Raw genomic sequence first — 72,089 nt, forward strand, 5'->3', positions numbered from 1 at the left:
TATGTCAAACAATTCCCTGAAAAAAATCTAACCTACATATCTAATATATCATTTTCACTAACTCACCTTCAGAAAGCTCCATTAGGACGGATTCATCGAGGATCTTTTAGCTGTTCTGGGCGGATAACTCTTCTGGCTGTTGGCCTGATGTTGCGCTTTAGCCTTTCATACTCTAACGAGAGATATATTATGCAATGAGTTTACAGAGCTGGGGGTGCCGTTTTTTCGGGCGATATCCTGTATGCATAAAAGAATCATATAATGTACTCCCGAATGTCTAGAGACCCAAAAACCACAGGCGGGTGTCTCGACATTTCCGGTCTGTCGATATTGCATTTATGCTTCATAGCACAGCTTTGGGGTGTCCGTTGTAAATATATATCCCGGGGTGGGGGACCTTCAGTATATGCGCTGATTAGAAAATAACATATGTTTTAAACCCTTAGGAGGTCGTCTAGACAAGATATCTTATGCCTGGGCTTTTTCACTTTTTAGCCCCCACATGCTTGTGTGTGAGATAAATATCTATTTGAAAGGCTTTTGTGATAATAAAATTGAAAGTGCCTAGCCCAATTGAAGAGACGCCCCCAATCCTAAACAGACTTATACACTTTTTCTGGTTTCAAAAGCCACCCATGCAGAGACACACCCCCCTTTTTGTTTTGAAACACACACACACACAATTACCCTCCCTCACACGCACACACCCCCAGCGCACGCACATGTCGTTCCGGAATCCTTTTTTCTCAGGGCCCTGCCGGGGGATGGCTCAAAAATGCATAGTCCCTACGTTAAAGGTGAGATACAGCTTTAAAAACATTATTTAATTCATAATATTTACTACAGACCTTTTTAAACATGCAATAATCATTTAAAATGTTTTACTGTACAATATTTTAACATGCATTCATGTTTTTTTATGTATAAACAACGTTTGAAGAAATGACAGATTCCCGTTCGTTAAGGGGTTGCTTTAAAAACATTCATTTAATTTGTAATATTTAGTACAGACCTTTGAATAATTAATACATAACATTTTTTTTTTATGTTCCTTTCTTACGGATAACAGGCCCGTCTATAGGGTTGTCACTGAACCCCACCCGCTGTCTGTGTCCAATTCCCCAGCGTCAAGACTCGGTAAGTTTTCACTCCAGGGATAGATCCTACGTCTGGCCTGTAGACACTTGCCCGTGTGTCTTAACCTGTTTGGTATAGGGGGCAGTATTGAGAATTTTGGAAAAAATATGTTCCCATTTTTAACTGCCTCCTACACCAACTCAGAAGCTAGAATATGCATATTATTGTTCAGGTTTGGATAGAAAACACTCTGAATTTTCTAAAACTGTTTGAATGGTGTCTGTGAGTATAACAGAACTCCTATGGCAGGCAAAAACCTGACAAGGTTTCAAGCAGGAAGTACCCTGTCTGACAAGGAGTCGTGCGTCTTACCTCTTTTTATTGAAAAGTAAGGATCTTAGCTGTAACGTGACAATTCCCAGGGCTCCAATAGGCTCTCAGAGCCCGCGAAATAACTGAAGGTTTACGAGGGAACCTCAGGTTGAAATATATTATCGCCTTTTGTAAGTGGATGCTCGGAGGACCTTTCAATGATGCGCGTGCATGAGTCGCTTCTGAGGAGAAATTTTATTCGGCTGTTTAGGCTCAATGCATACTCCCGGTCGGAATATTATCACTTCTCTACGACATAAATGGCATAAAAATTGGTTTTAAACAGCGGTTGACATGCTTCGAAGTACGGTAATGGAATATTTAGACATTTTTGACACGCCAATGCGCCATGCGCGACACCGCGAAAAAGCATTCTAGAACTCACGAACAAAACGTCGCTGTTTGGATATAACGATGGATTATTTGGGACCAAACCAACATTTGTTATTGAAGTAGAAGTCCTGGCAGTGTATTCTGATGAAGAACAAGCAAGGTAAGAACATCTTTCTTATAGGAAATGTGATTTTGGTGGATGCTGACCTGGGTGGGTATCTAAATAGCTAGCCCTGTAATGCCGGGCTATGTACTTAGATTATTGCAAAATGTGCTTCATCCGAAAAGCTATTTTAAAATCGGACATATCGAGTGCATAGAGGGGTAATGTATCTATAATTCTTAAAATAATTGTTATGCTTTTTGTGAACGTTTATCGTGAGTAATTTAGCAAACTGTTAGTAAATTCACCGGAAGTTTGCGGTGGTTATGCTTTTTCTGAACGTCACATGCTAATGTAAAAAGCTGGTTTTTGATATAAATATGAACTTGATTGAACAGACATGCATGTATTGTATAACACAATGTCCTAGGTGTGTCATCTGATGAAGATTATAAAAGGTTAGTGCTGCATTTAGCTGTGGTTTGGGTTTATGTGACATGATATGCTAGCTTGAAAAATGGGTGTCTGATTTTTTCTGGCTGGGTACTCTGCTGACATAATCTAATGTTTTGCTTTCGTTGTAAAGCCTTTTTGAAATCGGACAGTGGGGTTAGATTAACGAGATTCTTGTCTTTAAATAGCTGTGAAATAGTCATATGTTTGAGAAATTGAAGTTATAGCATTTCTAACGATTCAAAAATCGCGCCACTGGATTTCAGTGGCTGTTACGTAGGTGGGACGAGTTCGTCCCACATGTACTAGAGAGGTTTTAAGGATAGAAGCGGCCATCAACGTTATTTACATTTACATTTTAGTCATTTAGCAGACGCTCTTATCCAGAGCGACTTACAGTAGTGAATGCATATACACTGCTCAAAAAAATAAAGGGAACACTTAACCTCTACGGGCTAGGGGGCAGCATTGAGAATTTTGGAAAAAATATGTGCCCATTTTAACTGCCTCCTACACCAACTCAGAAGCTAGAATATGCATATTATTGTTCAGGTTTGGATAGAAAACACCCTAAAGTTTCTAAAACTGTTTGAATGGTGTCTGAGTATAACAGAACTCCTATGGCAGGCATAAACCTGAGAAGGGTTCATGCAGGAAGTACCCTGTCTGACAAGGTGTTGTTGTTCTTGCTTCTGTTTATTGAAGAGTCAGGATCTTAGCTGTAACGTGACAATTCCTAGGGCTCCAATAGGCTCTCAGAACCCGGGAAAAACCTGAACGATGACGAGGCAGCCTCAGGCTGAAACACAGAATCCCCTTTTCCAAGTGTCGCATCAGAGGACAATAGAATTAGGCGCGTGCGCGATTCGACCCCGTCGAGTATTTTCCTTCGGCTGTTTAGCTAATTGCAGATTCCCGGTCGGAATATTATCGCTTTTCTACGAGATAAATTGCATAAAAATTGATTTTAAACAGCGGTTGACATGCTTCAAAGTACGGTAATGGAATATTTAGAAATTTTTTGTCACGTTCTGCGCCATGCGCACGACCGTGATTTAGCATTCTGATAGTGTCTAGAACGCACGAACAAAACGCCGCTGTTTGGATATAACGATGGATTATTTGGGACTAAACCTACATTTATTATTGAAGTAGAAGTCCTGGGAGTGCATTCTGACGAAGAACAGGAAAGGTAAGACCATTTTTCTTATAGGAAATGTGGTTTTGGTGAAGGCTAAACTTGCCGGGTGTCTAAATAGCTAGCCCGTGATGGCTGGGCTATGTACTTAGAATATTGCAAAATGTGCTTCATCCGAAAAGCTATTTTAAAATCGGACATATCGAGTGCATAGAGGAGTAATGTATCTATAATTCTTAAAATAATTGTTATGCTTTTTGTGAACGTTTATCGTGAGTAATTTAGCAAATTGTTAGTAAATTCCCCGGAAGTTTGCGGGGGGTATGCTTTTTCTGAACGTCACATGCTAATGTAAAAAGCTGTTTTTTGATATAAATATGAACTTGATTGAACAGACATGCATGTATTGTATAACATAATGTCCTAGGTGTGTCATCTGATGAAGATCATAAAAGGTTAGTGCTGCATTTAGCTGTGGTTTGGGTTTTTGTGACATTATATGCTAGCTTGAAAAATGGGTGTCTGATTATTTCTGGCTGGGCACTCTCCTGACATAATCTAATGTTTTGCTTTCGTTGTAAAGCCTTTTTGAAATCGGACAGTGTGGTTAGATTAACGAGAGTCTTGTCTTTAAATAGCTGTAAAATAGTCATATGTTTGAGAAATTGAAGTAATAGCATTTCTAAGGTATTTGAATATCGCGCCACGGGATTACACTGGCTGTTGAGTAGGTGGGACGCAAGCGTCCAACCTAGCCCATAGAGGTTAATGACAGTATCCATTTGAGTGTTGTCAAAAAAGCTACGATTTTTTTGAATTACAGCTGTAACGACCCTTTGGGAAGAATTAAACTTGGTTAAGGTTCTCTAGTGTCCGTGAGTTATTTACTCTGAAAAATTACAACCTAACACTATAATTAGTGTTCCTTGAAGGAGGGAAACGAGGTACAACACCTGTTTGGCCCCACTCCTTCCTGGGTCGGTGAAGAGCGGTTTTTAATTTAAGGAATAAATCCGAGCCTCACGCTCATCACCTGTAGAAGACGGGGCTTCCAGCGAGGCGTGGATTTAATAGTATGTTGTACCTAGTTTCCCTCCTTCAGGGAACAGTAGTTATAGTCATAACGTTACGCTTGTCATATGATGAACTTCAACTTAAATACTGGATCTTGCTGTCGGACAGTTTTTTGTATTCTGAAATGCACTCGAACTACGTATAATTTAGTGGTTCCTTATGTTACGCTGGGAAAACAGTTTTGGTGGGCACAGAAATACAAAATAATTTCAGAGTTGGCTAAATTCAATGGTTTTTAACTGAGAGTCATCTTGTAATCCAAGATGGCGTAGCAGTAAGACGTGTTTGTTGTAAATGGGTTTTTTTTGTATATATTGCACTATATTTCAATCTCTTTTTCCATTTTTAAATTAAATATACCTTCCGGCAACCCGCCTCACCCAATGTGATACGGATCTGCTATTTTTTTAGACCTTATAGCTAGAACCTCCATCAGTAGCTAGCCATCAGGAGCTAATTAGCTACCAGCTGTTTAGTCATTGTTAGCCACTTAGCCACTGCTAGCGGCCTTTACCTTTTCAGCTCAGGCACCAGCCATTTTAGCCTGGATAATACCTGCCAGTCTGCACAGCGCGATATCAACCCTGAGCATATCGGACTGTTTTTCTCCACTACATCACCGTATTCGTGCCGTAAGCTCTGGACCATTACACCAGATAATCTTAGCTAGCTAGCTGCTACCGAGTGGCCCAGCCTCGAAGCTAGCCTTGAGCCAGGCCCATCTCCCGGCCTGCTCAGTGGACCCTATGATCACTCGGCTACACAGCTGATGCCTCCCAGACTCTTCACTAAGACGACTAGAAGTCACTACATCACCGGATTCCTGCCGTAAACTCTGGACCTTTGCTCCAGATTGGCTATAGTGGCTATTTCCCTTATCCCGAAGCTAGCACCAGTTTGCCTCGAGCCAGGCACATCTCTCGGCTAGCGTAGTAATGACTACCTATCGGCTTCCCTGGTTCATATTGCTGTTCACTGGACCCTATGATCACTTGGCTACATAGCTGATGCCTGCTGGACTGTTCATAAACACAGGTCTCCATTTTGTTTATTTTGTTTATCTGTCGGCCCCAGCCTCGAACTCAGGCCCTGTGTGTAGTTAACTGACCCACTCTGCCCATTCATCGCCATTTTACCTGTTGTTGTTGTCTTAGCTGATTAACTGTTGTCTGACCTGTTGTTGTCTTAGCTAGCTCTCCCAATCAACACCTGTGATTGCTTTTTGCCTCGCTTTATGTCTCTCTGATGTGAATATGCCTTGTATACTGTTTAGGGTAGTTATCATTGTTTTATTTTACTGCGGAGCCCCTAGTCCCACTCAACATGCCTCAGAGAACTCTTTTGTCCCACCTCCCACACATGCGGTGACCTCAGCTAGCATAACTGGTGCCTCCTCTCTTAGCGTCACTCAATGCCTAGGTTTACCTCCACTGTACTCGCACCCTACTAAACCCTGTCTGTACATTATGCCTTGAATCTATCCTACCACGCCCAGAAATCTGCTCCTTTTATTCTCTGTTCACAATGCACTAGACGACCAGTTCTGATAGCCGTTAGCCGTACCCTCATCCTACTCTGTTCCTCGGGTGATGTAGAGGTTAACCCAGGCCCTGTGTGTCCCCAGGCGCTCTCAATTGTTGACTTCTGTAACCGTAAAAGCCTTGGTTTCATGCATGTTAACATTAGAATCCTCCTCCCTAAGTTTGTTTTACTCACTGCTTTAGCACACTCCGCCAACCATGATGTTCTTGCCGTGTCCGAATCCTGGCTTTGGAAGGCCAACAAAAAATCTGAAATTTCCATCCCCATCTACAACATTTTCCGTCAAGATAGAACTGCCAAAGGGGGAGGCGTTGCAATCTACTGCAGAGATAGCTTGCAAAGTTCTATCATACTTTCCAGGTCTATACCCAAACAGTTCGAGCTTATAATTTAAAAAATTAATCTCTCCAGAAATAAGTCTCTCACTGTCGCCGCCTGTTACAGACCCCCCTCAGCTCCCAACAGTGCCCTGGACACCATATGTGAATTGATTGCCCCCCCATCTATCTTCAGAGTTTGTTCTGTTAGGTGACGTAAACTGGGATATGCTTAACCTCTCTAGGGGGTGTGGGACGCTACCGTCCCACATGGCCAACATCCAGTGAAATTGCAGAGCGCCAAATTCAAAAACAGAAATACTCATTCTAAAAATTCATAAAACATACAAGTGTTATACATCGGTTTAAAGATTAACTACTTGTTAATCCAACCACGTTGTCAGATTTCAAAAAGGCTTTACGGCGAAAGCATACCATGCGATTATCTGAGAACAGCGCCCAGCAGACAAATCATTACAAACCGTTACCAGCCAAGTAGAGGAGTTACACAAGTCAGAAATAGCGATAAAATTAATCACTTACTTTTGATGATCTTCATATCGTTGCAACTCACAAGACTCCCATTTACTCAATAAATGTTTGTTTTGTTCGATAAAGTCTCTTTATATCCAAAAACCTTTTGTTCACTCATTTTGTTCAGTAATCCACAGGCTCAAAGGCAATCCCAACAGCCAGCCAAAAAATCAGATAAGTATCAGTAAAGTTCATAGAAACATGTCAAACTATGTTTATAATCAATCCTCAGGTTGTTTTTAGACTGAATAATAGATAACATTTCAACCTGACAATAACGTTGTCAATATAAAAGGTAAACAAGAAAGGCGCACTCTGGGTCTCGCGCATGAAAAAAATCTCTGTGACACTGAATGGTCCACTCATTCAGAGTGGTCTTACACTCTCATTTTTCAGAATACAAGCCTGAAACTATTTCTAAAGACTGTTGATATCTAGTGGAAGCCATAGGAAGTGCAATTTGAGTCCTAAGTCAATGGAATCTGTATAGGCAGTCTATGGGAAAACTACAAAAATAAACAAATCCCACTTCCTGGATGGATTTTTCTCAGGTTTTCATGTGTCATATCAGTTCTGTTATACTCACAATCATTATTTTAACAGTTTTGGAAACTTTAGTGTTTTTTATCCAAATCTACCATGTTTACTTTGGGCATGCTTTTCATCCGGAGGTGTAAATAGTGCCCCCTACCGTAGTGAGGTTAACACCCCGGCCGTCCTACAATCCAAGCTAGATGCCCTCAATCTCACACAAATGATCAAGGAAACCACCAAATTCAACCCCTAAATCTGTAAACATGGGCACCCTCATAGATATTATCCTGACCAACGTGCCCTCCAAATACACCTCTGCTGTTTTCAATCAGGATCTCAGCGATCACTGCCTCATTGCCTGCATCCGTTATGGGTCCGCGGTCAAACGACCACCCCACATTACTGTCAAACACTCCCTAAAACACTTCTGCAAGCAGGCCTTTCTAATCGACCTGGCCCAGGTCTCCTGGAAGGATATTGACCTCATCCCGTCAGTAAGGGATGCCTGGTTATTTAATTGTAATTTCCTCACCACCTTTATATAAGCATGCCCCTTAAAAAATGTAGAACTAAGAACAGATATTGCCCTTGGTTCACTCCAGACCTGACTACCCTTGACCAGCACAAAAACACAGAATAGTCTCCGCGATATGCAACTTTTCAGAGAAGTCAGGAACCAATACACACAGTCAGTTAGGAAAGCAACGGCTAGCTTTTTCAAACAGAAATTTGCATCCCGTAGCTCTAACTCCAAAAAGTTTTGGGACACTGTAAAGTCCATGGAGAATAAGAGCACCTCATCCCAGCTGCCCACTGCACTGAGGCTAGGAAACACTGTCACCACCGATAACTCCACGATTATCGAGAATTTCAATAAGCATTTCTCTACGGCTGGCCATGCTTTCTTCCTGGGTACCCCAACCCCGGCCAACAGCTCCCCACCCACCGCAGCTACTTCGCCAAGCCTCCCCAGCTTCTCCTTCACCCAAATCCAGATAACTGATGTTCTGAAAGACTTGCAAAATCTGGACCCCTACAAATCAGCTGGGCTAGACAATCTGGACCCTCTCTTTCTAAAATGATCCGCCGCCATTGTTGCAACCCATATTACTGGTCTGTTCAACCTCTCTTTCATATCATCCGAGATCCCTAAAGATTGGAACGCTTCCGCAGTCATCCCCCTCTTCAAACGGGGTGACACTCCAGACCCAAACTGTTACAGACCTATAACCATCCTGCCCTGCCTTTCTAAAGTCTTCGAAAGCCAAGTTTACTAACAGATCACTGGCCATTTCGAATCCCACCGTACCTTCTCCGCTGTGCAATCCGGTTTCCAAGCTGGTCACGGGTGCACCTCAGCCACGCTCAAGGTACTAAATGATATCATAACCGCCATCGATAGACAGTACTGTGCAGCCGTCTTCATCGACCTGGCCAAGGCTTTCGACTCTGTCAATCACCGTATTCTTATCGGCAGACTCAACAGCCGATCAATCAACAACCGATCGCTGCCCACACCCGCGCGACTAGCATCACTACTCTGGACGGTTCTGACTTAGAATATGTGGACAACTATAAATGCATAGGAGTCTGGTTTGACAATAAACTCTCCTTCCAGACTAATATTAAGCATCTCCAATCCAAAATTAAATCTAGAACCGGCTTCCTATTTCGCAACAAAACCTCCTTCACTCACGCTGCCAAACATACCCTCGTAAAACTGACTATCCTACCGATCCTTAACTTCGGCGATGTCATTTACAAAATAGCCTCCAACACTCTACTCAGCAGACTGGATGCAGTCTATCACAGTGCCATCCGTTTTGTCACTAAAGCCCCATATACCACCCACCAGTGCGACCTGTATGCTCTTGTCGGCTGGCCCTCGCTACATATTCGTCGCCAAACCCACTGGCTCCAGGTCATCTATAAGTCTTTGCTAGGTAAAGCTCCGCTTTAACTTTGCTCACTGGTCACCATAGCAACACCCACCCATAGCACACGCTCCAGGAGGTATATCTCACTGGTCATCCCCAAAGCCAACACCTCCTTTGGCCGCCTTTCCTTCCAGTTCTCTGCTGCCAATGACTGGAACGAATTGCAAAAATCGCTAAAGTTGGAGACATATATCTCGCTCACTAACTTTAAGCATCAGCTGTCTGAGCAGCTTACCGATCGCTGCAGCTGTAAATAGCCCATCCAACTGCCTACCTCATCCCCATGTTTTTATTAACTTTTTTTGCTCTTTTGCACAACAGTATTTCTACTTGCACATCATCATCTGCACATCTATCTCCAGTGTTAAATTGTAATTACTTCGCTACTGTGGCCTATTTATTGCCTTAACTCCGTACTCCATTTGCACACACTGTATATAGATTTTTCTTTTGTGTTATTGATTGTACTTTTGTTTATCCCACTGCTTTGCTTTATCTTGGCCAGGTTGCAGTTGTTCTCAACTAGCCTACCTGGTTAAATAAAAGTGAAATCATTATTTAAAAAAAAAATTGGAGCTTTTTTGACAACACTCAAATGGATACTGTCATTAACCTCTGGGCTAGGTTGGACGCTTGCGTCCCACCTACTCAACAGCCAGTGTAATCCCGTGGCGCGATATTCAAATACCTTAGAAATGCTATTACTTCAATTTCTCAAACATATGACTATTTTACACCATTTTATAGACAAGACTCTCGTTAATCTAACCACACTGTCCGATTTCAAAAAGGCTTTACAACGAAAGCAAAACATTAGATTATGTCAGCAGAGTACCCAGCCAGAAATAATCAGACACCCATTTTTCAAGCTAGCATATAATGTCACATAAACCCAAACCACAGCTAAAAATGCAGCACTAACCTTTGATGATCTTCATCAGATGACAATCCTAGGACATTATGTTATACAATACATGCATGTTTTGTTCAATCAAGTTCATATTTATATAAAAAAACAGCTTTTTACATTAGCATGTGACTAGCATGTGACTAGCATTCCCACCGAACACTTCCGGTGAATTTACTAAATTACTCACGATAAACGTTCACAAAAAACATAACAATTATTTTAAGAATTATAGATACAGAACTCCTTTATGCACTCGCTATGTCCGATTTTTTAAAAATAGCTTTTCAGTGGAAGCACATTTTGCAATATTCTGAGTAGATAGCCCGGCCATCACAGGCTAGCTATTTTGACACCCACCAAGTGTGGTACTCACCAAACTCTGATTTACTATTAGAAAAGTTTTATTACCTTTGCTGTTCTTCGTCAGAATGCACTCCCAGGACTTCTACTTCAATAACAAATGTTGGTTTGGTTCAAAATAATCCATAGTTATATCCAAATAGCGGCGTTTTGTTCGTGCGTTCAAGACACTATCCGAAGGGTAAAGAAGGGTGACGCGCCCGACGCGTTTCGTAACAAAACATTTCAAAATGTTCCATTACCGTACTTCGAAGCATGTCAAACGCTGTTTAAAATCTATTTTTATGCGATTTGTATCGTAAAAAAGTGATAATATTCTGACCGGGAGTCGTTGTTTTCGTTCAAAGAGAGAGAAAGTAAACATGGTGTCGGCTCGTGCACGCGCCTCCAGTCTCATTGTCCTCAGATCGACCACTATCCAAATGCGCTGTTTTTCAGCCATGGCCTGCAAAGCCACGATTCATCGTTCTGGCGCCTTCTGAGAGCCTATGGGAGCGTTAGAAAATGTCACGTTATGCCAGAGATCCCCTGTTTTGGTTAGAGATGATCAAGAAGGCCAAGAAATAGTCAGAGAGAGCGCTTCCTGTTTGGAATCTTCTCAGGTTTTGGCCTGCCAAATGAGTTCTGTTATACTCACAGACACCATTCAAACAGTTTTAGAAACTTTAGGGTGTTTTCTATCCAAATCAAACAATTATATGCATATTCTAGTTACTGGGCAGGAGTAGTAACCAGATTCAATCGGGTACGTTTTTTTATCTGGCCGTGCAAATACTGCCCCCTATCCCCAACAGGTTAATGCAGTTCTTCAATAATTACACATAATACTTGAGTTACAGTCACATGTTCAGCTATCATCAGCTGATCCAGGAAATCATTTTCTGAATGACAGTCACATGACAAACATCACGACATGCAACAACAACCAAAGTGCTTCTTCATTCATTACTCTGGTAAAGACAGTTATGCCGTGCTCCATGTTGGATCCAACATCCTTAACAAATGTATGTTTATAATGTGTTATTGTCTGGTTGATTTACTGTAGGGTCTCGTTAGTCTGTTTGGACACAGAGATACTTAGCTCATAATGTGTAGAGAACTGTTCCTTGATGGATAGGCTATTGTACAACACACAGAGCTATTTTCCTATATTTGTTGTTTGGTGAAGTTATGGGTCCTACAGTAGGTCTATGTTGTTGTTAGGTGAAGTTATGGGCCAATTTGGCAAACAGTGTACAAACCGTCATTGTCAGGCTGATGAAAAAGCCAAAGAGCATTTTACTGGTTGAAGTGTTTTTTAAGTACAAAGCGGTTGATTTGGGACAATAACACAAACATTATATTAAGCAGGACATTCAAATGAGCCTTACAATTATAATCCAAAGTAGTGTGAAATGCACTCATAAGCAACCTGGAAATGGAGGTTACTCCCCTGAGCAAAAATCTTTTCTCACCAGCAAACACAGAAAGGGGCTACAATCTTAGATGTTACTACTAATGTGAAAACAAGACAAAATATGACAAAATATATTGTTGCTCATTTTAAGACAAATGTCAAACAATCATTACATTCATTACAGACGTCAATTGTTGTACAACATCAACATCATGGCTACGCTGTTGGCATCACCTTTTACAGTGGATTTCTGCTGTTGTGGGCCTTTAACCATCTGTATGACTTTGTTGTTCACACAGGAGAGAGACGTGACTATCTTGGATCCTCTGGGGAGCCTCAACAACCTCATGATGCTGACGAGGCAGAGAAGAGTCTCTCTAGATCAGAACTCAAGAAACACCAGCAGAGACCCACAGGGAAGATAATTCACCGCTCTGACTGTGGGAAGAGATTCACCTCATCAGCAGGCATTAAAATTCATCAGAGAAGCCACACAGTAGAGAAACCTTATTGCTGTACTCAATGTGGGAAGAGTTTTGATAAATCTAGCCATCTGAAGATGCACCAAAGAACACACACAGGAGAGAAATCTTATAGCTGTGATCAATGTGGGAAGAGTTTTACTCAGCTAAGCCACCTGATTTCACACCAGAGAATACACACAGCAGAGAAACCTTATAGCTGTGGTCAATGTGGGAAGAGTTTTGGTCAATCTGGCAATCTTACAGTGCACCAGAGAATACACACAGGAGAGAAATCTTATAGCTGTGGTCAATGTGGGAAGAGTTTTACAACATCTGGCTCTCTGACTATACACCAGAGAACACACACAGGAGAGAAACCTTATATCTGTGGTCAATGTGGGAAGAGTTTTACTACATCTGGCTCTCTGACTCTACACCAGAGAACACACACAGGAGAGAAACCTTATAGCTGTGGTCAATGTGGGAAGAGTTTTACAACATCTGGCTCTCTGACTCTACACCAGAGAACACACACAGGAGAGAAACCTTATAGCTGTGGTCAATGTGGGAAGAGTTTTACAACATCTGGCTATCTGACTATACACCAGAGAACACACACAGGAGAGAAACCTTATAGCTGTGGTCAATGTGGGAAGAGTTTTACAACATCTGGCTATCTGACTCTACACCAGAGAACACACACAGGAGAGAAATCTTATAGCTGTGGTCAATGTGGGAAGAGTTTTACTCAGTCAAGCCATCTGATATCACACCAGAGAACACACACAGGAGAGAAACCTTATAGATGTGGTCAATGTGGGAAGAGTTTTGCTGCATCTGCCTCTCTGACTCTACACCAGAGAATACACACAGGAGAGAAACCTTATAGCTGTGTTCAATGTGGGATGAGTTTTGGTAGATCTGACCATCTGGTATCACACCAGAGAACACACACAGGAGAGAAACCTTATAGCCTTATAGCTGTGAACATTCTCCGATAAGACATCTGATCAAACACCAGAAAATACATGAAGGGGTTGTTTCACGATATCAATGATATGTCACAATATAGAATGTTTTAACATTGTAGTAGGAATATTTTAATAGTGTCACAATGTAGAACCCTAAACGTTTGTCCCCTGTTCAATTGATTTCAGCATGATATGGATATCAGCCTCATAGAAAAATACAAGCTCTGAAATGAAAGAGTACTATTTATGATATTTAACAAAAAAGAGTTGTGTTACACTTACCATGTTGGTGACGCACTTGAATCAAAATGTATCTGGCTGTTTTCTACAAATTGTCCTCTAACCAGGGATGTACACATTATTCCCAGATTCCGTGTGGTTTTTGAGCTGTTAGTTTTAACAGGACGTGCAACCTCATCTCCCTCCTCTCGCACAATTGATTACAACATGATATCGATGAGTTATGACAAATAAGTGTTGTGTTCCTTTGTTTAGGGACCCCTAAATTTAAATGCATCACTCCAAAATGTAGCTGACTGTCTTCTGCAGGTTGTCCTCTAACCAGTGAGGTAAAAGATATCTCCATTTCCATGTGTTTTTTGTTTTGTTGTGTTAGTTTCAAGAGCAGGTTCAACCTGATTTCCCCCCAAATGGATATAAGATTTGTGTTTTGTGTTTAGCTAGTGCGTTGCTATGGATCTTTATTTATTTTGACTGCATGTTTTTCCGTATTGGAGATGAATTTTGTTTGGAAATAGAAAAAGTATATATTTGTCTTAAGGGGGAAGGTGTTACAGGCTTTAGTTTTTCCATTTATGTTTTGAGGTTGGACGTTAGCCCGTCTAGCTCGTTAGCCCGTCTAGCTCGTTAGCACGTAGGACGCACTTATTGGTGTCACCTCGTTAGTCAGTATGTGTTACACCTGTGCTGGCTTGTCCATCTCGTTAGTGGGAAGGTGTTTCACCTGAGCTGGTCCAGGTTCTATTTAAGAGTGTCTGGCCCAGTGCTCCAGTTGTCTTGATACATGTGGAGAGTCAACACCTTTCAGGTTTGCTTCCTGTCTTTAAGTTTGTTGTGGGTTTTTCTTTTGTTTGTCTCTTCTTAGGCAGATTTAGTGGGTCTCATGGTGGGTGTCTTTTAGGTCCCAGTTGTTGTTACTAGTCAACTTTCAGTAGACACTGTGAGAGCAAAAAAAAACTGTGAGAGTGTAACAGTGTAGGTTCCGTCCCTCTCTTCGCCCCAACCCGGGCTCGAACCAGGGACCCTTGCACACATCAACAACTGACACCCACCGAAGCATCGTTACCCATCGCGCCACAAGAGCCACGGCCCTTGCCACGCAAGGGGAAACCCTACTTCAAGTCTCAGAGCGAGTGACGTCACCGATTGAAACACTATTAGCGCGCACCACCGCTAACTAACTAGCCATTTCACATCGGTTACAAGAGCAAAATTGCAAGATTATGTTATAATACTTTTATTGCATCAAATGGTTGTTTTATGCAACAGAATAGAGGGTTCTTAGAACTATTGTGTCTGTGTTCTACTGAGGATGGGCCTCTGGGAGAAAACACTGACAGGAGATTTACAATGTCTTTTGGGTGATAAAACCTAAAGAGACAACATTCCAGAGCATGAGATAATGTTTCTGTTCTATATGGTACCAGGGAGAGATGACCCCACAGGGCCAGACCCTGGTCTCTACATAAAGAGTACTGTTTTTACTGCAGGTACTGTCTGCTGAGAATTATAAGTATCTTGCATTCAAATCTTAACCTTGTGATCCATTCTATATATCTGTTGTTGGTCATGTAGGTTAAAAGGGGTGTATCTTGGCTGTAAAAGACCTTTGTACTTTTGTCTCGGGGCTCTCAATGAATCATCTGGGGGTGATTTGTCGACCAGCCATCATTATCGTAGAGCACTCAATTGATTCACTTTAAATGTGTGCGTTGTATTGACCTGCTCCCTTATTATTAAGTGATTAAAGATTTAGTTTAAGATTAACTCTGACTTGTGTGATCAGTTTGTCTCCTCATTTGATATTAAGGAAATTAACAACCACATTTGGGGATGTGAATCTTGACTTGGTGACCGCTCCTGATGACCTGGGTAAATGGTGCTCCAGGGATCCCTCTAACTTGGGATCTCAGGGAGACCACACTTCAGGAACGGAGGAGATGGACCCACATTTGATCTGAGAGGCAGCGAGCCGAGTGGATACCACATCTCGAACGTAGTTTAAAAACAAAGAGGTGAGCGAAACACGCAAAGTGGAGTTTTTAGAAAATCCTCGTAGGCTCTGAGTGTGTATTCCTGTGTGGAGGTGTAAACAGGGCCCAGTCAGGAGGCTCTGAGTGTGTATTCCTGTGTGAGGGGGGGGGGGGCACCTTGGAGGCGTAAACAGGGCCGAGTCAGTGGAGGATGATCTGAGAGTCAGTCGACTCAGACACCTATCATTGGTTGGTTGCGGGCGACCTAGAGCTGTCCTGACACTGAATTGATCACAGTGGGGATTGGTCTGTAGGGGTGAGGGGCCAGGGGCCAGGGTGACTGTGGGTTCTGTGTGAAACACGGTACCTGGTTAAACTCTATTGGAAGAAGAACCTCATTCTGAAAAGTGTCTGTGTGACCCTCAGAAGTGGTGAATTCCAATTATTTTAAATGTGATGGCCAGGTATGCCCTGGGTTTAAATATCTTGAATCTTTGGGAACTAGATGACAATTTTAATGTTAAAACATCCGGAATCTGCCCTGTTTACGCCTCCCAATACCTTCTTCTTGATCCCAATTGCATTGTGTCCATGTTCTGTCCTATAAGAAGTTCAAAGGAAGAGGAAATGTGTCAAAGAATAGTCTTACAAGCATTAAAACATATATATATATATATATATAAAATAAATCTTGAAAGATAAATGGCATCGACGTACAATTGAATGCAAAATAGAAGAACATAGTGGAGAAAGCACTAGCCAATACAGTGCTGCCATACAGGCCTAATATCACATTTCAAGATATCTTTGTACACAAATTGTTCAATATTTTATCAGGCTGACTTGAAAGATTATACTCAACATTTTGTTGCGTGGCAATACTGTGTTTGGATTCTGAAGGGCATTTATACAAAAGAGGTAGTCTAGACACTGTATTAATACCATTACGCATTTGAATCCCATCTACAGCGACCATCTAAGATATTAATTTCCCTCCACAAGGGGGCGGACATGTAACGTTTCCAAAATGGGATAGTATTGTCCATGTAACGTTTCCAAAATGGGATAGTATTGTACATGTAACGTTTCCAAAATGGGATAGTATTGTACATGTAACGTTTCCAAAATGGGATAGTATTGTACATGTAACGTTTCCAAAATGGGATAGTATTGTACATGTAACGTTTCCAAAATGGGATAGTATTGTACATGTAACGTTTCCAAAATGGGATAGTATTGTACATGTAACGTTTCCTAAATGGGATAGTATTGTACATGTAACGTTTCCAAAATGGGATAGTATTGTACATGTAACGTTTCCAAAATGGGATAGTATTGTACATGTAACATTTCCAAAATGGGATAGTATTGTACATGTAACGTTTCCTAAATGGGATAGTATTGTCCATGTAACGTTATGCCCCCTTGTGAGTTAATAGTATTGCATGCTGTAGCAGGCTATATAAAGAGGAAGACCTCCATTGACAATTCAGTTTGTTGTAACTGTGACAGGTTAAAGGAAATACTCATAGCCTGTTATACATTAAAAAGTATTAGTAAGTTCATGGTATGTGAGGATCTTAAAACATCTAAGGTTAAAAAGATTATGCATTCAGTACTAGTTGATAGAGATTGATAAAATTCATAATTGTGTTAAAAAGTTAAAATCCGTCAAGGTTACAAAGGGTAAAAATTGTAAAAGGAATGTGTAAACGTTATATTAGTTACTTTATTTTGTGGTGCCAAATTGAAGGGGAAAAGTGTTAATCTGTGATCTACTAAATGCTCTTAATCTATGAGCCTGAGATCGATTGCTCTGGTCTCCACCCAAGTTCGGGGGAAATCGCGGGTTTTAACTCATTGCACTAAAGGTCATTGAAGAAACAATACTCTCGTGATTATTTCTCCCCTTTTTCAGGGGCGTAACATCTCGTCTGGACAGGTCACCGTCCTTAGTTAGCTTCGTTAACTAACTAACTAACTAACGTTAGCTAGTTCATTATCACAAAAGTGAGAACTGCTCTAGATTGGAAACTTACGTTAATGAGTGTAAAGCCATGTTGACTTCATGGAAACGATATACAATATATGGTAAAGAATATAGTTGAGGAAATAATCCAAACCTAGTTGTGCCTAGTTAGGACATAACGTTAGCTAGCTAGCTAACGGTACTGTACTGTAGCTCATACAACGCCGCCGGTCAAACCCGGCTTTCTAATATTTACGTTCATTAACTATAGTAACGTTATGGAAGATATTCACAGAAAACCATCATTGTCTTCGTTATTCATTATTAGTATGTTATATTATTATAATAAATTATTTCGAGACATATTCAGAGCCAAACATCATCAACTTAACCTTTTTAACTGTTGTCGCATCCAAACTTGTCACCATCGTTTTCAGTTGTAATTGCGAAGTTCCCGGAAGAAGTCCAGCAACAACGGAGGTTCCTCGATGAACCCACCTTCTAACAAGTTCTTTGAAGAACCTTTTGGGGCTGTTTTTCATTGACCAAGAACCCTTCGGTTCTTAGGGGATCTGAGAACAACTCCAGTTGAACCCTTCATTTATAGAGTGTAGTCGGCTCTATTTACTCTCAGATTCAAACATGATGATTAGCATCAACGATCAAGTCAGCTGCTGCTGCTCCAATACAGTATGAGGTGAGACGGTGAACTGATGTTGAACCGGGCAGTCAGCTGCTGCTGCTCCAATACAGTATGAGGTGAGACGGTGAACTGATGTTGAACCGGGCAGTCATCTGCTGCTTTTCCAATACAGTATGTGGTGAGACGGTGAACTGGGCAGTCAGCTGCTGCTGCTCCAATACAGTATGAGGTGAGACGGTGAACTGATGTTGAACCGGGCAGTCAGCTGCTGCTGCTCCAATACAGACAGTATGAGGTGAGACGGTGAACTGGTGTTGAACCGGGCAGTCAGCTGCTGCTGCTCCAATACAGTATGAGGTGAGACGGTGAACTGATGTTGAACTGGGCAGTCAGCTGCTGCTGCTCCAATACAGTATGAGGTGAGACGGTGAACTGGAAAGTCAGCTGCTGCTGCTCCAATACAGTATGAGGTGAAACGGTGAACTGATGTTGAACCGGGCAGTCAGCTGCTGCTGCTCCAATACAGTATGAGGTGAGACGGTGAACTGATGTTGAACTGGGCAGTCAGCTGCTGCTGCTCCAATACAGTATGAGGTGAGACGGTGAACTGATGTTGAACTGGGCAGTCAGCTGCTGCTGCTCCAATACAGTATGAGGTGAGACGGTGAACTGATGTTGAACTGGGCAGTCAGCTGCTGCTGCTCCAATACAGTATGAGGTGAGACGGTGAACTGGAAAGTCAGCTGCTGCTGCTCCAATACAGTATGAGGTGAAACGGTGAACTGATGTTGAACTGGGCAGTCAGCTGCTGCTGCTCCAATACAGTATGAGGTGAGACGGTGAACTGATGTTGAACTGGGCAGTCAGCTGCTGCTGCTCCAATACAGTATGAGGTGAGACGGTGAACTGATGTTGAACTGGGCAGTCAGCTGCTGCTGCTCCAATACAGTATGAGGTGAGACGGTGAACTGGGCAGTCAGCTGCTGCTGCTCCAATACAGTATGAGGTGAGACGGTGAACTGATGTTGAATCATAATGATTAAGTTAATTAAAATGTGAAATTTGTGAAACGGTAAAAAAATAGTATATGGCATATTAAATATATCACTCTATTGTTATCATATAGAAACATCATGGAATATTGTACATCATATTAAATATATTACTGTATTGTTATCATATAGAAACATCATGGAATATTGTACATCATATTAAATATATTACTCTATTGTTATCATATAGAAACATCATGGAATATTGTACATCATATTAAATATATTACTCTATTGTTATCATATAGAAACATCATGGAATATTGTACATCATATTAAATATATTAATCTATTGTTATCATATAGAAACATCATGGAATATTGTACATCATATTAAATATATTAATCTATTGTTATCATATAGAAACATCATGGAATATTGTACATTATATGACCATCAACATATATTATTGTTTCATTCAATTTCACATAAATAAGGATATTTAATATTTTCAAGTTCAGAAGTCAGAACCCATCACCTGCTATGTAAAAGAGACAGAATAATGCACAATGGTCAATGCTATCCGGGATACTTGGGACATCCCTACCCTAAACCCTAACCTTAACCCCTAACCTTAACCATTTTAAATGTCAACTTTAACGGGCTAGGGACGTCCCAAGGATGTATCTCTACCTGGAAATACATGATCTAAGTGATTGATAGTTGGTATTCAGCAGTCATAAAGCCTAATTTACTTTAATGAACTACTAAAATAGTGATTTTGTCAGACAGCATAGACAGCAGCTCTACACTTTATTGAGTGACTGATCCATTCATCCTTCCATCCCTCCTCAGCCTTCCTCTCCTCTGAAGACCCAGTGAGGGTGGAGCTCAGTCAGAGAGCTGTTGAGGGACTGGTTAGGAAGAACACTTCTACAGCCAGAGAGGTGAGAGGTCACACATGGTTTAGATGGTAAATATTTATGTCCCCTTAGTGGTTCATCACGTCAGCAAAAGGGAACATGTTCCATTTATGTTTATTTAGTGCAAATTGTCCACTGGTATTGCTGTAATTTCTCATCACTTTTGGCTGTATGAAAGTGAATTTCCCCCCAGGCATACATACATGTTCTTTGTTATTACCCGAGCCACTGCCTGTTCACCCGCTATCATTCAGAAGGCGAGATCAGTACAGGTGCATCAAAGCTGGGACCGAAAAACAGCTTCTATCTCAAGGCCATCAGACAGCACAGAGAGACTGCAGCCTACATATAAATCAAATCAAATCAAATTTATTTATATAGCCCTTCGTACATCAGCTGAAATCTCAAAGTGCTGTACAGAAACCCAGCCTAAAACCCCAAACAGCAAGCAATGCATGTGAAGAAGCACGGTGGCTGGGAAAAACTCCCTAGGAAAAACTCCTGAGAAAGGCCAAAAACCTAGGAAGAAACCTAGAGAGGAACCAGGCTATGAGGGGTGGCCAGTCCTCTTCTGGCTGTGCCGGGTGGATATTATAACAGAACATGGTCAAGATGTTAAAATGTTCGTAAATGACCAGCATGGTCAAATAATAATAATCATAGTAATTGTCGAGGGTGCAACAAGCACGTCCGGTGAACAGGTCAGGGTTCCGTAGCCGCAGGCAGAACAGTTGAAACTGGAGCAGCAGCATGGCCAGGTGGACTGGGGACAGCAAGGAGTCATCATGCCAGGTAGTCCTAGGGCTCAGGTCCTCCGAGAGAAAGAAAGAAAGAAAGAAAGAAAGAGAGAATTAGAGAGAGCATATTTACATTCACACAGGACACCGGATAAGACAAGAGAATACTCCAGATGTAACAGACTGACCCTAGCCCCCCGACACATAAACTACTGCAGCATAAATACTGGAGGCTGAGACAGGAGGGATCAGAAGACACTGTGGCCCCATTCGATGATACCCCCGGACAGGGCCAAACAGGCAGGATATAACCCCACCCACTTTGCCAAAGCACAGCCCCCACACCACTAGAGGGATATCTACAACCACCAACTTACCGTCCGAAGACAAGGCCGAGTATAGCCCACAAAGATGTCCGCCACGGCACAACCCAAGGGGGGGGCGCCAACCCAGACAGGAAGACCACGTCAGTGGCTCAACCTACTCAAGTGACGCACCCCTCCCATGGACGGCATGGAAGAACACCAGTAAGTCAGTGACTCAGCCCCTGTAAAAGGGTTAGAGGCAGAGAATCCCAGTGGGAAGAGGGGAACCGACAAGGCAGAGACAGCAAGGGCGGTTCGTTGCTCCAGCCTTTCCGTTCACCTTCACACTCCTGGGCCAGACTATACTTAATCATAGGACCTACTGAAGAGATAAGTCTTCAGTAAAGACTTAAAGGTTGAGACTGAGTCTGCGTCTCTCACATGGGTAGGCAGACCATTCCATAAAAATGGAGCTCTATAGGAGAAAGCCCTACCTCCAGCCGTTTGCTTAGAAATTCTAGGGACAATTAGGAGGCCTGCGTCTTGTGACCGTAGCGTACGTGTAGGTATGTACGGCAGGACCAAATCGGAAAGATAGGTAGGAGCAAGCCCATGTAATGCTTTGTAGGTTAGCAGTAAAACCTTGAAATCAGCCCTTGCCTTAACAGGAAGCCAGTGTAGGGAAGCTAGCACTGGAGTAATATGATCAAATTTTTTGGTTCTAGTCAGGATTCTAGCAGCCGTATTTAGCACTAACTGAAGTTTGTTTAGTGCTTTATCCGGGTAGCCGGAAAGTAGAGCATTGCAGTAGTCGAGCCTAGAAGTAACAAAAGCATGGATTAATTTTTCTGCGTCATTTTTGGACAGAAAGTTTCTGATTTTTGCAATGTTACGTAGATGGAAAAAAGCTGTCCTTGAAGCAGTCTTGATATGTTCTTCAAAAGAGAGATCAGGGTCTAGAGTAACGCCGAGGTCCTTCACAGTTTTATTTGAGACGACTGTACAACCATCCAGATTAATTGTCAGATTCAACAGAAGATCTCTTTGTTTCTTGGGACCTAGGACAAGCATCTCTGTTTTGTCCGAGTTTAAAAGTAGAAAATTTGCAGCCATCCACTTCCTTATGTCTGAAACACAGGCTTCTAGCGAGGGCAATTTTGGGGCTTCACCATGTTTCATTGAAATGTACAGCTGTGTGTCGTCCGCATAGCAGTGAAATTTAACATTATGTTTTCGAATGACATCCCCAAGAGGTAAAATATATAGTGAAAACAATAGTGGTCCTAGAACGGAACCTTGAGGAACACCGAAATTTACAATTGATTTGTCAGAGGACGAACCATTCACAGAGACAAACTGATATCTTTCCGACAGATAAGATCTAAACCAGGCCAGAACTTGTCCATGTAGACCAATTTGGGTTTCCAATCTCTCCAAAAGAATGTGGTGATCGATGGTATCAAAAGCGGCACTAAGATCTAGGAGCATGAGGACAGATGCAGAGCCTCGGTCTGACGTCATTAAAAGGTCATTTACCACCTTCACAAGTGCAGTCTCAGTGCTATGATGGGGTCTAAAACCAGACTGAAGCGTTTCGTATACATTGTTTGTCTTCAGGAAGGCAGTGAGTTGCTGCGCAACAACTTTTTCTAAAATTTTTGAGAGGAATGGAAGATTCGATATAGGCCGATAGTTTTTTATAATTTCTGGGTCAAGATTCGGCTTTTTCAAGAGAGGCTTTATTACTGCCACTTTTAGTGAGCTTGGTACACATCCGGTGGATAGAGAGCCGTTTATTATGTTCAACATAGGAGGGCCAAGCACAGGAAGCAGCTCTTTCAGTAGTTTAGTTGGAATAGGGTCCAGTATGCAGCTTGAGGGTTTGGAGGCCATGATTATTTTCATCATTGTGTCAAGAGATATAGTACTAAAACACTTTAGTATCTCCCTTGAGCCAAGGTCCTGGCAGAGTTGTGCAGACTCTGGACAATGAAGCCCTGGAGGAATACCCAGATTTAAAGAGGAGTCCGTAATTTGCTTTCTAATGATCATGATCTTTTCCTCAAAAAAGTTCATAAATGTATTACTGCTGAAGTGAAAGCCATCCTCCATTTGCGAATGCTGCTTTTTAGTTAGCTTTGCGACAGTGTCAAAAAGAAATTTCAGATTGTTCTTATTTTCCTCAATTAAGTTGGAAAAATAGGATGATCGTGCAGCAGTGAGGGCTCTTCGATACTGCACGGTACTGTCTTTCCAAGCTAGTCGGAAGACTTCCAGTTTAGTGTGGCGCCATTTCCGTTCCAATTTTCTGGAAGCTTGCTTCAGAGCTCGTGTATTTTCTGTATACCAGGGAGCTAGTTTCTTATGACAGATGTTTTTAATTTTTAGGGGTGCAACTGCATCTAGGGTATTGCGCAAGGTTGAATTGAGTTCCTCGGTTAGGTGGTTAACTGATTCTTGTCCTCTGACGTCCTTGGGTAGGCAGAGGGAGTCTGGAAGGGCATCAAGGAATCTTTGGGTTGTCTGAGAATTTATAGCACGACTTTTAATCTTCCTTGGTTGGGGTCTGAGCAGATTATTTGTTGCAATTGTAAACGCAATAAAATGGTGGTCCGATAATCCAGGATTATGAGGAAAAACATTAAGATCCACAACATTTATTCCATGGGACAAAACTAGGTCCAGAGTATGACTGTGGCAGTGAGTAGGTCCAGAGACATGTTGGACAAAACCCACTGAGTCGATGATGGCTCCGAAAGCCTTTTGGAGTGGGTCTGTGGACTTTTCCATGTGAATGTTAAAGTCACCAAAAATTAGAATATTATCTGCTATGACTACAAGATCCGATAGGAATTCAGGGAACTCAGTAAGGAACACTGCATATGGCCCAGGAGGCCTGTAAACAGTAGCTATAAAAAGTGATTGAGTAGGCTGCATAGATTTCATGACTAGAAGCTCAAAAGACGAAAACGTCATTGTTTTTTTTTTTGTAAATTGAAATTTGCTATCGTAAATGTTAGCAACACCTCCGCCTTTGCCGGATGCACGGGGGGTTTGGTCACTAGTGTAACCAGGGGGAGAGGCCTCATTTAACACAGTAAATTCATCAGGCTTAAGCCATGTTTCAGTCAGGCCAATCACATCAAGATTATGATCAGTGATTAGTTCATTGACTATAACTGCCTTGGAAGTGAGGGATCTAACATTAAGTAACCCAATTTTGAGATGTGAAGTATCACAATCTCTTTCAATAATGGCAGGAATGGAGGAGGTCTTTATACTAGTAAGATTACTGAAGCGAACACCGCCATTTTTAATTTTGCCCAACCAAGATCGAGGCACAGACACGGTCTCAATGGGGAAGGCTGAGCTGACTACGCTAACTGTGCTAGTGGCAGACTCCACTAAGCTGGCAGGCTGGCTAACAGCCTGTTGCCTGGCCTGCACCCTATTTCATTGTGGAGCTAGAGGAGTTAGAGCCCTGTCTATGTTCGTAGATAAGATGAGAGCACCCCTCCAGCTAGGATGGAGTCCGTCACTCCTCAGCAGGCCAGTCTTGGTCCTGTTTGTGGGTGAATCCCAGAAAGAGGGCCAGTTATCTACAAATTCTATCTTTTGGGAGGGGCAGAAAACAGTTTTCATCCAGCGATTGAGTTGTGAGACTCTGCTGTAGAGCTCATCACTCCCCCTAACTGGGAGGGGGCCAGAGACAATTACTCGATGCCGACACATCTTTCTAGCTGATTTACACGCTGAAGCTATATAGCGCTTGGTGACCTCTGACTGTTTCATCCTAACATCGTTGGTGCCGACGTGGATAACAATATCTCTATACTCTCTACACTCGCCAGTTTTAGCTTTAGCCAGCACCGTCTTTAGATTAGCCTTAACGTCGGTAGCCCTGCCCCCTGGTAAACAGTGTATGATCGCTGGATGATTAGTTTTAAGTCTAATACTGCGGGTAATGGAGTCGCCAATGACTAGGGTTTTCAATTTGTCAGAGCTAATGGTGGGAGCCGTCGGCGTCTCAGACCCCACAACGGGAGGAGCAGAGACCAGAGAAGTCTCGGCCTCCGACTCCGACTCGCTTAACGGGGAGAACCGGTTGAAAGTTTCTGTCGGCTGAATAAGCGACACCGGTTGAGCATTCCTACAGCGTTTCCCTCCAGAAGCCATGAGAAAGATGTCCGGCTGCGGGGACCGTGCGAGGGGGTTTATACTAACGTTACTATCTGTACTTACTGGTGGCACAGACGCTGTTTCATCCTTTCCTACACTGAAATGACCCTTGCCTAACGATTGCGTCTGAAGCTGGGCTTGCAGCACAGCTATCCTTGCCGTAAGGCGATCGTTCTCCTGTATATTATGAGTACAACGACTGCAATTAGAAGGCATCATGTTAATGTTACTTAGCTTCGGCTGTTTGAAGTCCTGACGAACCATGTCCAGATAAAACCTCCGGGGTAGGAAAGTTGAATGAAAAAAAAGTTGAGTGAGGGAAAAAGTAAAAATATACGGTAATGAAAAAGTAAAAACCGTCAGGTAGCAAAGTAAAAACGGCAACAAAAACGCACAAAACGCACAACAGCGTAAACAAGTCTGCAAGTTGTGACCGGAAACAGCAGTCCACATTCAGATGAGAAATGGAGAGACAGAGATTACAGGAATGAGCACTTTAAATTCACTTTAAATATAGACTTGACATCATTGGCCACTTTAATAAATGGAACACTAGTCACTTTAATAATGTTTACATATCATTTCTCATCTCATATGTATAAACTGTATCTCAGTCTATGCTGCTCTGACATTGTTTATCCATATATTTATATATTCCTAATTCCATTCCTTTACTTAGATTTGTGTGTATTGGGTATTTGTTGTGAAATTGTTAGATATTGTTAGATATTGCTGCACTGTGGGAACTAGAAGGACAAGCATTTCGCTACACCTGCAATAACATCTGCTAAACACCTGTATGTGACCAACAACATTTGATTTGTTATGAAGGTAATTTGTGTAAAATGTACTTTTCCCCACTCATTCACCCCATCTCTTTACATTGCTTATGCATAATCAGTGGCCTGACTTCGTCCAGACTATGTCAAAGGCCCATCCTGGTAGATCTGAACCTAATGCAGCTTGGAGTGATCAGATGACAGAAGTCACATTTAGATGCCAAGTGTATTTGAGGCCATAGATGCTACATATCCATTACTTTGAGTGTTGTATATAATATGACTACATGTGTTTCTGTGTTGCAGGGGCAGTCAAGAAATGGAACAGCAAGGCCACAGAACAAGACATAACCAGAGCTGTGGGAGACCACCTCAAGCCCCTGGTAGAGCCGGGGGTGGTGTTTACCACTCCACCACACCTTCAGCAGGCTGGAAAAGTGGGATTGATCTGTTTTTCATACTAAGATGGACCAAGAGTTTGTTGATTGGTCAGTCATTGGGTAAATTTGTTTTACAATGTGTTCAAATAAAATCAAGCTTTATTTATACAGACTTGTCAGACATGGATGCAACACAATGGCTTCACAGGAAAAAACAATGAAAATAAACAAATATTTAGTACACAAATACAAGGATAAAAAAACAGAAGAATGACAACTAATGAGCATTCTAAGGAAATGCCATTGATTAAAATATCAACAATATGATGCTATATTCAACCCAAAATATAACTTGTTTTTAGGAGGGGCTCTGAAAGACACTATGGGGGTGTCCACTGAAAGTTGACTAGTAACAACAACTGGGACCTAAAAGACACCCACCATGAGACCCACTAAATCTGCCCAAGAAGAGGAAAACAAAAGAAAAACCCACACCAAACTTAAAGACAGGAAGCAAACCAAAAAGGTGGAGCAACTAAAGGTGTTGACTCTCCACATGTATCAAGACAACTGGAGCACTGGGCCAGACACTCTTAAATAGAACCTGGACCAGCTCAGGTGAAACACCTTCCCACTAACGAGATGGACAAGCCAGCACAGGTGTAACACATACTGACTAACGAGGTGACACCAATCAGTGCGTCCTACGTGCTAACGGGCTAGACGTGCTAACGGGCTAGACGTGCTAACGGGCTAGACGTGCTAACGGGCTAGACGTGCTAAAATCCAAACCTCAAACCATAAATGGAAAAACCAAAGCCTGTAACACCTTCCCCCTTAAGACAACAAATATATCATATATTTTTTATGGACAAGTTTGCTCACCACCAACAGAAAACAACTTCCATTTCTCATTATAATCAACTACAATGCTTCACCTTCACCAATATAAACATGGTGTCTACTGGCTGTCATCAAGAAAAAAATATTTTCCCCCACTAGCTTCTAGAACTCTCATCTTTCCTAAAACTCACTAGCTTCTAGAACTCTCGTCGTCCTAAAACTCACTAGCTTCTAGAACTCTCGTCTTCCTAAAACCCACTAGCTTCTAGAACTCTCGTCCCCTTGGAAAGAACCCAAAAATAAACTCAAATCAAATTGTATTAGTCACGTGTGCCGAATACAACAGGTGTAGACCTGTAGACCTAACAGTGAAATGCTGACTTACGAGCCCCTAACCAACAGTGCAGTTTCAAAAACATACAGAAAAGAATAAGAGATAAAACTCATCTCCAACACGGAAAAACGTGTCAAAATAAATTGCGATCCATGGTAACACACTGGTTAAACGCAAAACACAAATCTTTTTGACTGCCCACCCTTGAGACAAACCAAGAAGTGCTTACCACGGACATGTCAGAGCTTCTCTCTCTTCACAGGGTTCACTAGATAGGCATGTTGTTGGATCGGGGCCCAGTCCCCAATGTCATGCGCTAGTACATTTGGTTTGGCACATCTGAGAATGAACCCTGATATTCTAAAAGCAGGATAACAATGTCAATATAGTTGTACCCAAAAAATGGTCAGTTGGTTGCATGAATAAGTATTACATGAATTGTAAATATGAAATATCAAACCAAATGTACACCCCTTTGTTAATACATATTGACAATAATGAACCTAATGGTGAGGCATGAAATAATTAAAAAAATCTGATTTTGTCAGGCTGAATGTTTGAAATTTTTTACATTTTACATTTTAGTCATTTAGCAGACGCTCTTATCCAGAGCGACTTACAGTAGTGAATACATATATTTCATAAAAATAATTTTTTTACTTTTTTATTTTATTTTTTATAAATATGAGGTGATTTGAGTCATGCTTCTTCAGTAGTGGAATAAAGACAATTAGCACTTGAATGTTGTAAATAAATACTGGAGTGATGTAGGATTGTTAATAAAATTGATTATAGACCAATTTATTATACTGTGTCCATGTGTATAGGCTGCAAGTACGTTGACATTAAGTTATTTTCAAGTCATTGAAAAAACGACCAGAAAAGACATCTTTTCAACTTTCACTTTCAACTACAACCGAACATATATTGGACATCTGGCATAGTCTTATTTTCAACGTCTTTTGAATTACATTTTGCTAAATGGGAATAGCGCAATGTCTAAACAGTTACCGTTGTAACGTGTCCAAATCAATAACCAATATTTAGAAACAGTTTGGGATATACTGAAAACCTAAACATTTTGAAGTGTTGCATTTTGATTCCAGTGGGTCACCAACGTGGTAAGTGTAATACATTTTTTTTGTCACTTTTTATTAAATCTCATAAATAGTAACTCTTCCATTTCAGAGCCTGGATTTTCCCCCTGAGGATAATATCCATATCATGTTGAAATCAATAGAACAGGGGACAAACGTTTAGGGTTCTACATTGTGACATCATTAAAATACTCCTACTACAATGTTAAAACATTCTACATTGTGACATCATTAAAATACTCCTTCTACAATGTTAAAACATTCTACATTGTGACATCATTAAAATACTCCTACTACAATGTTAAAACATTCTACATTGTGACATTATATCATTGATATCATGAAACAACTCCATGTATTTTCTGATGTTTGATCAGAGATCTTTTATCAGAGTATTTCTTTCCACATTGATTACAGCCATAAGATTTCTCTCCTGTGTGTGTTCTCTGGTGTTTAGTTAGACAGCTAGATGTAGTAAAACTCTTCTCACATTGATCACAGCTAAAAGGTTTCTCTCCAGTGTGTATTCTCTGGTGTGATTTCAGGGTTTGTAGCCCAATAAAACTCTTCCCACAGTGATCACAGCCATAAGGTTTCTCTCCTGTGTGTGTTCTCTGGTGTATAGTTAGACAGCTAGATGTAGTAAAACTCTTCCCACAGTGATCACAGCTATAAGGTTTCTCTCCTGTGTGTGTCCGCTGGTGTACTATCAGGTTGCTTAGCTGAGTAAAACTCTTCCCACATTGATCACAGCCATAAGGTTTCTCTCCTGTGTGTATTCTCTGGTGTATAGTTAGACAACTAGATGTAGTAAAACCCTTCCCACATTGATCACAGCTAAAAGGTTTCTCTCCTATGTGTACCCGCTGGTGTCCTATCAGGGTGCTTAGCTGAGAAAAACTCGTCCCACATTGATCACAGCCAAAAGGTTTCTCTCCTGTGTGTGTTCTCTGGTGCATAGTTAGATTGCTAGATGTAGTAAAACTCTTCCAACATTGATCACAGCTATAAGGTTTCTCTCCTGTGTGTGTTCTCTGGTGTGATTTCAGGGTTTGTAGCAGAGTAAAACTCTTCCCACATTGATCACAGCCGTATGATTTCTCTCCTGTGTGAATTCTTTGATGTATTTTAAGGTTTGATGAAGAGTTGAATCTTTTCCCACAGTCAGAGCAGCAGTGAGATTTCTTCCCTGTGGGTCTCTGCTGGTGTTTCTTGAGGAGTTCTGATCTGGAGAGACTCTTCTCTGCCTCGTCAGCATCATGATGTTGTTGAGGCTCCACAGAGGATCCACGATAGTCACGTCTCTCTCCTGTGTGAACAACAAAGTCAGACAGATGGTTAAAGGCCCACAACAGCAGAAATCCACAGTTTATTTGAGGTAAAAGGTGATGTCCAGATCATACCCATGAAGTTGTACAACAATTGACGTCTTAAATTTGAAAATGAAGACAGTCAAGAAATATCAGGGACACCAGGCCTGGTTTTCATAGCTGTTTTTGAAAAGGCTATGGATAAAGTACGACTGGAGTTTATATATAAATGCCTAGAATATTTCAATTTTGGAGAATCTCTTATAAAATGGGTTAAAGTTATGTATAGTAACCCTAGGTGTAAAGTAGTAAATAATGGCTACATCTCTATAGTTATATTTAAATCCAAACTGGTTTTCTAGTAAATTGGTACAAATGTCTCATCCTATGTTCAAGAAGGGCCTTATTCCCTTTATTCAGATTACACCTGCTCGCTTTCAGTTGTTTGAAAAGGAAATAATCTCCAAAATATCTTTATTTTTTAAACAAGCCTCAAAAAGTTGGTTGCAATTTCAGTTTAATCCACCTGAAAAGACAGAACAAATAATACAACAAATATTGTGGTTAAATTCAAATATAGTAATTGATTAAAAAAAACTGTATTTTTCGAAGAAATTTTAAAAAAGGTATAATTTTAGTGAATGATATTATAAATAGGACTGGTGGAGTGATGTCACACATGCAGCTAACACAGACATATGGAAATGTCTGCTCTACCCAAAAATTACAACCAATTAATTGCAGCATTACCACAAAAATGGGAAGGCAAGTAGAAGGGGAAAAAAGTAAGGAACTTGTATGTCGGCTCTGTATTAAAGAACATAAATGGTTAAAGAAAAGTGTAATAAATAAAAACATATACCAATTTCATTTAAGGACCAAAAAACTGACAGCTGTGTCATATAAATTGCAAAATAGTTGGGAAGAGATTTTCGATGTACCCATTCCATGGCACAAGGTTTATGAATTGATACGCAAAACAACGGCGGATTCAAAACTTCACATTTTTCAATTTAAATTACTATACATAATTCTTGCAACTAATGCAAGAATTATGTATAGTAATTTAAATTGAAAAATTCGAAGTTTTGAATCCGCCGTTGTTTTATATATGGGGGATACAATCTTCCCAGCTCTGCAGATTCTGCTGTGAGGAGGCAGAGTCATTAGATCATTTATTTTAGTATTGTCCATTTGTAGCTCGTTTTTGGTCACAGGTCCAGGAATGGCTGAAGAATTGCAACATTTGCCTAGAACTAACGCTGCAGATAGCAATACTGGATGATTTGAAAAGCCATTGTCAATCAATCAATAATATAATAATTATTTTAGCAAAAATGTTTATTTTTAATTTACAATGTGTAGAAGCTAAGAGAATAGAAAGGTTCAATTGTTTGAAGCGTCACAGCACAGTTGAAAAATATATGGCAAATAGAAATCCGTAATGGATGATGTTGAGAGATAGAAGGGAGGGGTTGAATGGAGCTGAAGGGTGGGACTAATAACAAGATAAACAATGTAAAACATATGGGATCTGTAAAATGTATATAGGTTCAGAACTTTTGTGAAATAGCACAATTACAAATAGAAATCAAACTGGATGGACATCAGAAATAGAGGAAGGACTAAAAACAAACAAAAAATAACTATTGTAAATTAGACTGTAAAATGTGTATAAGTGTCACGTCCTGACTTTAGTAAGCTGTTATTTTCTATGGTAGAGTAGGTCAGGGTGTGACAGGTGGGTTTTCTAGTTTAGTTTTTCTATGTTGTAAGGTTCTAATTTTGTATTTCTATGTTGGGTTTTGTTTGGGATGATCTCCAATTAGAGGCAGCTGGTCCTCGTTGTCTCTAATTGTAGATTGTACTTAATTAAGTAGTTTTTTTTTTTTCCACCTGGGTTTGTGGGAGATTGTTTCTGAGTTAGTGTATGTTTAAGCTCTGCGTCACGGTTTGTTGTTTTTGTTCTCTAGTTTATGTGTATGTATTGCATAGTTTCACAGTTAAATAAAATGTGGAACGACACACACACTGCACTCTGGTCCTTCCTACGACAACCGTGACAATAAGATGAATAAATTGAAGGTAAATGCCGAAGTGTTTATTAGTTTACTCCAATTGGGGGATCAGTGGTAGGGTTTGCGGGGAATAATAATAAAGGTATATTCTTTTAAAAAGTATGTATGTCTATATAGGTATATGTATGCATGTGTGTATGGATACATATTTACCCCAAAAATATATGGGTGAATGGAAATTACATTGATAGAAGCAATATTCTTTCCGCAATATTAAGCTGATCCACCCCTAAAAATAAAAAAATTTAAATAAAAAAAAATACTTTGATCATTTCTCATTTTTAACGATGATACATTAATTTAGCAATAGATATGGACGGTTTCAGGACACTAATGTATCCCTGAATATGTTGAAAAAATATACTGCCACTATTTTCACCACCAAAGAATAGCAGTGTGATTTTAATATGATTTGACTCTTTGCAGGCTGTCAGGCTGTCTAGTCACAGAGGAAGGCTGTGCTTCTCTGGTCTCAGCTCTGAGGTCAAACCCCTCACACCTGAGAGAGCTGGACCTGAGCTACAATCACCCAGGAGACTCAGGAGTCAGACTGCTCTCTGCTGGACTGGAGGACCCACACTGCAGACTGGAGAAACTCAAGTATGTAGAGGGTTTATGTCAATGTTCATATCAGACATGTTTGACTTTTCAGGATAGTTAAGACAAACATTCTTACCACCACTTGGACAAAGTTATATGCTGTGTGTCCAGTGTGTGTGTGTGTCCAGTGTGTGTGTGTGTGTGTGTCCAGTGTGTGTGTCCAGTGTGTGTGTGTGTCCAGTGTGTGTGTGTGTCCAGTGTGTGTCCAGTGTGTGTCCAGTGTGTGTGTGTGTGTCCAGTGTATGTGTGTCCAGTGTGTGTGTGTGTGTGTCCAGTGTGTGTCCAGTGTGTGTCCAGTGTGTGTCCAGTGTGTGTCCAGTGTGTGTCCAGTGTGTGTGTGTGTGTGTGTTCAGGTGTATCCCTCAATGACTGTCTGTTTTTCTGCTTACCACTACAGTGTGGAACATGGTGGAGAGTTCAGAATGAAACCTGGACTTAGAAAATGTGAGTGTTGACTGCTGTGAAGAATATGACTAAGAATAAGTCTTAATTCAAGTTAAGTCAAAGACCACCATCATTACTGACTTGGTCATATTAAATATCAGCTGTAGTTCTACAGAAGCAGAAATCAGGGACACCAAAGTTTACAAAAATTTGATTTGACAATGTGTGTGTAATTAATGTGAATAAGTGTTTTATATTACCATACAGTATAACATATGATCATTCAACAAGTCTCAAGTGACCTTAACTTCTCCTTTTGATACCTAGAAACATCTACATTAAATGAATTAGTGAAAAGTGAGTTAACATTCTAATGTGAATGATGATGATTTCTAATATTGTGTCTGGTTTCATCCATCAGATGTCTGTGATCTCACACTGGACCTAAACACAGTAAACAGACTCCTCTCTCTGTCTGAGGAGAACAGAAAGGTGGCATGTAGGAGAGAGGAGCAGCCGTATCCTGATCACCCAGAGAGATTTGAGGACTGTGAACAGGTGCTGTGTAGAGAGGGTCTGACTGGGCGCTGTTACTGGGAGGTAGAGTGGAGTGGGAGAATGGGGGCTGGTATAGGAGTGACATATAAAGGAATCAGCAGGAGAGGATGGGGTGATGACTGTTGTCTTGGATACAATGACAAGTCCTGGTGTCTGTTCTGCTCTGACAACAGTTACTCTGCCTGGCATAATAATAATCCCACTACCATAGACGTCCCCTCCTCCAGCTCCCACAGAGTAGGAGTGTATCTGGACTGGCCAGCCGGCACTCTGTCCTTCTATAGAGCCTCCTCTGACACACTGACCCACCTGATCACATTCACCTCCACATTCACTGAGCCCCTCTATCCAGGGTTTTGGGTTTGGGATGATGGCGACTCTGTGTCGCTGAAATAATAACCTGACACACACACACACACACACACACACACACACACACACACACACACACACACACATATACACTGGACACAAACAACTGGACTCACACACACACACACACACGCTGCACTCTCACACACACACACACACACACTGGACAAATACACACACACTGGACACACACACAGACTGGACACACACACACACTGGACACAGACACACACTGGACACACACATATGTCATACACACACACTGGACTCACACACTGGATACACACGCTGGACACACACACGCTGGACACACACACACTGGATACACATACACACACTGGACAAACACACACACACACACTGGACAAACACACACACACACACTGGACAAACACACACACACACTGGACAAACACACACACACACACACACTGGACAAACACACACACACAAACACTGGACAAACACACACACACACATACACACACACACACACACACTGGACACACACACACACACACACACACACACACTGGACACACACGCTGGACACACACACACACACACACACACTGGACAAACACACACACACACACACACTGGACAAACACACACACACACACTGGACACACACACACTGGACAAACACACACACACACACTGGACACACACACACACACACACTGGACACACACACACACTGGACACACACACACACACACACACTGGACACACACCAGACAAACACACACACATTGGACAAACAAACACACACACACACTGGACAAACAAACACACTGGACACACACACACACACACAGGGCACACTCTCACACACACACACTCACTGGACACACTCTCACACACACACACGCGCGCATCTTCCTACAATTGTGAGGACCTTGACCCAGGACCTCTTACAATAATACCGTTAAAATACCAATGTGATCATTTGTTGTCTTTTATGTTGAATAGCAAATTGTATAATTATATGTGGACATATGCTCCATAGTTGTACAAGTATACATGGATATATTGTACTTTTCATAATAAAACATACTTAAAACAAGAAAAGACGTTAATTGTTAATTGTGAAAACAGTTTAGTTATGGATTTTACATTGTCTCTGTCAGGTTGACGTTAACCTGCGACTGGTTACATGAAACAAATATGAAATGAAATACAAAACAATTAAATATGTGAAATTAAATTAAACAATATGTACAACAAGAGTGTTGTGATGCAGGGTCACTATAGCAACAGAGTGTTGTGATGCAGGGTCACTATAGCAACAGAGTGTTGTGATGCAGAGTCACTATAGCAACAGAGTGTTGTAATGCAGGGTCACTATAGCAACAGAGTGTTGTGATGCAGGGTCACTATAGCAACAGAGTGTTGTGATGCAAGGTGTCTCCCCTCTTCTCACTCGCTCTCTCTTCTCTCTGTTCTCTCTTTTTTCATTCCCTCTGCTCTCTGCTCTGTATCTCTCTATACGTTCTCTGCTCTGCTCTCTGCACCCTGTCTTCTCTCTCTCTGTGTTCTCTTCTCTCTCTCTGCTTTCCCTGCTCTCTCTCTGCTCTCTCTCTGCTGTCTCTGCTCGCTCTCTCTCTCTGCTCTCTCCCCCAATCTCTCGTTTTTTTATATTTTAACAGGGGTGCAGTTTGGACAATCACCACTTGATTGCAGTGTTAAACCAGAAGTGATGAAAACATCACTGCATCGAGAGAGAGAGAGTCTAATATACTGGTATACAGTGTATTCAGACCCCTAAAACTGGTCTGTCACTTAAAAAGGAAAAGACTCTAGGAAAGGAAGAATCAAATCACGGTCAGTAGATGTCAATAGTGGTTCTAGTAAAAGGACAGTTACAGTTTATTATAGGGAACATGGTAAAATGTACAACAGAAGATGTCCCTGACCTTGTCTTCTCTCAAGAAGATGTCTGGTAGGCTCATTTAAATACCTTTTTTGGACATTTCAAGATAGCAGATGTTTGAGTTGGGTCTATTAACACAGCTGTGAGTTGTTATTTTTTTCATTTTTTCATTTTTGACAAAATGAGCACTCCTGGAAGTGACAGATTTTGACTCATATTGAGTGATAAGATTGAGCTATTTAAAAACACTTTTTCAACATTTCAAGATAGCAGTTAGTTCAGTTTGATCTTATTAAAGACAGCTGTATATTCTTTTTTTTGACCCAAAAATTCTGTTCACGCCCACTTTTTTTGCACTATGTTTGAAGGCTGTCAACTTCTTGTCAGGAGGAGAATCACTTAGCCTTTCAACTAATTTTCAAATGATAGGATGCCTATTTAAAAACACTTTTTCAAGATAGCAGTTAGTTCAGTTTGATCTTATTAAAGACAAATGAATCCACTGTGTCTGCCTTTCCACTGTGAAGACAGGTTCTACTGCCCCCTGCTGTCTGTTGATGGTACTACTAGACACAGCGGCAGAATAAATTAAACTAGACATTTGTTTTCATCTCAAAACCAGAGAGCAACTGCTGTCCGGTGAAGTCCACACAAAGCGTATTGCATGTAACCAAACAGTTAGGTGACCTGCAGCACGGTCAAAGCAAAATATATGTTTCAGACGTTTTAGGGACGACAAAACGACTATTGCTTTAAAACGACACAGAGAGTTCAGCACCTACAGTTACGATCTGTCTTTAATTTTGCCCTTTTTTAAAACCATAAATTTGGATTAGCACAGCTAGCACAGCTAACACAGCTAACACAGCTAGCAATAAAAGTATTATAACATAATGTTGCAGTTTTGCTCTGTGTCCACTGGAAGTTGACTAGTAACAACAACTGGGACCTAAAAGACACCCACCATGAGACCCACTAAATCTGACCAAGAAGAGGCAAACAAAATAAAAACCCACAACAAACTTAAAGACAGGAAGCAAACCAAAAAGGTGGAGCAACTAAAGGTGTTGACTCTCCACATGTATCAAGACAACTGGAGCACTGGGCCAGACACTCTTAAATAGAACCTGGACCAGCTCAGGTGAAACACCTTCCCACTAACGAGATGGACAAGCCAGCACAGGTGTAACACATACTGACTAACGAGGTGACACCAATCAGTGCGTCCTACGTGCTAACGAGCTAGACGTGCTAACGAGCTAGACGTGCTAACGAGCTAGACGTGCTAACGAGCTAGACGTGCTAACGAGCTAGACGTGCTAACGAGCTAGACGTGCTAACGAGCTAGACGTGCTAACGAGCTAGACGTGCTAACGAGCTAGACGTGCTAACGAGCTAGACGTGCTAACGAGCTAGACGTGCTAAAGTCCAACCTCAAAACATAAATGGAAAAACCAACGCCAGTAACACCTTAAGACAACAAATATATCCTATATTTTTGTTGGAAAAGTTTGCTCACCACCAACAGAAAACAACTTCCATTTCACATTATAATCAACTACAATGATTCACCTTCACCAATATAAACATGGGGTCTACTGGATGTCAACAATTAAAAACAAGAAAAAAACACGTATTTCTAAATAATAATATACAATAGGATTATTTGTTTCTCCTTTTTCTTTCTATAGAATCCTAAAACTCACTAGCTTCTAGAACTCTCGTCTTCCTAAAACTCACTAGCTTCTAGAACTCTCGTCTTCCTAAAACTCACTAGATTCTAGAACTCTCCTCTTTCTAAACTCGTCTCCTTGGAACGAGCCCAATACGGAAAAACGTGCAGTCAAAATAAATAAAGATCCATAGCAACGCACTAGCTAAACGCAAAACACAAATCTTATATCCATTTGGGGGGGAAATAAGGTTGAACCTGCTCTTGAAACTAACACAACAAAACAAAAAACACGCGGAAATGGAGATATATTTTACCTCACTGTTTAGAGGACAACCTGCAGAAGACAGTCAGCTACATTTTGGAGTGATGCATTTAAATGTAGGGGTCACTAAACAAAGGAACACAACACTTATTTGTCATCACTCATCGATATCATGTTGTATTCAATTGTGCCGAGAGGAGGGAGATGAGGTTGCACGTCCTGTTAAAACTAAAAGCTCAAAAACCACACGGAATCTGGGAATAATGTGTACATCACTGGTTAGAGGAGAATTTGTAGAAAACAGCCAGATACATTTTGATTCAAGTGCGTAACCAACATGGTAAGTGTAACACAACTCTTTTTTTGTTAATCACTTTTTATTAAATCTCATAAATAGTAACTCTTCCATTTCAGAGCCTGGATTTTCCCCCTGAGGCTAATATCCATATCATGTTGAAATCAATAGAACAGGGGACAAACGTTTAGGGTTCTACATTGTGACATCATTAAAATACTCCTTCTACAATGGTAAAACATTCTACATTGTGACATTATATCATTGATATCATGAAACAACTCACTCATGTATTTTCTGATGTTTGATCAGATTTCTTTTACCGGAGAAACTCTTGTCACACTGATCACAGCTTTAAGGTTTCTCTCCTGTGTGTGTTCTCTGGTGTCGAGTCAGAGAGCCAGATGTAGTAAAACTCTTCCCACATTGACCACAACTATAAGGTTTCTCTCCTGTGTGTGTTCTTTGGTGTAGAGTAAGATAGCCAGATGTAGTAAAACTCTTCCCACATTGACCACAGCTATAAGGTTTCTCTCCTGTGTGTCTTCTCTGGTGTAGAGTCAGAGAGCCAGATGCAGCAAAACTCTTCCCACATTGATCACAGCTATAAGATTTCTCTCCTGTGTGTACTCGCTGGTGTCTAGTCAGATGGCAAGATGAAATATAAGTCTTCCCACATTGATCACAGCTATAAGGTTTCTCTCTTGTGTGTGTTCTCTGGTGTGATACCAGGCTGTCTGGCCGAGTAAAACTCTTCCCACATTGATTACAGCTATAAGGTTTCTCTCCTGTGTGTACTCGCTGGTGTCTCGTCAGATGGCAAGATGAAATATAAGTCTTCCCACATTGATCACAGCTATAAGGTTTCTCTCCTGTGTGTGTTCTCTGGTGTACAGTCAGGTAACTAGATGAAATAAAACTTTTCATACATTGATTACAACTAAAAGATTTCTCTCCTGTGTGTATCCTCTGGTGTGATAACAGGTTGCTTGACTGAGTAAAACTCTTCCCACATTGAGTACAGCTGTACGGTTTCTCTCCTGTGTGTATTCTCTTGTGTAGAGTCAGAGAGAAATATGTAGTAAAACTCCTCCCACATTGATCACAGCTGTAAGGTTTCTCTCCAGTGTGAATTCTCAGGTGTACTTTTAGTGCTTTTAATTTTAAGTAACTCTTCCCACAATCAAAACAGTGGTGAGATTTCTCTCCTGTGTGTGTTCGCTGGCGTATTTTAAGTTCTGATGAAGATTTGCAATGTTTTCCACAGTCAGAGCAGCAGATAGATTTCTTCCCTGTGGGTCTCTGCTGGTGTTTCTTGAGGTGATAGAATCTGGACAGACTCTTCTCTGACTCGTTAGCATCATGATGTTGAGGCTCCCCAGAGGATCCATGATAGTCACGTCTCTCTCCTGTGTGAACAAGTCAGACAGATAGTTAAAGGCTCACAACAGCAGAAATCCACTGAAAAAGGTGATGCCAACAGCGTAGCCATGATACTCTACAACAATTGACGTCTGTAATGAATGTTAAAATTACTTGACAATTGTCTTAAGACAGTCAAGTGAGCAACATTAGTAGTAACTAGAAATAAGTAAAAGGTGTTGAACTCCTAAGCAGTGTGTCAGGCGACTTTTGTTCTCAAATATAGGCACCTTTCTGTGTTTGCTAAAATTGCGACAAGGGCGATGCACACACAATTTGATTGCAGAAACACCTCCCTGCTAATGCAGAAACCACTAGTTATGGATGTAGTATATCTGCCTGGAGCAAAAATGGTGAGCAAGTGGCCTAAGCTGTGCCATTAGAGATTCTGGGTTCGAGTCCAAGCTCTGTTGCAGCCGGCCGCGACCGGGAGGCCCATGGGACGACGCACAATTGGCCCACCGTCGTCCGGGTTAGGGGAGGGTTTGGCCGGCAGGGATATCCTTGTCTCATCGTGCACTAGCGACTCATGTGGCGGGGCGGGCGCAGTGCACACTGACCAAGTCACCAGGTTTACGGTGTTTCCTCCGACACATTGGTGCTGTTGGTTTCCGGGTTGGATGGGCATTGTGTCAAGAAGCAGCGCGGCTAGGTTGGGTTGTGTTTCGGAGGACGCATGGCTCTCGACCTTCGCCTCTCCAGAGTCCGTATGGGAGTTGCAGCGATGAGACAAGACTGTAAGTACCAATTGGGGAGAAAAAAGGGGTGAAAAAAAAAATATATATTTAAAAAATGGTGAGCAAAGATTAGTTTTCACAATGTATTCTGAATATTACAGCACAAGATCAGGAGTGCTACTCAAGGAAACTCACATTAAGCTCTGTGTCTATTCACTAATTCACCACCGTGGTGGAAAACTCAGGGGAGTTCTCATAGGCTGACTGCAAAAATAGCCTCCATTTACAGGTTGCTTATAAGTGCATTTCACATTACTTTAGGATTATAATTGTAAGGCTCGCTTGAATCACCTGCTTAATATGTTTGTGTTATTGTCTCAAATCAATTGCTTTATACTTAAAAAAACACTTCAACCAGTAAAATGCTCTTTGGCTAGCTTTAACATCAGCCTGACAATGAGGGTTTGTACACTAAGTGTTTAACAAATAGGCCCATAGCTTCACCTAACAATAACATAAACCTACTGTAGGACCCATAACTTCACCTAATAAGAACATAGACCTAGGACTATATATTTAATATTTCAGGTGAAACAAGGAAACTAAAATGTATTTGTCATGACATTTCATAACCAGATAATTTTGTGAATAATCCCACAAGGCTACTCTGTAATGTGTTGTCATTCTAAATGTCCAGAATAAAGGAAAATAGCTCTGTGTGTTGTAAAATAGCCTATCCACCAAGGAACAGTTCTCTACACATTATGAGCTAAGTATCTTTGTGTCCAGACAGACTAACGAGACCCTACTGGAAATCAAGTAGACAATAACACATTATAAACATCAATTTGTTAGAGATTTTGGATCCAACGTGGAGCACGGCATCACGGTCTTTACCTGAGTAATGAATGAAGAAGCACTTTGGTTGTTGTTGCATGCATAGAAATGCATGCATACCAGTGGTTGTATCTCTGTAGGACATGCCAGTAGGCTACAGTAGGTTGTAACTCTCTAGGTCATGACAGTAGGTTACAGTAGGTTGGAACTCTCTAGGTCATGCCAGTAGGCTACAGTAGGTTGCATCTCTCTAGGTCATGCCAGTAGGTTACAGTAGGTTGTATCTCTCTAGGTCATGCCAGTAGGTTACAGTAGGTTGTATCTCTCTAGGTCATGCCAGTAGGCTACAGTAGGTTGTAACTCTAGGTCATGACAGTAGGTTACAGTAGGTTGTAACTCTCTAGGTCATGCCAGTAGGTTACAGTAGGTTGTATCTCTCTAGGTCATGCCAGTAGGTTACAGTAGGTTGTATCTCTCTAGGTCATGCCAGTAGGTTAAAGTAGGTTGTAACTCTCTAGGTCATGCCAGTAAACTACAGTAGGTTGTATCTCTCTAGGTCATGCCAGTAGGCTACAGTAGGTTGTATCTCTCTAGGTCATGCCAGTAGGTTACAGTAGGTTGTAACTCTCTAGGTCATGCCAGTAGGTTACAGTAGGTTGTACCTCTGTAGGTCATGCCAGTAGGCCACAGTAGGTTGTAGCTCTCTAGGTCATGCCAGTAGGCCACAGTAGGTTGTATCTCTCTAGGTCATGCCAGTAGGTTACAGTAGATTGTAACTCTCTAGGTCATGCCAGTAGGTTACAGTAGGTTTTATCTCTGTAGGTCATGCCAGTAGGTTACAGTAGGTTGTATCTCTCTAGGTCATGCCAGTAGGCCACAGTAGGTTGTATCTCTCTAGGTCATGCCAGTAGGTTACAGTAGGTTGTAGCTCTGTAGGTCATGCCAGTAGGCCACAGTAGGTTGTAGCTCTGTAGGTCATGCCAGTAGGCCACAGTAGGTTGTAACTCTCTAGGTCATGACAGTAGGTTACAGTAGGTTGGAACTCTCTAGGTCATGCCAGTAGGTTACAGTAGGTTGTAACTCTAGGTCATGCCAGTAGACTACAGTAGGTTGTAACTCTCTAGGTCATGCCAGTAGGCTACAGTAGGTTGTAACTCTCTAGGTCATGCCAGTAGGCTACAGTAGGTTGTAACTATCTAGGTCATGCCAGTAGGTCACAGTAGGTTGTATCTCTAGGTCATGCCAGTAGGTTACAGTAGGTTGTATCTCTCTAGGTCATGCCAGTAGGCTACAGCAGGTTGTATCTCTCTAGGTCATGCCAGTAGGTTACAGTAGGTTGTAACTCTCTAGGTCATGCCAGTAGGCTACAGTAGGTTGTATCTCTCTAGGTCATGCCAGTAGGTTACAGTAGGTTGTATCTCTCTAGGTCAAGCCAGTAGGTTACAGTAGGTTGTAACTCTCTAGGTCATGCCAGTAGGTTACAGTAGGTTGTATCTCTCTAGGTCATGCCAGTAGACTACAGTAGGTTGTAACTCTCTAGGTCATGCCAGTAGATTACAGTAGGTTGTATCTCTCTAGGTCATGCCAGTAGGTTACAGTAGGTTGTATCTCTCTAGGTCATGCCAGTAGGTTACAGAAGGTTGTAACTCTCTAGGTCATGCCAGTAGGTTACAGTAGATTGTAACACTCTAGGTCATGCCAGTAGGCTACAGTAGGTTGTAACTCTCTAGGTCATGCCAGTAGGTTACAGTAGGTTGTATCTCTAGGTCATGCCAGTAGGCTACAGTAGGTTGTAACTCTCTAGGTCATGCCAGTAGGTTACAGTAGGTTGTAACTCTCTAGGTCATGCCAGTAGGTTACAGTAGGTAGTAATTCTCTAGGTCATGCCAGTAGGCTACAGTAGGTTGTATCTCTCTAGGTCATGCCAGTAGGTTACAGTAGGTTGTAACTCTCTAGGTCATGCCAGTAGGCTACAGTAGGTTGTATCTCTCTAGGTCATGCCAGTAGGCTACAGTAGGTTGTAACTCTCTAGGTCATGCCAGTAGGTTACAGTAGGTTGTAACTCTCTAGGTCATGCCAGTAGGTTACAGTAGGTTGTAACTCTCTAGGTCATGCCAGTAGGCTACAGTGGGTTGTAACTCTCTAGGTCATGCCAGTAGGTTACAGTTGGTTGTATCTCTCTAGGTCATGCCAGTAGGTTACAGTAGGTTGTATATCTCTAGGTCATGCCAGTAGGTTACAGTAGGTTGTATCTCTCTAGGTCATGACAGTAGGTTACAGTAGGTTGTATCTCTCTAGGTCATGCCAGTAGGTTACAGTAGGTTGTAACTCTCTAGGTCATGCCAGTAGATTACAGTCGGTTGTATCTCTCTTGGTCATGCCAGTAGGTTACAGTAGGTTGTATCTCTCTAGGTCATGCCAGTAGGTTACAGTAGGTTGTATCTCTCTAGGTCATGCCAGTAGGTTACAGTAGGTTGTATCTCTCTAGGTCATGCCAGTAGATTACAGTAGGTTGTATCTCTCTAGGTCATGCCAGTAGGTTACAGTAGGCTGTATCCAAGTGGAAACAATTATCAACCCAATGTGGATAGTGTTGAATTTGGTCAACAACAAAATTAATGGCTTATTTGCTACGTGAGGTTTACTTGATCCAACAGAAGTTTCGTAATGATTAAGTTGTTACGTGGACACGTGACATACCGACAACTTTGATAAAAACACTATAGGATTTGTCTCCAGATCGCTATGCATATTCATGCTAGTAGCTTAGCATCTCTCTCCATTGAATACAGGCGGTTGACGACAACAACCCTCATAGAATATGAACAATAGATTACAATAATAAGATGTATCCACCAATCCAAAGACAGGATAGGTGGGAGATAGACAACCCACAGTGCAGCTTTGTGGACAACGACTCCCCTTGTTAGGACAGAGAGACATCTTGTCAGTATATCCATAATCTTTGGTGTAGCCAACCCAACTCTCACATGGCTCTATTGGGGGTCACGGTGTGTAGTAAAACATCACTACATTAAAATCACCACATGCCGTGACCCCCAGTCTGCGGTCAGCAGATAGACCCTCCTCAAATATATATGTTAAGTCACTTTTTGGAAACGGAACGGAGAAAACAAGGGGTAGCTTGTTCTCTACGTCGTCTGATTCTAGACATATCAGTCATCATCCCAGGGCCCTCCGTTGAAGAGGTATTGACGAGCCAACTCCGAATATCCAAAGTTAAAAACGAATTGAAGGTGGTACTTACTGGTGTTAATCAGATCTCCTGTCTCCTCCTCTTCATCTTTCAATGTGACAGTAATCTCTCCTTCCTTCTTCACTCCAAAAACAGCATCCTCCTCTTCTTCCTCTTGTTTAACTGAAACGTCTTTCTCTTCTTCTTTCACTGTAACAGCCTCACCCTCTACCTCTTGTTTTACTGTAACATCCTCCTCTTCCTTCTCCTCTTTCACGACAATGTTCAGCCCCAGAGCTTCTTTCTCCGTCCAGCAGACCTCTTCTTTAACAGGAGGGGAGGTGTTTAGGGAGCTCATGTTCGGGGATGTTAGCTAGCTAGCTATCATTAGCGACTAGGCTAATGCTAACTTAACCAGACAGCTACAATAGCTGACTAATAAAAAATAACGTAATATTAAATTAAATAGGTTAACAAGTAGATACGACAGAAGTGTGTCTAAAACACCTTAGCTAATATAGACCGAAAGCGTATAAATAGGTTGAATCTTTCGGCTATGTTGGCTAGCAAGCTACCGAGGTGGTTGACGAGCTGTTTATGAAGAACCGTCCACTAGATTATACGTCACGCTGCAGCATCGCCTGAAAGACGCACATCGCCGTCTGCTGACTGGAGGGAAACGCAGTTGAGGATCAGATTTTATATTCAGACAAAGATTATTTTACATGGATTTAATTAAATAATACTATTGAGACATACAAAGACAGGAATGTGGTGATTGATTAGTGAGAAAAATAATGTTTTACTACAGCACATTTAAGGCAGTTTCATTCAGTCAAACAACATATAAATAAGTAGCCAGCTACTGTTGGTCTATACTGCTCCTACATGGTGTAACAATACATCATGTAGATGTATATAATGACCAGACTAGGTCTATACTGCTCCTACATGGAGTAACAATACATCATGTAGATGTATATAATGAACAGACTAGGTCTATACTGCTCCTACATGGTGTAACAATACATCATGTAGATGTATATAATGAACAGACTAGGTCTATACTGCTCCTACATGGTGTAACAATACATCATGTATATGTATATAATGAACAGACTAGGTCTATACTGCTGCTACATGGTGTAACAATACATCATGTAGATGTATATAATGAACAGACTAGGTCTATACTGCTGCTACATGGTGTAACAATACATCATGTAGATGTATATAATGAACAGACTAGGTCTATACTGCTCCTACATGGTCTAACAATACATCATGTAGATGTATATAATGAACAGACTAGGTCTATACTGCTCCTACATGGTGTAACAATACATCATGTAGATGTATATAATGAACAGACTAGGTCTATACTGCTCCTACATGGTGTAACAATACATCATGTAGATGTATATAATGAACAGACTAGGTCTATACTGCTCCTACATGGTGTAACAATACATCATGTAGATGTATATAATGAACAGACTAGGTCTATACTGCTGCTACATGGTGTAACAATACAGTGCATTCGGAAAGTATTCAGACCCCTTCACTTTTTCCACATTTTGTTACATTACAGTCTTATTCTAAAATGATTAACACTACCGTTCAAAAGGTTGGAGTCACTTAGAAATGTTCTTGTTTTTGAAAGAAAAACACTTTTTTGGTCCATTAAAATAACATCAAATTGATCTGAAACACAGTGTAGACATTGTTAATGTTGTAAATGACTATTGTAGCTGGAAACAGCTGATTGTTTATGGAATATCTACATAGGCGTACAGAGGCCCATTATCAGCAACCATCACTCCTGTGTTCCAATGCCACGTTGTGTTAGCTAATCCAAGTTTATCAATTTAAATGGCTAATTGATCATTAGAAACCCCTTTTGCAATTATGTTAGCACAGATGAAAACTGTTGTGCTGATTTAACAAAGCTTTTGTAAACAGTGTTGTTGCATAACAATCAGGCAGTAGAACAACAATAATCATCACCCTCTTGACCAATCTTCCCTCCCTTTAACATTGGGTTGATTCAGACCCTGTCAGTGTACCAGGTGGACATTGGGTTGATTCAGACCCTGTCAATGTACCAGGTGGACATTGGGTTTAATTCAGACCCTGCCAGTGTACCAGGTGGATTTTGGGTTTGATTCAGACCCTGCCAGTGTACCAGGTGGACATTGGGTTTGATTCAGACCCTGTCAGTGTACCAGGTGGACATTGGGTTTGATTCAGACCCTGTCAGTGTACCAGGTGGACATTGGGTTTGATTTAGACACGGTCAGTGTACCAGGTGGACATTGGGTTGATTCAGACCCTGCCAGTGTGCCAGGTGGACATTGGGTTTGATTCAGACCCTGTCAGTGTATGAGGTGGACATTGGGTTTGATTCAGACCCTGCCAGTATGCCAGGTGGACATTGGGTTTGATTCAGACCCTGCCAGTGTACCAGGTGGACATTGGGTTTGATTCAGACCCTGTCAGTGTACCAGGTGGACATTGGGTTTGATTCAGACCCTGCCAGTGTGCCAGGTGGACCTTGGGTTTGATTCAGACCCTGCCAGTGTACCAGGTGGACATTGGGTTTGTTTCAGACCCTGTCAGTGTGCCAGGTGGACATTGGGTTTGATTCAGACCCTGCCAGTATGCCAGGTGGACATTGGGTTTGATTCAGACCCTGCCAGTGTACCAGGTGGACATTGGGTTTGATTCAGACCCTGTCAGTGTGCCAGGTGGACATTGGGTTTGATTCAGACCCTGTCAGTGTACCAGGTGGACATTGGGTTTGATTCAGACCCTGCCAGCATGGCCAGAAATGTATTCCAAGGTCAGTAACTTATAACCACAGAACCACCCCAGACCTTTCATGCATGACTAAAAACACCTAAGTATTAGATTTACTACCATGGTCTAGTATGTCACTGCATCAGACACCATTCACAATGCTGACTGAGGTACGAGTAAGACATTTTACATTTTAGTAATTTAGCAGACGCTCTTATCCAGAGCGACTTACAGTAGTGAATACATATATTTCTTTCATGCATTTTTTTTTTGTACTGGCCCCCCTTGGGAATCAAATCCACAACCCTGGCGTTACACACACCATGCTCTACCAACTGAGCCACAGGAACATATTATTTCCTAACCATTCGCAATGCTGGCTGAGGTACAAGTAAAACATTACATATTATTTCCTAACCATTCACAATGCTGGCTGAGGTACGAGTAAAACATGACATATTATTTCCACACACACAGGAGACAAATCTTACCACTGCTCTGACTGTAATTTGTTTTTATCTCTTGATTTATTTGACAGTTTGCCATTAGTGTGAAAAGTTGTCATCAAGGCAAAGGGTGGCTACTTTGAAGAATATACAATATATTTTGATTTGTTTAACACTTTTTTGGTTACTACATGATTCCATATGAGTTATTTCATAGTTTTGATGTCTTCACTATTATTCTACAATGTAGAAAATAGTAAAAATAAAAACCCTTAAATGACGTGTGTTTTACTGGTACTGTATATATATATATATATATATATACATGGCTTAATGCATCATTACATTAGCCATTTAGCCTCAATATGAAACTCAACTAGTCTCTCACTGTTCAACCAGAATAACATGAGTTGGGTCCTTTAGACTGTTAGTCCATAATCAACTAGTCTCTCAAAAGAACAGCAAATTTCTGCCAGCCAATGGGATAATTCCAGTGCAGTACATATGTAGAGGGATAATTCCAGTACAGTACATGTGTAGAGTGATCGTTCCAGTGCAGTACATGTGTAGAGGGATAATTCTAGTGCAGTACATGTGTAGAGGGATCTTTCCAGTGCAGTACATATGTAAAGGGTGTAGAGGGATAATTACAGTACAGTACATGTGTAGAGGGATAATTCCAGTGCAGTACATGTGTAGAGGGATAATTCCAGTACAGTACATGTGTAGAGGGATCGTTCCAGTACAGTACATGTGTAGAGGGATCGTTCCAGTGCAGTACATGTGTAGAGGGATCGTTCCAGTGCAGTACATGTGTAGAGGGATAATTCCAGTACAGTACATGTGTTGAGGGATCGTTCCAGTGCAGTACATGTGTAGAGGGTGTAGAGGGATAATTCCAGTACAGTACATGTGTAGAGGGATAATTCCAGTGCAGTACATGTGTAGAGGGATAATTCCAGTACAATACATGTGTAGAGGGATAATTCCAGTGCAGTACATGTGTAAAGGGTGTTGAGTGATAATTCCAGTGCAGTACATGTGTAAAGGGTGTTGAGGGATAATCCCAGTGCACCGGTTATTGACTGGAGACTTAAAATGCTGAAAACTGGTTCCAAGTGGAATGACAACAACATGGCTGCTTGTTAAAGAAGAGATGGAGGGAGAGAGAGAGAGAGAGAGAGAGAGGTAACCATATTCATTGCACATGGACCGTAAGAAATCCTGAATGTATTGAAATGCCTGGGCTCGCAGGGGATGTGTTAATTCATAACCCATCATTTATTTCTGTTAATTCATAACCCATCATTTATTTCTGTTAATTCATAACCCATCATTTTTACCTGTTAATTCATAATCCATCATTTATACCTTTTGATCAAAAGGGGCGGTTCAGGCAGGCTGGCACGCTCCCTGACCTTACTTCTTACTAGGCAGGAACTAATGGGGATCCATAATAAACCCAAGGAAGAGTAGCTGCTGCCTTGGCAGGAACTAATGGGGATCCATAATAAACCCCAGGAAGACTAGCTGCTGCCTTGGCAGGAACTAATGGGGATCCATAATAAACCCCAGGAAGAATAGCTGCTGCCTTGGCAGGAACTAATGGGGATCTATAATAAACCCCAGGAAGAGTAGCTGCTGCCTTGGCAGGAACTAATGGGGATCCATAATAAATACAAATACTTGTATCAATAGATTTGTGTCTCTTTACTCTCAGATTCGAAAATGCTAATTAGCATCAAAGTAGACGACATGCAAGACTACAAATCCCTGCAAGCTCCTGCATGTCATCTCTAGCCGACACCTTTCACAGAACAGTTCACTGAATTGTCCATTGAAATACATTTTTTACCAATTTAATCATTGCTACATAAAGGCCTGATTGGTGGAGTGCTGCAGAGATGGTTGTCCTTCTGGAAGGTTCTCCCATCTCCACAGAGGAACTCTGGAGCTCTGTCAGAGTGAACATCGGGTACTTCTTCACCTCCCTGACCAAGGCCCTTCTCCCCCGATTTCTCAGTTTGGCCAGGCGGCCAGCTCTAGGAAGAGTCTTGGTGGTTCCAAACTTCTTCCATTTAAGAATGGAGGTCACTGTGTTCTTGGGGACCTTCAATGTGGAAGACATTTTTTGGTACCTTTCCCCAGATCTGTGCCTCGACACTTTCCTGTCTCAGAGCTCTATGGACAATTCCTTTGACATCATGGCTTGGTTTTTGCTCTGACATGTACTGTAAACTGTGCGACCTTATATAGACTGGTGTGTGCCTTTCCAAATCATGTCTAATCAATTGAATGTACCACAAGTGGACTCCAATCAAGTTGTAGAAACATTTCAAGGAAGATCAATGGAATCAGGATGCATCTGAGCTCAATTTCGAGTCTCATAGCAAAGGGTCTGAATACTTAAGTAAATACATTTGCAAAAATGTAAAAAAAAAAACTGTTTTTGGTTTGTCATTATGGGGTATTGTGATGTCATTATGGGATATTGTGATGTCATTATGGGGTATTGAGTGTAGATTGATGAGGGGGAAATGATTCAATTTTAGAATAAGGCTGTAACGTAGCAAAATGTAGAAAAAGTGAAGGGGTCTGAATACTTAACGAATGCACTGTATACCACTGGCAGAGTTTTCTACCTCTGGCAGAATTTTCTACCGCTGGCAGAGTTTTCTACCATTGGCAGTTTTGTACACAGCCACGTGATATGTGGTATAGAAAAGTCCAATCTTAGGAGAGTACATGGGAGGCACTATACTGTGTGTCTGCAGGTGTCTATCTGGTCAAAACCACTGATACAGGAGCCCCTCCACCCTCTGGTGGGATGGATCATGTCTACAGAGAAACCTAGATTCAAATACTTAGATTTGTGTGTATTGGGTATATGTTGTGAAATTGTTAGAAATTACTTATTAGATATTACTGCACTGTCGGAGCTAGAAACAGAAGCATTTCGATACACCCGCAATAACATCTGCTAAACATGTGTATGTGACCAATAAAATGTGATTTGATTTTGATTTTAAATAAATGTCCTATTTATCAAAGGTGCTTTTGGCTGGGGTCAAAATGACTCCAAAGGATTTGAATTTGTTAAAAGTCCATTTTGATACAGAAACAATAAACCATGATTTAGATTTTGTAAGAACAAGTTGATTGACAAAGTCATGAAAAATTGGAAGAATTGAATTAACCACATTATGGCTATGATCAAAGATATGCCTCTGGGGTCAAAATGATCCATGTCAGAAGTATGGTTCATTGCAAATGTGTAGTGGGTGTAAAGTTTGTTTTAAATTCTCACTCATTAAAAACGAATAAATCAACAAATGCTTCTCTTTGAACGACTTAATATAATATTGAACTTTTATGAAATAAATGAAAAATAAACGTTTGGTTCCTCAACTGCGTTGCCCCCTCCAGTCAGCAGATGGCGATGTGCGTCTTTTAGGTTCAGGCGATGCTGCCAGTGTGACGTATAATCTAGTGGACGGGACGCTCCTTCAACAACAACAGCTAGTCAGACACCTCGGTAGCTTTCTAGCAAACATAGCTACAACATTCACGCTCTTTACACTGGTTTGGTGTATATTAGTCGCTGTGTATTAAACACACTTCTGTCGTATGTACTTGTTGGCCCATTTAATTATATATTTACGTTGTTTGTCAGCTAGCTGGTTTGCTAAGTTAGCTTAGAACTAGGCTAGTCGCTAATGCTAACTAGCTAACATCTCCGACCATGAGTTCACTGAGCTACTCTCCTCCTGCTAAAGAAGAGGAGGTCTGCTGGACGGAGAAAGAAGCTCTCATGAAAGAGGAGGAGGAGGAGAAAGATGTTACAATACAACAACAAGTAGAGGGTGAGGCTGTTACCGTGAAAGAAGAAGAGAAAGACGTTTCAGTGAAAGAAGAGGAAGACGCGTTCAGAGTGAAAGAGGAGGAGGATGTTACAGTAAAAGAAGAGGAGGATGCAGTTTTTGGAGTGAAAGAGGAGGAGGGGGAGATGACTGTCACATTGGAGGAAGAAGAGGAGGTTGGAGATCTGTTTAACACCAGTAAGTACCGTCTCTGCAGTCGTTGAACCAATATGCAGTAAAGGGGTTCTACACTTTAATGTTGTTCTGTAGGAATGGCTGAAGCTACACTGTAACGTGTAGAACATCAAGAGTGGACCATCAACAAAACGTTAACAATTGATCAAATGCATCCAATGACAATGCCTGAAATACTGTAGTCCTCAATATCTCCTATTAGATTAGCCCAATATGTTCTCTTAAAGGGACAATCAGTAGTTGTTACATCCATTTTGGGACTTATACATTAATGATATGGACCCATCTGTTTCTTGAATAAATCACTTATAAATGCCTCATGAGCTTAGTTCAACTGTCGTACCCCATCAGAACCCAAAATATAGGCTTTTTTTTAACTCCAATGTTTGTCAGTAAATATAAACAAACACTGTATATCCTCAAAACATGGTTAAAACTAGAATGGTGATGTCATGGATGGTTACATTTCTCCAGCCCATCCCTCAGCTTTTTACCGAAACGGGCAGGGAGTACGCTTTGTTATTGTTTCTACTGCTGATTGCTGCCCCCGTTACTCCTCAAGGTCCAAGGACTGTATGTTATTTTCAGAGGTAGACTGGCTCTGGCAGCTGAAATAGTCAAATATTCCATCTAAATGCGAAACGATTCATAATTGCGATACGTTTCTTGAAACATAAATCGCTGTACTTTCATATCACATCAAAATAGGTAACCAGTTGCGACGCCCCAAAATAAACCAAAATCGTTTCTCGTCATTTCTCCTTCCTTCAGGATTCTTTTTTCTTCTTTGGACTTTATATGGCGGTTGGCAACCAACTTTAAGGTGCATTACCACCACCAACTGGACTGGAGTGTGGAACTCAGTATATCTTTCAATCACCCACGTGGGTATATACCAAGACAGTCACGAAGAGGGCACAACAAAACCTTTTCCGCCTCGGGAGACTGAAAAGATTTGGCATGGGTCCCCAGATCTTCAAAAGGTAATACAGCTGCACCATCGAGAGCATCCTGACCGGTTGCATCACCGCCTGGTATGGCAACTGCTTGGCAGCTGACCGTAAGGCGCTACAGAGGGTAGTGTGAACGGCCCAGTAAATCACTGTGGCCAAGCTTCCTGCCATCCAGGACCTATATAATAGGCTGTGTCAGAGGAAAGCACACAAAATTGTCAGAGACTCCAGTCACCCAAGTCATAGACTATTTTCTCTGCTATCGCACGACAAGCAGTACCGGAGCGCCACGTCTAGGACCAAAAGCCTCCTCAACAGCTTCTACCCCCAAGCCATAAGACTGCTGAACAATTCATAAAATCACCACCGGACAATCAACATTGACCGCCCCCCCCCCCCCCCCCCCCCCCCCACCACCCTCCCTTTTTTCCACTGCTGCTACTCGCTGGTTGTTTGTTACCTATGCATAGTCACTACGCCCCCACCTTCATGTACAGATTACCTCAACTAGCCTGTACCCCCGCACACTGACTCGTTATTGTTATTCTCATTGTGTTACTTTTTATTATTACTTTTTATTTTAGTCTACTTGGTAAATATTTTCTTCTTCTTGAGCTGCACTGTTGGTTAAGGGCTTGTAAGTAAAGCATTTCACAGTAAAGTCTAAGTTGGTGTCTTGACGGATTTGTAAAAAACGGTTTGTCATAACACTATATATATATATATTGTTAAATGTTGCTGACACCCCTCCCCAGAGGTGTCTCATTATTGGGATTCATTGCTGATTCCTACCTGTAGCTCACTATGAGGTGTCTAGTGATACAGGTTAAGGGCCCTGTTGGAGATTGGTGGTTGGTAGCGGAGTCGAGGGAACAAGCAGGGTTGGACACGGCCATGTTATTATCCCACACACAGTCTCTGTGGTTCATATGAACCCCATTCCTGGGAATTACATTTGATTACAAATCTTCCGTCTGTTACCACAGAAGGGTTCCGTCTGTCCCATTCCCAGCTAGGTTACGAGGTGCTTTGTCACCAGTACCTATGACTGGTTGATAGGGGAGTGGTTTCAGTCTGTCCCATTCCCAGCTAGGTTACGAGGTGCTTTGTCACCAGTACCTATGACTGGTTGATAGGGGGGTGGTTTCAGTCTGTCCCATTCACAGCTAGGTTACGAGGTGCTTTGTCACCAGTACCTATGACTGGTTGATAGGGGAGTGGTTTCAGTCTGTCCATTCCCAGCTAGGTTACTAGGTGCTTTGTCACCAGTACCTATGACTGGTTGATAGGGGAGTGGTTTCAGTCTGTCCCATTCCCAGCTAGGTTACGAGGTGCTTTGTCACCAGTACCTATGACTGGTTGATAGGGGAGTGGTTTCAGTCTGTCCATTCCCAGCTAGGTTACGAGGTGCTTTGTCACCAGTACCTATGACTGGTTGATAGGGGAGTGGTTTCAGTCTGTCCATTCCCAGCTAGGTTACGAGGTGCTTTGTCACCAGTACCTATGACTGGTTGATAGGGGAGTGGTTTCAGTCTGTCCATTCCCAGCTAGGTTACGAGGTGCTTTGTCACCAGTACCTATGACTGGTTGATAGGGGAGTGGTTTCAGTCTGTCCATTCCCAGCTAGGTTACGAGGTGCTTTGTCACCAGTACCTATGACTGGTTGATAGGGGAGTGGTTTCAGTCTGTCCATTCCCAGCTAGGTTACGAGGTGCTTTGTCACCAGTACCTATGACTGGTTGATAGGGGAGTGGTTTCAGTCTGTCCATTCCCAGCTAGGTTACGAGGTGCTTTGTCACCAGTACCTATGACTGGTTGATAGGGGAGTGGTTTCAGTCTGTCCATTCCCAGCTAGGTTACGAGGTGCTTTGTCACCAGTACCTATGACTGGTTGATAGGGGAGTGGTTTCAGTCTGTCCATTCCCAGCTAGGTTACGAGGTGCTTTGTCACCAGTACCTATGACTGGTTGATAGGGGAGTGGTTTCAGTCTGTCCCATTCCCAGCTAGGTTACGAGGTGCTTTGTCACCAGTACCTATGACTGGTTGATAGGGGAGTGGTTTCAGTCTGTCCATTCCCAGCTAGGTTACGAGGTGCTTTGTCACCAGTACCTATGATTGGTTGATAGGGGAGTGGTTTCAGTCTGTCCCATTCCCAGCTAGGTTACGAGGCGCTTTGTCACCAGTACCTATGACTGGTTGATAGGGGAGTGGTTTCAGTCTGTCCATTCCCAGCTAGGTTACGAGGTGCTTTGTCACCAGTACCTATGACTGGTTGATAGAGGAGTGGTTTCAGTCTGTCCATTCCCAGCTAGGTTACGAGGTGCTTTGTCACCAGTACCTATGACTGGTTGATAGGGGAGTGGTTTCAGTCTGTCCATTCCCAGCTAGGTTACAAGGTGCTTTGTCACCAGTACCTATGACTGGTTGATAGGGGAGTGGTTTCAGCCTGTCCATTCCCAGCTAGGTTACGAGGTGCTTTGTCACCAGTACCTATGACTGGTTGATAGGGGAGTGGTTTCAGTCTGTCCCATTCCCAGCTAGGTTACGAGGTGCTTTGTCACCAGTACCTATGACTGGTTGATAGGGGAGTGGTTTCAGTCTGTCCATTCCCAGCTAGGTTACGAGGTGCTTTGTCACCAGTACCTATGACTGGTTGATAGGGGAGTGGTTTCAGTCTGTCCATTCCCAGCTAGGTTACGAGGTGCTTTGTCACCAGTACCTATGACTGGTTGATAGGGGAGTGGTTTCAGTCTGTCCCATTCCCAGCTAGGTTACGAGGTGCTTTGTCACCAGTACCTATGACTGGTTGATAGGGGAGTGGTTTCAGTCTGTCCATTCCCAGCTAGGTTACGAGGTGCTTTGTCACCAGTACCTATGACTGGTTGATAGGGGAGTGGTTTCAGTCTGTCCCATTCCCAGCTAGGTTACGAGGTGCTTTGTCACCAGTACCTATGACTGGTTGATAGGGGAGTGGTTTCAGTCTGTCCATTCCCAGCTAGGTTACGAGGTGCTTTGTCACCAGTACCTATGACTGGTTGATAGGGGAGTGGTTTCAGTCTGTCCCATTCCCAGCTAGGTTACGAGGTGCTTTGTCACCAGTACCTATGACTGGTTGATAGGGGAGTGGTTTCAGTCTGTCCATTCCCAGCTAGGTTACGAGGTGCTTTGTCACCAGTACCTATGACTGGTTGATAGGGGAGTGGTTTCAGTCTGTCCCATTCCCAGCTAGGTTACGAGGTGCTTTGTCACCAGTACCTATGACTGGTTGATAGGGAAAACCTCCATGCTTATTATAGAAAATTAATTAGGGGAAAACTATTTAGTAAACTGAAATAAAATAACTATTCCAAAACTATCTTTGACTCCAAAACTAAAATAGCCTAAAATAATAACCAGCATGAATTATGTTCAGTTTGAATAATTTATATCTTAACTTTGGGCAAAAATAGAATTGGGTTTAAAATATTTTTTATGTGGTTTTAAAGCTTCTGAACCTGGTGGCTGGTAAATGCTGCCATGGGATGGCAATGTTTCAAACAGACCTAGCTTGTGTATCACTATCACTAGCCATCACCAGAAATACTTTAAGAAATGAGGATATTGGAAACTCCTTTCAACTCGTATTAACAGCTTAAAGAAAATAACATTGGCATGAATTACCCTCCGTGAACAAGAAGCACATCATTACAAATATTTTTAGAGATGTGAGATAATTAACTTGTTCTCTGTAATATCGTATAGCTTTGCAATCATAACAGTACGTACTTTCAAGGATAATAGGCATGTTTCTCGACTCATACCCTGACTTTAAAAAGGGATTTGGTGAGATTTGGTGACAATGTGAACGCGATTGGTCGACAGTCTCTTGGACGGGCGTTATATTCGCTTTGACATTTTCTGGAATAGTTTTTATGTGAAAACCCTTTTGTTTACTTGCCTGCCTATTGAATTTGGAATGCTGTACTGTTCATCTGAAACTCACTGAGAATTCCTTTGATACAGCAGTAGCAATACAGGGATATAACATCTACAGAAAAGACAGGAACGCTTATGGGGGAGGTGTTGCTGTATACAGTGCATTCGGAAAGTATTCAGACCCCCCTTGACTTTTTCCACATTTTGTTACGTTAAAGCCTTATTCAAAAACGGATTAAATTATTTTCTAAATAATATTCTAAAATTGATTAAATTCTTCCCCCCCTTTCATTTAGCTCATTTATTTGGCACACCTGCATTTGGGGAGTTTCTCCCAACCTTCTCTGCAGATCCTCTCTAGCTCTGTCAGGTTGGATGGGGAACATCACTGCACATCTATTTTCAGGTCTCTCCCGAGATGTTAGATCGGGCTCAAGTCCGGGCTCTGGCTGGGCCACTCAAGGACATTCAGAGACCTCTACCGAAGCCACTCCTGTGTTGTCTTGGCTGTGTGCTTAAGGTCGTTGTCCTGTTGGACGGTGAACCTTTACCCCAGTCTGAGGTCCTGAGCGCTCTGGAGCAGGTCTTTCATCAAGGATCTCTCTGCACTTTGCTCTGTTAATATTTCCCTGGATCCTGACTAGTCTCCCAGTCCCTGCTGCTGAAAAACATCCCCACAGCATGATGCTGCCACCACCATGCTTCACCGTAGGTATGGTGCCAGGTTTCCTCCAGACGTGACGCTTGGCATTCAGGCCAAAGCGTTCAATCTTGGTTTCATCAAGCTAGAGAATCTTGTTTCTCATGGTCTTAGAGTCTTAAGGTGCCTTTTTTCAAACTCCAAGCAGGCCGTCATGTGCCTTTTACTGAGGAGTGGTTTCCATCTGGCCACTCTACCATAAAGGTCTGATTGGTGGAGTGCTGCAGAGATGGTTGTCCTTCTGGAAGGATCTCCCATCTCCACAGAGGAACTCTGGAGCTCTGTCAGAGTGACCATCAGGTTTTTGGTCACCTCCCTGACCAAGGCCCTCCTCCTCCAATCGCTCAGTTTGGCCGGGTGACCAGCTCTAGGAAGAGTATTCCATTAAAGAATGATGGAGGCCACTGCGTTCTTAGGGACCTTCAATGCTGCAGAGTGTTTTTTGGTACCCTTCCCCAGATCTGTGCCTCAACACAATCCTGTCTCGGAGCTCTACGGACAATTCCTTCGTCCTCATTGCTTGGTTTTTGCTCTGACATGCACTGTCAACTCTGGGACCTTATATAGACAGGTGTGTGCCTTCCAAATCATATCCAATCAATTGAATTTACCACAGGTGGACTCCGAACAAGTTGTTGATGCATCTCAAGGATGATTAATGGAAACAGGATGCACCCGAAAGCAATTTCGATTCTCATAGCAAAGGGTCTGAATACTTAAGTAAATAAGGTATTTCTGTTTTTGACCTGTTTTCACTTTTTCATTATTGTGTGTGGATTAATGAGGATTCTATTTTTTTTTAATCCATTTTCAAATTAAGCTGTAATGTAACAAAATGTGTAAAAAGGGAAGGGGTGTGAACTTTCTGAATGAACTATGTTTTATTTCATTTTAAAAAATGTAACCTTTATTTAACTCGCAATCACGGCCGGTTGTGACACAGCCTGGACTCGAACCGGGGTGTCTGTAGTGACGCCTCAAGCATTGAGATAGTGTCTTAGACCGCTGCGCCACTCAGGGCCCCAAAATCATGTTCTAGTGCTGTCCCCACCTCTAATAAATCTTGGTCAACCAAGAGTCGTCTGTTCATTCTACCAATCGATTGGTTATGTGTATTTTTCCATATATAGACACACCCCATGTGTTTTAATAAAATCAACTGTATGTACTGAACTGGTCTGATGCTTTAAGCTGTTTAATCAAATAATTAAGTCACACAAATGACTGGAGGGAGCAAGAGATCAAGATAACCTAACCAGAAGAGAGAGAATTTCTGAAGTTTCCGGTAATGGGCTACACCAGCGGTCGGCAACCTTTTCCATTTGGTGCCAATTTATCTGACCATTTCTACCAATCTGTGTGCCAGTTATGATTTTCATATGCACATTTTTGTGGAACAGTTTCATTTAATTTATAATAGTATCTCAAAATCATAGAACGTAGATTAATCACAGACAATCTAAATGAAAATTATACAAATCTAAAAGTAACTTTTATTGCCATTGCCAACTATGTAAAAAAAAAATAGCCTACATAAAGCCAACAAATAAAAGTTAAATAAATAATAAAAACATTGCATTCTGCAGGTAGAAAATATCCTGATAAAAATAAATATCCTATATATCACATTGGCTGCACATGACATTGTATAAAATATTGCAACATTGTATAAAATATTCTCAGCCCTCAGTTTCCTGCCAGTGAGTTTGGGACAGACACAGCTGTAGGCTATTTGTGCAAAGGATAAGAAGTAATCAGGTATTTTATGACATTTCCACTGGATCAGAGCATTACATGAACGTAAACAACACCGACACTGCCTGATTCACCATAGGGATGGTGCCAGGTTTCCTCCAGATGTGACGCTTGGCATTCAGGCGAAAGAGTTCAATCTTGGTTTCAGCAGACCAGAGAGTCTTGTTTCTCATGGTCTGAGAGTCCTTTAGATGCCTTTTGGCAAACTCCATGTGCCTTTTACTGAGTAGTGGCTTTCGTCTGGCCACTCTACCAGAAAGGCCTGATTGGTGGAGTGCTACAGAGATGGCTGGGAGTCAGGAAGCAGGTGCAAAAGGTCTAAAATAAGAAACATGAAGATAATCAAAACAGGAGCAGCAGAGATCAAGATAACCTAACCAGAAGGAGAAACATTCTACCGTTATGCTCCTATAGTTTCCAGTAATGGGCTACACCAGCGGTCGTCAAACTTTTCCATTTGGAGTGGCAATGTATCTTACCATTTCTTCTGATCTGGTGCCAGTTATGATTTTCATATGCATATTTTACTGGAACAGTTTCATTTAATTCATAATAGTATCTCAAAATCATTGTCTGTGATTAATCTACATTCTACATTATATCTAAATCTAAATGAAAATGATACAAATCTAAAAGTAACTTTTATTGCCATTGCCAACTATGTAAAAATAGCCTCCATAAAGCCAACAAATAAAAACATTGCATTCTGCAGGTAGAAAATATCCTGATAAAAATAAATATCCTATAAATCACTTTGGCTGCACATGGCCTGTCTACAACAAACTTGAAACATTGTATCAACTATCAACTGGGTCCTCTGAAACTTGAGGTAACAAGCTTGCAACATTGTATAAAATATTCTGCACCTTCAGTTTCCCAGCCAGTGAGTTCTGGACAGACACAGCTGTAGGCTATTTGTACAAAGGATAAGAAGTAATCAGGTATTTTATGACATTTCCACTGGATCAGAGAATTGCATTTTTCCCTTTTTATGCTGAGTGGTTATCGAAAGGACGAGAGCTGGAAATATTTTACTAAAATACTTTGAGGAACTATTGTAATTTGCAATTGATTTTGATTAGACTTTGTTTACTTGCTGTTTGAGGTGAAGAAAAAATTACTTTGAGAAGCTCCACAACTCATTAGTGGTGGTGTGTTAAGACAACCAGAAATACTATCAGACATCCCCAAATGGGCACATTTATAGGCCTACATTTGCACACAGGCCAGGTAGACTAGTCCTACTTCTATATGTGTAATCAGGTGTGGGTCCTTACTCAACATTGACAGGAGTGTTTCAAACAAAATAAAATGAATAAATTGACAGAACTGACGCATCTTGCGGGGTCAGGTCTGAGTGGTCTGCCAGGGGCCGTTTAATTTAGTATCCGTTTGGGTCGGCATGGGGAATGATTGTATTTCCCCATAGTATGTTGTACCGAAGTTGACCGACTGAAAGGATCAGGATATAAATAGCACTCCTATAGAAGATGCAGTGTGGATGAATGATCAGGATATAGATAGCACTCCTATAGAAGATGCAGTGTGGATGAATGATCAGGATATAAATAGCACTCCTATAGAAGATGCAGTGTGGATGAATGATCAGGATATAAATAGCACTCCTATAGAAGATGCAGTGTGGATGAATGATCAGGATATAAATAGCACTCCTATAGAAGATGCAGTGTGGATGAATGATCAGGATATAAATAGCACTCCTATAGAAGATGCAGTGTGGATGAATGATCAGGATATAAATAGCACTCCTATAGAAGATGCAGTGAGAATGAATGATCAGGATATAAATAGCACTCCTATAGAAGATGCAGTGTGGATGAATGATCAGGATATAAATAGCACTCCTATAGAAGATGCAGTGAGGATGAATGATCAGGATATAAATAGCACTCCTATAGAAGATGCAGTGTGGATGAATGATCAGGATATAAATAGCACTCCTATAGAAGATGCAGTGTGGATGAATGATCAGGATATAAATAGCACTCCTATAGAAGATGCAGTGTGGATGAATGATCAGGATATAAATAGCACTCCTATAGAAGATGCAGTGTGGATGAATGATCAGGATATAAATAGCACTCCTATAGAAGATGCAGTGAGGATGAATGATCAGGATATAAATAGCACTCCTATAGAAGATGCAGTGTGGATGAATGATCAGGATATAAATAGCACTCCTATAGAAGATGCAGTGAGGATGAATGATCAGGATATAAATAGCACTCCTAAAGAAGATGCAGTGTGGATGAATGATCAGGATATAAATATCACTCCTATAGAAGATGTAGTGTGGATGAATGATCAGGATATAAATAGCACTCCTATAGAAGATGCAGTGTGGATGAATGATCAGGATATAAATAGCACTCCTATAGAAGATGCAGTGAGGATGAATGATCAGGATATAAATAGCACTCCTATAGAAGATGCAGTGTGGATGAATGATCAGGATAGAAATAGCACTCCTACAGAAGATGCAGTGGGGATGAATGATCAGGATATAAATAGCACTCCTATAGAAGATGCAGTGTGGATGAATGATCAGGATATAAATAGCACTCCTATAGAAGATGCAGTGTGGATGAATGATCAGGTTATAAATAGCACTCCTATAGAAGATGCAGTGAGGATGAATGATCAGGATATAAATAGCACTCCTATAGAAGATGCAGTGTGGATGAATGATCAGGATATAAATAGCACTCCTATAGAAGATGCAGTGTGGATGAATGATCAGGATATAAATAGCACTCCTAAAGAAGATGCAGTGTGGATGAATGATCAGGATATAAATAGCACTCCTATAGAAGATGCAGTGTGGATGAATGATCAGGATATAAATAGCACTCCTAAAGAAGATGCAGTGTGGATGAATGATCAGGATATAAATAGCACTCCTATAGAAGATGCAGTGTGGATGAATGATCAGGATATAAATAGCACTCTAAAGAAGATGCAGTGTGGATGAATGATCAGGATATAAATAGCACTCCTATAGAAGATGCAGTGAGGATGAATGATCAGGATATAAATAGCACTCCTATAGAAGATGCAGTGTGGATGAATGATCAGGATAGAAATAGCACTCCTACAGAAGATGCAGTGGGGATGAATGATCAGGATATAAATAGCACTCCTATAGAAGATGCAGTGTGGATGAATGATCAGGATATAAATAGCACTCCTATAGAAGATGCAGTGTGGATGAATGATCAGGTTATAAATAGCACTCCTATAGAAGATGCAGTGAGGATGAATGATCAGGATATAAATAGCACTCCTATAGAAGATGCAGTGTGGATGAATGATCAGGATATAAATAGCACTCCTATAGAAGATGCAGTGTGGATGAATGATCAGGATATAAATAGCACTCCTAAAGAAGATGCAGTGTGGATGAATGATCAGGATATAAATAGCACTCCTATAGAAGATGCAGTGTGGATGAATGATCAGGATATAAATAGCACTCCTAAAGAAGATGCAGTGTGGATGAATGATCAGGATATAAATAGCACTCCTATAGAAGATGCAGTGAGGATGAATGATCAGGATATAAATAGCACTCCTATAGAAGATGCAGTGAGGATGAATGATCAGGATATAAATAGCACTCCTATAGAAGATGCAGTATGGATGAATGATCAGGATATAAATAGCACTCCTATAGAAGATGCAGTGTGGATGAATGATCAGGATATAAATAGCACTCCTATAGAAGATGCAGTGTGGATGAATGATCAGGATATAAATAGCACTCCTATAGAAGATGCAGTGAGGATGAATGATCAGGATATAAATAGCACTCCTATAGAAGATGCAGTATGGATGAATGATCAGGATATAAATAGCACTCCTATAGAAGATGCAGTGAGGATGAATGATCAGGATATAAATAGCACTCCTATAGAAGATGCAGTGTGGATGAATGATCAGGATATAAATAGCACTCCTATAGAAGATGCAGTGTGGATGAATGATCAGGATATAAATAGCACTCCTATAGAAGATGCAGTGTGGATGAATGATCAGGATATAAATTGCACTCCTATAGAAGATGCAGTGAGGATGAATGATCAGGATATAAATAGCACTCCTATAGAAGATGCAGTGTGGATGAATGATCAGGATATAAATAGCACTCCTATAGAAGATGCAGTGTGGATGAATGATCAGGATATAAATAGCACTCCTATAGAAGATGCAGTGTGGATGAATGATTAGGATATAAATAGCACTCCTATAGAAGATGCAGTGTGGATGAATGATCAGGATATAAATAGCACTCCTATAGAAGATGCAGTGAGGATGAATGATCAGGATATAAATAGCACTCCTAAAGATGATGCATTTTCCAGTTTGCTACCAACTTGAAAGAGGGAACTTTAGCATAAAACCCACATGGAAACCTGAGATTCGGCAAATAACATATAAAGAGAGGCCAAACCAACAACAGAAGTTACTAAAACATAAATTGCTAATTTATGATGTAAAAGGTGGATTTTATGATCTAATGTCAACTTTATACATTTCTATCACAGGACCACCCAATTTTTCAAATTCTCCATAAATCTGCTGTGGATTACCCAGAATCCCATACCTTTATCACTGACTGTAATGTAAACACACGAGCAGCAGTCTAAGGCCCTGCATCTCAGTGCTAGAGGCGTCACTACAGACCCTGGTTCAAAACTAGGCTATATCATAACAGGCCGTATTGGGAGTCCCATAGGGCAACGCACAGTAGCCCAGCATCGTCTGGGTTAGGGTTTGGCAGGGGTTTGGCCGTCATTGTAAATAAGAATTTGTCCTTAGCTGGCTTGCCTGGTTAAGTAAAGGTTAAATACATTTTTTAAATGTAACTTCATTACACTGGCATACAAACTCGGTAGCATAGAGTTGATAATACATATGACGTTGGGAAATAGTGCATTGTGGGTAGTTTAGAAGATTTCCCGAAATAAGTTAATACATTTGTAATAATGCAAAAACATAACTGTTTGTACTTATAGGTAACCATATCGTGACTACAACTAAGTTACTAAGTCTTTAACCACACTGTGTTGTTACACTGGTGAGTAAAAACTCATGCTTCCTACACTTTAACTTGTCTGAAAATAAAAAATAAACATTTTACTGAACTGCGTTACCCACTCCAGTCAGCAGATGGCGGTCTGGGAATTTAAGGTAATGCTGTTGGTGTGACGTATAATGTAGTGGACGGAACGCTTCTTTCAGCAGTAGCACCAGTTATTCAGCCACCTCGGTAGCTTGCTAGACAAAATAGCTGAACCCATAAAGCTCTTTAGACGCTTTAGTGTATATTAACCACTGTGTTTTAAACCCACTTCTGTCGTCTAGTTAGTTATCAGATTTAATTTCATATTTACGGTGTTGTTGTTATTAGTCAGCTAGTGGGCTGGTTAAGTTAGCATTAGCCTAGCTAGCTAACATCTCCGACCATGAGTTCACTAAGCTACTCTCCTCCTGTTAAAGAAGAGGAGGTCTGCTGGACGGAGAAAGAAGCTCTGGGGCTGAACATTGTCGTCAAAGAGGAGAAGGAAGAGGAGGATGTTACAGTAAAACAAGAAGTAGAGGGTGAGGCTGTTACAGTGAAAGAAGAAGAGAAAGACGTTTCAGTTAAACAAGAGGAAGAAGAGGATGATGCTGTTTTTGGAGTGAAGAAGGAAGGAGAGATTACTGTCACATTGGAAGATGAAGAGGAGGAGAAAGGAGATCTGATTAACACCAGTAAGTACCGCCTTCAATTAGTTTTTAACTTTGGATATTCGGAGTTGGCTCGTCAATACGTCTTCAACGGAGGGTCCTGGGATGATGACTGATATGTCTAGAATCAGACGACGTAGAGAACAAGCTACCCCTTGTTTTCTCCGTTCCGTTTCCAAAAAGTGACTTAACATATATATTTGAGGAGGGTCTATCTGCTGACCGCAGACTGGGGGGCCACGGCATGTAGTGATTTTAATGTAGTGATGTTTTACTACACACCGTGACCCCCAATAGAGCCATGTGAGAGTTGGGTTGGCTACACCAAAGATTATGGATATACTGACAAGATGTCTCTCTGTCCTAACAAGGGGAGTCGTTGTCCACAAAGCTGCACTGTGGGTTGTCTCGCTCCCACCTATCCTGTCTTTGGATTGGTGGATACATCTTATTATTGTAATCTATTGTTTATATTCTATGAGGGTTGTTGTCGTCAACCGCTTGTATTCAATGGAGAGAGATGCTAAGCTACTAGCATGAATATGCATAGCTATCTGGAGACAACTCCTATAGTGTTTTATCAAAGTTGTCGGTATGTCACGTGTCCACATAACAACTTAATCATTACGAAACTTCTGTTGGATCAAGTAAACCTCACGTAGCAAATAAGCCATTCTTTTTGTTGTTGACCAAATTCTACACTTTCCACATTGGGTTGATAATTGTTTCCACTTGTATACAACCTACTGTAGTCTACTGGCATGACCTAGAGAGTTACAAGCTACTGTAGCCTACTGGCATGACCTAGAGAGATACAACCTACTGTAGCCTACTGGCATGACCTAGAGAGATACAACCTACTGTAACCTACTGGCATGACCTAGAGAGGTCCAACCTACTGTAACCTACTGGCATGACCTAGAGAGGTACAACCTACTGTAACCTACTGGCATGACCTAGAGAGTTACAACCTACTGTAACCTACTGGCATGACCTAGAGAGTTACAACCTACTGTAACCTACTGGCATGACCTAGAGAGATACAACCTACTGTAACCTACTGGCATGACCTAGAGAGATACAACCTACTGTAACCTACTGGCGTGACCTAGAGAGTTACAACCTACTGTAGCCTACTGGCATGACCTAGAGAGTTACAACCTACTGTAGCCTACTGGCATGACCTAGAGAGTTACAACCTACTGTAACCTACTGGCATGACCTAGAGAGATACAACCTACTGTAACCTACTGGCATGACCTAGAGAGTTACAACCTACTGTAGCCTACTGGCATGACCTAGAGAGTTACAACCTACTGTAACCTACTGGCATGACCTAGAGAGATACAACCTACTGGCATGACCTAGAGAGTTACAACCTACTGGCATGACCTAGAGAGTTACAACCTACTGTAGCCTACTGGCATGACCTAGAGAGATACAACCTACTGTAACCTACTGACATGACCTAGAGAGTTACAACCTACTGTAACCTACTGGCATGACCTAGAGAGGTACAACCTACTGTAACCTACTGACATGACCTAGAGAGTTACAACCTACTGTAACCTACTGGCGTGACCTAGAGAGGTACAACCTACTGGCATGACCTAGAGAGATACAACCTACTGTAACCTACTGGCATGACCTAGAGAGTTACAACCTACTGTAGCCTACTGGCATGACCTAGAGAGTTACAACCTACTGTAACCTACTGGCATGACCTAGAGAGATACAACCTGCTGGCATGACCTAGAGAGTTACAACCTACTGGCATGACCTAGAGAGTTACAACCTACTGTAGCCTACTGGCATGACCTAGAGAGATACAACCTACTGTAACCTACTGGCATGACCCTGAGAGATACAACCTACTGTAACTTACTGGCATGACCTAGAGAGTTACAACCTACTGTAACCTACTGGCATGACCTAGAGAGATACAACCTACTGTAACCTACTGGCATGACCTAGAGAGATACAACCTACTGTAACCTACTGGCATGACCTAGAGAGATACAACCTACTGTAACCTACTGGCATGACCTAGAGAGATACAACCAACTGGCATGACCTAGAGAGTTACAACCTACTGTAACCTACTGGCATGTCCTAGAGAGATACAACCTGCTGTAACCTACTGGCATGACCTAGAGAGATACAACCTACTGGCATGACCTAGAGAGATACAAACTACTGTAACCTACTGGCATGACCTAGAGAGATACAACCTACTGTAACCCACTGGCATGACCTAGAGAGATACAACCTACTGTAACCTACTGGCATGACCTAGAGAGATACAACCTACTGTAACCTACTGGCATGACCTAGAGAGTTACAACCTACTGTAACCTACTGGCATGACCTAGAGAGTTACAACCTACTGTAGCCTACTGGCATGACCTAGAGAGTTATAACCTACTGTAACCTACTGGCATGACCTAGAGAGATACAACCTACTGTAACCTACTGGCATGACCTAGAGAGTTACAACCTACTGTAACCTACTGGCATGACCTAGAGAGATACAACCTACTGGAACCTACTTGCATGTCCTAGAGAGATACAACCTACTGTAACCTACTGGCATGACCTAGAGAGTTACAACCTACTGGCATGACCTAGAGAGATACAAACTACTGTAACCTACTGGCATGACCTAGAGAGATACAACCTACTGGCATGACCTAGAGAGATACAAACTACTGTAACCTACTGGCATGACCTAGAGAGATACAACCTACTGTAACCCACTGGCATGACCTAGAGAGATACAACCTACTGTAGCCTACTGGCATGACCTAGAGAGATACAATCTACTGTAACCTACTGGCATGACCTAGAGAGTTACAACCTACTGTAACCTACTGGCATGACCTAGAGAGTTACAACCTACTGTAGCCTACTGGCATGACCTAGAGAGTTACAACCTACTGTAACCTACTGGCATGACCTAGAGAGATACAACCTACTGTAACCTACTGGCATGACCTAGAGAGTTACAACCTACTGTAACCTACTGGCATGACCTAGAGAGATACAACCTACTGGAACCTACTTGCATGTCCTAGAGAGATACAACCTACTGTAACCTACTGGCATGACCTAGAGAGTTACAACCTACTGGCATGACCTAGAGAGATACAAACTACTGTAACCTACTGGCATGACCTAGAGAGATACAACCTACTGGCATGACCTAGAGAGATACAAACTACTGTAACCTACTGGCATGACCTAGAGAGATACAACCTACTGTAACCCACTGGCATGACCTAGAGAGATACAACCTACTGTAGCCTACTGGCATGACCTAGAGAGATACAACCTACTGTAACCTACTGGCATGACCTAGAGAGTTACAACCTACTGTAACCTACTGGCATGACCTAGAGAGTTACAACCTACTGTAGCCTACTGGCATGACCTAGAGAGTTACAACCTACTGTAACCTACTGGCATGACCTAGAGAGATACAACCTACTGTAACCTACTGGCATGACCTAGAGAGTTACAACCTACTGTAACCTACTGGCATGACCTAGAGAGATACAACCTACTGGAACCTACTTGCATGTCCTAGAGAGATACAACCTACTGTAACCTACTGGCATGACCTAGAGAGATACAACCTACTGTAACCCACTGGCATGACCTAGAGAGATACAACCTACTGTAACCTACTGGCATGACCTAGAGAGATACAACCTACTGTAGCCTACTGGCATGACCTAGAGAGTTACAACCTACTGTAGCCTACTGGCATGACCTAGAGAGATACAACCTACTGTAACCTACTGGCATGACCTAGAGAGATACAACCTACTGTAACCTACTGGCATGACCTAGAGAGTTACAACCTACTGTAACCTACTGGCATGACCTAGAGAGTTACAACCTACTGTAGCCTACTGGCATGACCTAGAGAGTTACAACCTACTGTAACCTACTGGCATGACCTAGAGAGATACAACCTACTGTAACCTACTGGCATGACCTAGAGAGTTACAACATACTGTAACCTACTGGCATGACCTAGAGAGATACAACCTACTGGAACCTACTTGCATGTCCTAGAGAGTTACAACCTACTGTAACCTACTGGCATGACCTAGAGAGTTACAACCTACTGTAGCCTACTGGCATGACCTAGAGAGTTACAACCTACTGTAACCTACTGGCATGACCTAGAGAGATACAACCTACTGTAACCTACTGGCATGACCTAGAGAGTTACAACCTACTGTAACCTACTGGCATGACCTAGAGAGATACAACCTACTGGAACCTACTTGCATGTCCTAGAGAGATACAACCTACTGTAACCTACTGGCATGACCTAGAGAGTTATAACCTACTGGCATGACCTAGAGAGATACAAACTACTGTAACCTACTGGCATGACCTAGAGAGATACAACCTACTGGCATGACCTAGAGAGATACAAACTACTGTAACCTACTGGCATGACCTAGAGAGATACAACCTACTGTAACCCACTGGCATGACCTAGAGAGATACAACCTACTGTAGCCTACTGGCATGACCTAGAGAGATACAACCTACTGTAACCTACTGGCATGACCTAGAGAGTTACAACCTACTGTAACCTACTGGCATGACCTAGAGAGTTACAACCTACTGTAGCCTACTGGCATGACCTAGAGAGTTACAACCTACTGTAACCTACTTGCATAACCTAGAGAGATACAACCTACTGTAACCTACTGTCATGACCTAGAGAGATACAAACTACTGTAACCTACTGGCATGACCTAGAGAGATACAACCTACTGGCATGACCTAGAGAGATACAAACTACTGTAACCTACTGGCATGACCTAGAGAGATACAACCTACTGGCATGACCTAGAGAGATACAAACTACTGTAACCTACTGGCATGACCTAGAGAGATACAACCTACTGTAACCCACTGGCATGACCTAGAGAGATACAACCTACTGTAACCTACTGGCATGACCTAGAGAGATACAACCTACTGTAGCCTACTGGCATGACCTAGAGAGTTACAACCTGCTGTAACCTACTGGCATGACCTAGAGAGGTACAACCTACTGTAACCTACTGGCATGACCTAGAGAGATACAACCTACTGTAACCTACTGGCATGACCTAGAGAGATACAACCTACTGTAGCCTACTGGCATGACCTAGAGAGTTACAACCTACTGTAACCTACTGGCATGACCTAGAGAGTTACAACCTACTGTAGCCTAGATATATATATATATATATACACAAGCATTTCTAAACATTTATTCTCACTTTTATGAGGTATTGTCTGAAAATTGATAATTGAAAAAAAAAATCTATTTTATAATAACCAAATGTGTGAAAAGGGAAGGGGTCTGAATGCATGTATGTTGTATGTTCTAGGGCAGATTTTTTTTTTTAAATAGTATTTTCTTTCCACCAATTGATTGGTTGAAATGTTATGACGTGTATTTGTTCATATAGACACACCCCGTGTGTTTAATAAAATCAACTGTATGTGCGGAACTTGAACTGAACTGATGCATCAAGCGTTTGATTAAATAATTAACACACACAAATGACTTGAGGAAGCCAGAGGTCAATATAACCAGAAGAAAATAACCAATTCCCCACCTGCTGCTGGCCTTCGTCAATTCTGACGTTATGCTCCTGGAGTTTCCGGTAAAATAGGCAAACTTTTTCCATTTCCGTTTGAAGTGCCAATTTATCTTACCATTTCTACCGATCTGCGTGCCAGTTATGAACGAGTTACAACACCTGTTTGGCTCCGCCACTTCCTGGGTCAGGAAAGTGAGGTATTAAATTTAAGGATTAAATCATTTAAGGAATATATCCGAGTCTCACGCTCATCACCTGTGGAATGCGGGGCTTCCAGCGAGGTGTGGATTTAATAGTATGTTGTACCTAGTTTCCCTCCTTCAGGGAACAGTAATTATAGTCACAAATCAAATCAAATGTTTTTCTTACATCAGCTGATATCACAAAGTGCTGTACAGAAACCCAGCCTAAAACCTCAAACAGCAAGCAATGCAGGTGTAGAAGCACGGTGGCTAGCAAAAACTCCCGAGAAAGGCCAAAACCTAGGAAGAAACCTAGAGAGGAACCAGGCTATGAGGGGTGGCCAGTCCTCTTCTGGCTGTGCCGGGTGGAGATTATAACAGCACATGGCCTAGATGTTCAAATGTTCGTAAATGACCAGCATTGTCAAATAATAGTAATCATAGTAGTTGTCGAGGGTGCAACAAGTCAGTAACACAAGAGTAAGTGTCAGTTGGCTTTTCATAGCCGATCATTGAGAGTATCTCTACCGCTCCTGCTCTCTAGAGAGTTGAAAACAGCAGGTCTGGGACAGGTAGCACGTCCGGTGAATAGGTCAGGGTTCCAGCAGGTCTGGGACAACAGGTCTGGGACAGGTAGCACGTCCGGTGAACAGGTCAGGGTTCCATAGCTGCAGGCAGAATAGTTTGAACTGGAGCAGCAGCACGGCCAGGTGAACTGGGGACAGCAAGGAGTCATCAAGCCAGGTAGTCCTGAGGCATGGTCCTAGGGCTCAGGTCCTCCGAAAGAGAGAATTAGAGAGAGCATATTTAAATTCACACAGGACACCGGAAAAGACAAGAGAAATACTCCAGATGTGACAGACTGACCCTAGCCCCCCGACACATAAACTACTGCAGCATAAATACTGGAGGCTGAGACAGGAGGGGTCAGGAGACACTGTGGCCCCATCTGATGAAACCCCCGGACAGGGCCAAACAGGTAGGATATTACCCCACCCACTTTGCCAAAGCTCAGCCTCCACACCACTGGAGGGAAAATCTCCAACCACCAACATACCATCCCGGGACAAGGCCGAGTATAGCCCACAAAGATCTCCGCCATGGCACAGCCCAAGGGGGGGCGCCAACCCAGACAGGAAGACCACGTCAGTGACTCAACCCACTCAAGTGACGCACCCCTCCCATGAACGGCATGGAAGAACACCAGTAAGCCAGTGGATTTAATAGTATGTTGTACCTAGTTTCCCTCCTTCAGGGAACAGTAGTTATAGTCATAACGTTAATCTTGTCATATGATGAACTTTAACTTAAATACTGGATCTTGCTGTGGGACAGTTTTTTTGTATTCAGATCTCTGAAATGCTCTCTAACTACGTAACATTTAGTGTCTTCTTATGTTACGTTGGGAAAACAGTTTTCATGGGCACAGAAATCCTAAATCATTTCAGTTTACTAAATCCAA

At 41.7% G+C, this 72,089-nt stretch overlaps 1 protein-coding gene and 1 long non-coding RNA gene across 2 annotated transcripts in view; both read right to left on the reverse strand.

Moving 5' to 3' along the window:
* LOC115186704 (uncharacterized) overlaps positions 1 to 143 on the reverse strand; it is an 856-nt gene extending 713 nt beyond the window's left edge. Inside the window, exon 1 of the long non-coding RNA XR_003875844.1 lies at positions 67 to 143. This is a non-coding gene — a long non-coding RNA (uncharacterized LOC115186704). The remainder of the gene's footprint in view (positions 1 to 66) is intronic.
* Positions 144 to 29,527: 29,384 nt separating this feature from the next.
* LOC115186699 (oocyte zinc finger protein XlCOF22-like) lies at positions 29,528 to 30,040 on the reverse strand (the record flags this gene model as incomplete). The annotated part of the gene is made up of 1 exon (XM_029746238.1): positions 29,528 to 30,040. A coding segment is annotated over one exon (513 nt), but the record flags the coding sequence as incomplete, so codon positions are not given.
* Positions 30,041 to 72,089: the final 42,049 nt, after the last annotated feature.

Source organism: Salmo trutta, unplaced genomic scaffold (genome assembly GCF_901001165.1).
Source record: "Salmo trutta unplaced genomic scaffold, fSalTru1.1, whole genome shotgun sequence".
In the NCBI taxonomy this organism is placed as follows: domain Eukaryota; kingdom Metazoa; phylum Chordata; class Actinopteri; order Salmoniformes; family Salmonidae; genus Salmo; species Salmo trutta.